We start from the raw sequence: 72,089 nt of genomic DNA, 5'->3' as shown, positions 1-72,089 counted from the left end.
GATTTGCATTCTAATTAGTATTCTGTAACTTGATTTCTGTGTCTGTGCACTGTTGGAGAACAGATATCCACCCCATCTGACGAAGGAGCTGTGCTCCGAAAGCTTATGGCATTTGCGACCAAATAAACCTGTTGGACTTTAACCTGGTGTTGTGAGACTTCTTACTGTGCTTACCCCAGTCCAACGCCGGCATCTCCACACAGGAGAGGTAAACACAGTAAGAAGTGCCAGAGGACTGGAGGACAGGCAACGTGATATGTTTAACAAATAAAATTGGAGGCAAGCCTTCAGTGGCTGCACTACAATAGACACTCTCTCTTGGAATGACTAACATAATAATGAGCTGGAGGGCGGGATCTACTATTGCTCAATCATGCACATTTCGTAATGCTCATGGTGTTTTTTTTCTAATTCGCTGCTTGTTCAATGAGGGTTGGTTCCTGAGCCAATGATCAACGTCCACAGTTGCATAGTGGCAATAATCTTCCTGCAATCTAAAAGTTTGATCTTCCGGATGCACAAAGTTCTCTTACGTAGTCTTTTCTTAAAAGACAGAAACGTTTTCAATGAGAAAATTATTTTATTGATAGGAAAAACCACATGTATTGTTTTTAGGTGGATTATCCTTTTTTTTCTACCCTCTCCAATTTGGGCACAATTGGGTGGAAACTGTCCGATTTTGCAGCCCACGATGGGTTCATGTGAACAGGAAAGGCGTCCATTCATTCCACAGGCCGGCGTGGTAAGCTGGAAATCCCCCGCATTGAGGAGTATCGGGGGCGGGTTGTGGAGTTTTGGTTGAAGGGATCCACTCTCCTTACCTGCAGCAGAAGGTGGCGAGCCCGCAGCAGCATCCACAGTGGGGAACAATGAGGGGCGGCCACAGGGAAGTGAAGCCCTCGCCCTGATTCAGAGTCTGCAGCTCCTTCTCATTGATCCACAGACTCCGGGCGGCAAGGCCACTCCATCTGGATATTTGACACATTGCAACAACGCGCCGGCACAAAAGCCATTCCTTACCTGAGACATCGCTGCTGCTGCTTGCTGCTGCTCTCTACCTGCCCCGCTCGCACTCTCTGCGCATGCGCCCGGACCCGCTCGCACTTTGCCTCTGTGCAAGCGCCCGGTCCCGCTCGCCGCCGCCGCTGATTGGTGCGCAGCTGTGAGCCGATCGCGCGCGCTGACGTTGCTGCACGTGGCCCCGCCCCTCCAGTCACTGGCCACGCCCCTCCCGGCCCCACCCCTTCCGTGGCCCCTCCCCTCCCATGGCTCCACCCCCTGGCCCGGCACCAGGTCCGTGTTCTCGCCTGCATTCTGCGCGCTTGCGCAATGGCTGACTACGGTGCCTGTTTGCAGCATTGTTTCGGCGCTCTGTTACATCAAGTGGGGGAAGGTCTTGTTCATTGTACAGTTTTTGGCTGGGATCAAGTGTAGTATGGATGGGATGCTGCGCTTGGTTGAGGTCATTAGGTTACATTTAAGCTTCATATTCATATGAAGCAATTTTTAAAAGCGGCATCTCGGCCTTTTGGCGAAGATGCAAATGAGATCAAGCCTTGGGAGGAGGAACCCTGCCCCTCCTCCAATCAGCTGGGCTCATGTAGATCAGGCCCAAGCCGGGAGTATAGGCCCTGTCTTGTCAGCCTGGATGGGAAATGTCTCAACTTGTTGAGACTCTGAATTGGACTTGATTTGATTGAATTGGAAAAGTATTTTTAAAATTGTACAGTTGTATCCATGTGTCATAGACATATACAGCATGGAAACAGACCCTTTGGTCCAACCCCTGCATTGTTTACCAGGTTTCCTAAACTGAACTAGTTAAATGTGTCTGTGTTTGGCCTATATCCCTCTAAATCTTTACTAACCAGTCCAAAGATGTGCGGGTTAGGTTGATTAGCTATGCTAAAAAAAATTGCCCCTTCGTGTCCTGAGATGCATAGGTTAGAGGGATTAGTGGGTAAATATGTAGGGATATGGGGGTAGGGCCTGGGTGGGTTGGTGGTCGGTGCAGACTCAATGGGCCGAATGGCCTCTTTCTGTACCATCTGCATTTGTAAAGACTCGATTACCCATTAAGACTCGCGTTCCAACCGTTATCTTGTAATTGAGTTTGTGAACTGAACTCTTCACTCACCTGATGAAGGGGCAATGCTCCGAAAGCTCGTACTACCAAATAACACCAGTAAAAGTCTAACAGGTTTGAGAGACTACTTATGCCTACCCCAGTCCAATGCCGGCAACTCCACATCAGTTCATTCCATAGACGCACCACCCTTTGGGTGAAAACATTGCCCCTCAGGTCCCTTTTAAATCTTTCCCCTCTCACTTTTAATCTATGCCCTCTAGTTTTGGACTCCCCCTACCCTAGGACCTTGGCCATTCACATTATCCATGCACCACATGATTGTGTGCACATGTGCCATGCCAACTGTCACCACTAGGACACTATCTAGAAGTAGAATTATAGAATCCTACAGTGCAGAAGGAGGCCATTTGGACCATCAAGTCTGCACCAACCACAATCCCACAACCCCATGTATTTACCCTAGCTAGTCCCCGACACTAAGGGGCAATTTAGCATAGCCAATCCACCTAAGCCGCACAACTTTGGGATGTGGGAGGAACACAGTTAGAAGTTTAACAACACCAGGTTAAAGTCCAACACGTTTATTTGGGAGCAAAAGCCACAAGCTTTCGGAGCTCCAAGCCCCTTCTTCCCTCCCCCTTTTCCAATTCACAAACAGGGCATATAAAGACACAAGCTCAATTTACAGAATAATGGTTGGAATGCGAATACTTACAGCTAATCAAGTCTTTAAGATACAAACAATGTGGGTGGAGAGAGCATCAAGACAGGCTAAAAAGATGTGTATTGTCTCCAGACAAGACAGCCAGTGAAACTCTGCAGGTCCAGGCAAGCTGTGGGGGTTACAAATAGTGTGACATGAACCCAATATCCCGGTTGAGGCCGTCCTCGTGTGTGTGGAACTTGGCTATCAGTTTGTGCTCAGCGACTCTGCGCCGTCGTGTGTCGTGAAGGCCACCTTGGAGAACGCTTACCCGAATATCAGAGGCCGAATGCCCGTGACCGCTGAAGTGCTCCCCAATAGGAAGAGAACAGTCTTGCCTGGTGGTTGTCGAGTGGTGTTCATTCATCCGTTGTCGCAGCGTCAGCATAGTTTCCCCAATGTACCATGCCTCGGGACATCCTGTCCTGCAGCACATCAGGTAGACAACGTTGGCCGAGTTGCAAGAGTATGTACCATGTACCTGATGGATGGTGTTCTCACGTGAGATGATGGCATCTGTGTCGATGATCCGGCACGTCTTGCAGAGGTTGCTGTGGCAGGGTTGTGTGGTGTCGTGGTCACTATTCTCCTGAAGGCTGGGTAGTTTGCTGCGGACAATGGTCTGTTTGAGGTTGTGCGGTTGTTTGAAGGCAAGAAGTGGGGGTGTGGGGATGGCCTTGGCAAGATGTTCGTCTTCAATGACATGTTGAAGGCTCCGGTGGAGATGCTGTAGCTTCTCCGCTCCGGGGAAGTACTGGACGATGAAGGGTACTCTGTCCACTGTGTCCTGTGTTTGTCTTCTGAGGAGGTCGGTGCAGTTTTTCGCTATGGCGCGTTGGAACTGTTGATCAACGAGTCGAGCGCTATATCCTGTTCTTATGAGGGTATCTTTCAGCGTCTGGAGGTGTCTGTTGCGATCCTCCTCATCCGAGCAGATCCTGTGTATACGGAGGGCTTGTCCATAGGGGATGGCTTCTTTAACGTGTTTAGCGTGGAAGCTGGAGAAGTGGAGCATCCCACATCATGTGGGAGGAAACCAGAGCACCCGAAGGAAACCCATGCAGACACAGGGAGAATGTGCAAACTTCACACAGGCAGTGAACCGAAGCTGGAACAGAACCCGGATCCCTGGCACTGTGAGGCCTCTGATGATTACAAAAGTCACTAACAATGAAATGTTTGAGAAAATTCAGTATTCTATGTGCCACACATTTCACATCTGACCATATAAAAATGTGCCCAGCACAGCAGTCATCTCCCAGACCAGAAATCTTTTATTGATACACAAGTTTTTAAAACTCCTGTCCATATTCCCAGAAATAAATTCAATTAGGATAGCTTAGTCACTGTTGCAACCAAATAATCCCATTTTTTGACCTATTCACCTCTAAAAACTTTGACATTTCAATAAAGAGATCGACAGGAGATAGTGTTATATTGTCTTCCACAGGGCTTGGGGGGGGGGGGGGGGTGGTGGTGAATGTCTGATGAGTACCTAGCTGGTTAGCAGTTCCCATTGTCTTGATAGACCAGCACTTTACATTTTTAATGTTTTCATTTCAAGAGAGTTCAGGTTTGAAATTGACCTGTTCCATCCCCCCAGGATATGAAATTTCATGCAACTGGTCTGCAATGCAATTCATATAGAAACTTTCCAGAAGTGTGGTCAACCTACCATATCAGTCATCAGGCGACTCATAGCACACACATGTGTAATCAGTGCCTTTTCCTGTATTTAAAAAAAAAACAGATCTCCTTTCAACTGTCTGTTGTTAGTTGGTGAAGTTGTAGATAAATCTCACTCGGTCACAATTTTCCATCATTGTGACAATTGATAGATGTTTGATGCTAATTTGATGAGCTATTTATGCTTTCGGAGCAGCACCACCATGTACAAATATAGAACCTCCCACGACGGCCTGTGCCAACCAACTTAAACTGTCTCATAGAAATTCCCTCTAGTACCATTCCACTGCACAGAGGGATTTCTTGCAAAGACTGTTCCTACAAAATCTGCACTTCCTTACTCTTGTCTTTCATTCAGCTATGCCATGGTGAAGTGTTACACAGGCCAGTTCTGCCAAATAGATTTTTAAGTTATACCACTGCCTCCCAGGACATCTCTAATTCTCACAGCCTGAATGAGTCCTTGTATCACATTTGTAGCAATACGAGATGTTGCAACTATGGTTCCATTCTTTGAAGGGGTTGTTCTTGGGCCTGGCTAAGGTCGTCATTATGGTATATAGATTCATAGAATCATACAGTACAGAAGGGGCCCTTCAGCCCATCAAGTCTGCACTGACTTGTTAATAATTTAGATTTAAACATAGGTGGCAAAATGCAGAAATATGATATAAAAACTGGTTGTACGTTTGATAGAAAGCTGTACACTGCAAATGGATATCAATGGACTAGCAAGGTGGTTGGAAAAGTGCCAAAGGGAACTCAGTCCAGATAAGTATGAGATTAGCATTGAGGATGACAAACAATGCAAGAGGCTATACAATAAATAATAGGACAATGGGAAGTTAAGTTTCACCTTGGAGTGAATGTCCATATATTCCTGAAGTTAATCAGACACAGGTGGATAAGGTGATCAATAAGAATACAGAACAATTTTCTTTATCAACTGTGGTAAACCACTGTTATCTGTGGTGGGTAACCACTGAGTTAGTATTTATTATTACCTGTATATGTGGCACATCTGTCGGTTCTGCCCAAGACTCCTCCCCCTGGTCCAGGTATAAAGGCGGTGGCTCCTCCCCCTAGCCTTCAGTACAGACCAGATCTCCGACAGGGATGGCTCCAAGTTCTTGCTAATAAAAGCCTATTTGTCTTGCTTACAACTAGTCTTGACTCGATTGATAGTGCATCAATTTCATTAGCAAGTTTTTAAAAAATGGAACAGTTACTAAAACCCGACAGACTGAATCTGGACCCTCAAACTGCAGGAGCATCAAACACGTTTGATCACTGGCTGAAGTGCTTCGAAGACTACATCGAAGCCTCCACTGCTGTCCGTACAGATGCTGACAAACTACAGGTGCTCCACGGCCGGGTAAGCGACGTAGTATATTCTACGATCCGAGACGCGGAAAATTACACGGCCGCTATCAAACTTTTAAAGGGCCAGTATAATAAACGGCCTAATGAAGTCTACGCGAGACACCTCCTCGTTACGCGCAGATGGCAGCCAGGTGAATCAGTTGACCAGTTCCTGCATGCATTGCGACGGCTTGCCCGGAACTGCAACTGTAAGACTGTGACTGCCACCCAATATACAGAGGACTTAATCAGGGATGCCTTTGTCACGGGCATCGGAACTACTTATATCCGACAACAGCTACTGGAACAGGGTACGCTGGACTTAAAGAAAAACGGTGAAACTGGTTGAATCCTTAGCGGTGACCTCCCAATACCTCAGCCTACTCACCTGACCACGTGGGCGCATCGTGGACACCACAGCCATCGCTACCGGGAGGACCACAGACCTACATCGCCCCACGCCTCACCAGTGATCTGACCACTGCAGCAGCCTCTGGAGGCCCGAAATGCTACTTCTGCGGCCTGGGTAAGCACCACCAACAATGCTGCCGGCGAGGGAGTCGTTCTGCTCCGCGTGTGGGAAGAAGGGGCACTACGCCAAAGTCTGCCGCAAGCCTACCTTCAAATCCACAAGTGCCGCATGTGACCCGTGGGGGCCGCCATCTTGGACGACCCCGGCCATGTGCGACCTATGGGGGCCGCCATCTTGGATGACTTTGGCCATGAGTGACCAGCAGGGGCCGCCATGTCCTACCTCATCAGCCCCCTACAGCTATCTGCAGGATTCAACGGTGGCATCGGTTACCCTGGACCAGTCTAAGCCTCATCGGCTCGCCAAGTCCATGATGGACATTGAGGTAAACGGGCACAGGGAGAATTGTTTGTTTGACAGCGGGAGTAGAGAGAGCTTCATTCACCCTGATACGGTGCGCCGATACGTCTTTTCTGTGCGGCCCGTCAAGCAAACTATCTCCATGGCATCGCAGTCCCACTCTGTAAATGTCCTCAGCTGCTGCGTGGTGACCCTGAAGGTACGGGGCACAGTATACGATAACTTCAGGCTCCTCGTGGTGCCACACCTCTGCGCTTCTGTACTCCTGGGGCTAGATTTCATGACCCATCTGAAGAGTGTCACTATACAGTATAATGGGCCTTTTCCCCCGCTCTCCGTCTGCAATCAGCAGCAACTAAATTGCCCACCGCGCACCACCTGCAGTCTCCCGCCTTGTATGCGAATCTCACTCCTGACTGCAAGCCCATCGCCACCAAGAGCAGGCGGTATAGTGCTGGAGACAGGGCCTTTATCAGGTCCAAAGTCCAGCGGCTCCTCAGGGAAGAGATCACCGAGGCCAGTATCAGCCCTTGGAGAGCACAAGTGGTAGTCGTAAAGTCCGGGGAGAAACACAGAATGGTCATTGACTACAGTCAGACAATTAATGGATATACGCAGCTGGATGCGTACCCCCTTCCCCGCATATCTGACATGGTCAATCCGATTGCACAATATCGGATGTTCTCCACCATTGACTTGAAGTCGGCGTACCACCAGCTCCCTATCCACCCGGAGGACCGCCAATATATGGTGTTCGAGGCGGATGGTCGCCTTTACCACTTCCTTAGGGTCCCTTTTGGCATCACCAACGGGGTCTCGGTCTTCCAGCGCGAAATGGACCGAATGGTAGACCAGAACGGGCAGCAGGCCACCTTCCGGTACCTGGATAACGTCACCATCTGCAGCCATGACCAGCAGGACCACGATGCCAACCTCCACAGATTCCTGCACATGCTAGTCTCCTTAACCTGACTTACAATAAGGAGAAGTGCGTATTCAGTACGCACCACCTCGCCATCCTCGGGTACGTAGTGGAGAATGGGGTCATCAGCCCTGATCCCGACCGTATGCGTCCCCTCCTGGAACTTCCCCTCCCCCCTAGCCTCAAAGCACTGAGAAGATGCCTGGGTTTCTTCTCGTACTATGCACAGTGGATCCCCAGCTATGCGGATAAAGCCCGTCAGCTTATAAAATCCACCCTTTTTCCCTTGACAGCGGAGGCCCATCTGGCCTTCGACCGCATCAAAGCTGACATCGCGAAGGCCACGATGCATGCTATAGACGAATCCATCCCATTCCAGGTGGAGAGCGATGTGTCTGACTTCGCCCTAGCCGCCACCCTTAACCAGGCGGGCAGACCCGTGGCCTTCTTTTCACGAACCCTCCAAGGCCCCGAAACTCGACACTCCCCTGTCGAAAAGGAAGCCCAAGCCATAGTGGAAGCTGTACGGCACTGGCGCCACTATTTAGCTGGTAAACGGTTCACCCTACTCACGGACCAACGATCCGTTGCCTTCATGTTCAACAATACACAGCGGGGCAAGATCAAGAACGACAAGATATTACGGTGGAGGATCGAACTCTCCACCTACAATTACGATATCTTGTATCAGCCCGGGAAGCTCAATGAGCCACCTGATGCCCTGTCCTGTGGAACATGCGCCAGTGCGCAGGTGGACCGGTTACAGGCTCTCCACAATGACTTCTGCCACCTGGGGGGCCTCAACCGGGATATTGGGTTCATGTCACACTATTTGTAACCCCCACAGTTGCCTAGACCTGCAGAGTTTCACTGGCTGTCTTGTCTGGAGACAATACACATCTTTTTAGCCTGTCTTGATGCTCTCTCCACTCACATTGTTTTGTTTCTTAAAGACTTGATTAGTTGTAAGTATTCGCATTCCAACCATTATTCATGTAAATGGAGTTTGTGTCTTTATATGCCCTGTTTGTGAACAGAATTCCCACTCACCTGAAGAAGGGGCTTAGAGCTCCAAAACCTTTATGGCTTTTGCTACCAAATAAACCCATTGGACTTTAACCTGGTGTTGTTAAACTTCTTACTGTGTTTACCCGGGCGGTCACCAGGTTTTTTCACTTCATTAGAGCCCGGAACCTGCCCTACTCAGTTGAGGATGTCAGGTCTATAACTCGGAATTGCCAGGTCTGCGCGGAATGCAAGCTGCACTTCTACCGACCAGACAGGGCACACCTCATAAAAGCCATCCGCACCTTTGAACGCCTAAGCATCGACTTCAAAGGCCTCCTCCCCTTATCTGATCGCAACATATATTTCCTCAATGTCATTGACGAGTACTCACGTTTCCCCTTTGCAATTCCCTGCCCAGATATGTCCTCGGCCACAGTCATCAGGGCCCTGCGCAGCCTCTTCACTCTGTTTGGTTTCCCCAGCTACATCCATAGCGACCGGGGATCCTCCTTCATGGGTGATGAACTGCGACGGTACCTGCTCTCCAAAGGCATAGCCTCAAGTAGGACTACTAGCTACAACCCCAGGGGTAACAGGCAGGTGGAGAGAGAGAACGCCACAGTCTGGAAGACCGTTTTACTAGCGCTACGGTCTAAAGGCCTTCCAGTCACCCGCTGGCAAGAGGTCCTACCAGAAGCACTACTCTCCATTAGGTCCCTCCTGTGCACGGCAACCAATGCCACCCCCCACGAACGGATGTTCGTGTTCCCCAGGAAGTCTTCCTCAGGGACTTCACTACCGTCGCGGCTGGCATACCCGGGCCCTGTCCTGCTTCGAAAGCATGCCAGGACCCATAAACTGACACCCTGGTCAAAAGGGTTCAACTCCTCCACGCCAACCCCCAGTACGCCTATGGCGTACCCCGATGGGCGGGAGGACATGGTACCTATCCGTGACCTAGCGCCCGCAGGTGACTCAGGGACCACTATAGCCCCCAACCCCTCACCCCCAACCCCCAACCTTGTCCCTACCACATCAGAACCGCTATTCACTCCTTTCACCCCCGTATACAGCTCGCCTGAGCCCCAGGAATCGTCGCCACGCACCCGACGGGCGGACGAGACTACGGATGACAGCAACGTTCTGGCGCTTGAAACGACACCGCAACCCGAAACCACATCAGAACCAGCACTACGGCGATCGCAGCGGCAGAGCAAGCCCCCGGATAGACTGAACCTGTAAATATTGTTCACTCTGCCTCACCCCCGACGGACTCTTTTTTTTTTAAAACAGGGGGTGAATGTGGTAAACCACTGTTATCTGTGGTGGTTAACCACTGAGTTAGTATTTATTATTACCTGTATATGTGGCGCATCCCTGTCGGTTCCACCCAAGACTCCTCCCCCTGGTCCAGGTATAAAGGTGGTGGCTCCTCCCCCTAGCCTTCAGTACAGACCAGATCTCCGACAGGGATGGCTCCAAGTTCTTGCTAATAAAAGCCTATTTGTCTTGCTCACAACTAGTCTTGACTCGATTGATAGTGCATCATCAACCAAGATGTAGAAAATGACAGGTGGGAGATTATGCAGAACTGCATAAAACATTAGTTAGGCCAAGAGTACCGGTCCCCATATTACTCCCCACATTACAGGAAGAATGTGGTCACATTACAAAGGGCACAGAGGAGGTTTACAAGATACTGTTAAGAATGAAGAATTTTAGTAATGAGGAAAGATTGGATTAGCTGGGGTTGCTTTCTTTGAAAGAAGGCATATCAAATTATGAGGGGCCTTGGCGAGGATAGGTAGGACCTATTTCCCTTAGCAGGAAGACATACAACCAAGGGGCATAGATTTAAAGTAATTTGCAGAAGGATTGGGTTGAGAATTCTTTTCATCCAGTGGTGATCCTGACTTTACTGGTCAAAAGGGTAGGCAGAAATATTTAATGCAGCGAACAAATACCTATATAATACTTGAGTTGCTGTAATCCACAGGGCTATGGACCAAAAACTGGAAGGTGAGATTGGGCAGGACAGCACTTTCTTGGTTGTGTTAGTACCTAGGCCAGAAACTCCAAGGTATTTTATGAAATTAGCCTAGACCCCAAGTTTTACATATGATTTTGGCATGGGTGAGCAGAAGGTGCTTCACTCCAGGTATGGTTCAAGTGACCTACTAGGGAGCTTTTATCAAGCACTGTTTATTGAAGGACACAGTTAAAATATAAAACAAATGAGCATAACTTTTACCAATTAAACATGACACAGTATACTCCTAACAGCTAGCTATTTCAGTTGTTCCAAGTTAAACACCATCACACAGGCACGCACCCTTCTTCAGACTTGGCACAGAAATAAGTATGCTCACGTGATGCTGGATTTGCAGCTTTTTAAACACCTTCTGTGAATTGGTCCTTTGACTGTTGGATCAAATCGCTGAGGTCTTTCTGTCCTGGAACTTTCCGAAAAACCTCTGGAGAAAGAGACACTGCCTTCTTCTACCAGCAACTGGGAAACTAAACTTAAAACTGCACTTTTCTGTAAAAAAAATAGATAGGCCCACACAATCACCTGACCTCTCAATCATCCCCAAATCAAGCTCCACTCTGCAATCATAAGGGACCATTAAAACCACAGGACACTGCATTAGTCTGGATTAAAATCACCATTAAATCAATTATACTGCCTCAGCAGCAATAAAGGACACCAATTATAGACAACATGGCACCAATAAAATTCTAGGGTCTGCTTGAAACATCCTGCAAAGAAACATGATTAAAATGCATTTCTTAAAGGTGCAGTACTGTCACAGCTGGCATAGGTATGCTGGGCCAAATGGCCTCTTCCTGGCTACAAAGGTTCTGTGTTTCTATTCACAGTCCTAGTTTGGATGTGACCTTGGTGATGGTCACTCTGGTTGCTGGTCCCCTTCTTCAACATGCTCAGGTGGTCCTGGACAAGCAGCAGGGGTATCTACTGGTGCACTTGAGGCCTTCCATGACCATTATGTGGAGTTATGTAATCTCTCCATAGATGCTGTTAGATCTGCTGAGATTTTCCAGCATTTTCTGTTTTTGTTTCAGATTCCAGTATCTGCAGTAATTTGCTTTTATTACATGGAATGAATTGTACATTGGACAGTGGAAACAACATTAATATTATACTTTCTTTGTTTTGTTAAGTTTCCTTTGTTTTATATGACTCAGTTGTGCCTTTCTGAAAAAAGGGGTTGTTTTTGACAACATTCTTATATTTGGATTAATGACACTGGGTAACCCATATTTGTTTTGGCAAGTTTTTAAAAATTAGTTGCAGCTTATAAAAAGTGGTCACTTTTTGTGAGTATTTGAGTTCTTGTCCTCCCCGTGAATGCATGGGTTTGTTCCGGGTATTCCAATTTGCTCCCACAGTCCAAAGATGTGCAGATTAGGTGGATTGACCATGATAAATTGCCCCTTAGTGTCCAAAGATGTGAAGGTTATGGGGGATTAGTTAGGTAAATAGATGGGGTTATGGGGATAGAACAAAGAATAGTACAGCATAGGAACAGGTCCTTCGGCCCACCAAGCCTGCACCGACCATGTTGTCCTAGCTAGACAAACCACCTGTATCCCTCTATTCCCTGTCTGTTCATGTGTCTATCCAGATAAATCTTAAATGTCGCTAACATGTCTGCTTCAACCACTCACTTGGCAGTGCATTCCAGGCCCCCACCACCCTCTGTGTATAAAAAAAAAGAACCTCCCCCACACATCTCTACTGAACATTTCCCCCCTTACCTTGAACTTTTGGCCCCTTGTAATTGTCATTTTTGCCCTGGGGAAAAATGCTTCCAACTGTTAACCTTATCTATGCCCCTCATAATTTTATAAACTTCTATCAGGTCACCACTCAGCCTCCATCTTTCCAGGGAGAACAATCCCAGTTTATTCAATCTCTCCTCATAGCTAATACCCTCCATACCAGGCAACGTCCTGGTAAACCTTTTCTGTACTCCCTCTAACATCTCCACGTCCTTCTGGACGTGTGGTGACCAGAATTGAATATGGTATTCCAAATGTGGCCTAGCTAACGTTTTATATAACTGTAACATAATTTGCCAACTTTTATACTCAATACCCTGGCCGATATAGGCAAGAATGCCATGTGCTTTCTTCACCACCTTTTCCACCTGTGCTGCCACTTTTAAAGACCTGTGGACCTGTATTCCCAGATCTCTTTGGGATAGGGCAGGGGAGTGGGCCTGGGAAAGATTCTCCATTGGAGAGTTGGTGCATTCTCGATGGGCCGAATGGCCTGCTGCTGCTGCACTGTAGGGATTCTACGAATTCATGATTCTATGATTCTTTATTGTTTAAAAAGAGGCATGCCAGCATCCTCTCCTCTACTGGGAATGTTACAGTAAAGTGATGGCTGCGCTATTATTAGGAGGATTGCGGTAGAGGAAGGGCCGATGGGGGTGGGGCGGGAATGGCGAAATCTCGCGGTATTTGAAATCGGACGCAAGTGCGCAGGCGTGGTTGAGACATGTTTGCGGATGGTTGTTGAAGGTAATAAATGGCGGCGGAGGCGGCAGGGTGGCTGTGAGGGCTGGTGAGCCAGGCTGGGATAGAGACACGGGAATTGGGAGGATGTAGTTAGCCCAGAAGTATGTGGCTTCAGATGGTCTTCATGTTATTTTACTCTCCCCAAGGGCTGACTGCCTCTGGATTGCAGCCGCTTCATCCTAGATGAAGGGGGAATGATCAGGGCTGGCAAATTCTACTGGAAATTTCCATGTGGAGTGGGGTTCATCCACGCTGAGGTTTTGGTCTTGTTTATGAGGCAGCGAAGGTTGTGGGGAACAATCTGTTGATGGGTAATTTAGCAGTGGAGCTTGAGCTTGGCACAGCCTCAATAAAGAATCTTAGAATCCCACATATCCACCCTGCTAATCCCTCTAACCTACCCATCCTGGGACACCTAAAGGGCAATTTAGTAACCTGCGTGTCTTTGGACTATGGGAGGAAACTGGAGCACCCGGAGGAAACCCACGCAGACACTGGGAGAACATGCAAACTCAACACAGACAGTGACCTAAGCTGGGAATTGAACCTGGGTCCCTGGAGTTGTGAGGCAGCAGTGCTAACCACTGTGCTGCCCAGGACACTAAGGGAGGAGCTGAGATGTGAATCATAGAATCCTTAAAATATAGAAGGAGGCCATTTGACCCATCAAGTCTCTGCTGACAACAATTCCACCCAAGCCCTATCCCTGTAACCCCATGTATTTACCCTGCTACTCCCCCTGACACTAAGAGTCAATTTTGCATAGCCAGTCAACCTAACCTGCGCATCTTTGGAGTGACGAGAAATTTCTTCAGCCAGTGGGTGGTGAATCTGTGGAATTTACTGACACAGAAGGCTGTGGGGGCCAGGTCATTGAGTGTATTTAAGAGAGATAGGTTGTTGTTTGGTAAGAGGATCAAAGGTTACGAGGAAAAGGTGGGAGAATTGGGTTGAGAAACATATCAGCCATGATTGAATGGCGGAGCAGGCTCAATGGGCTGAATAGTCTGATTTTGCTCCTATACCTTATGGTGGTGGGTGGTGACTGAAACTGGATTCCAGTATCTTCCGGGGAGGAGGGAGACTACTGGAGGAAGCAAAGGGGTTTCCTATTTGATTTATTTCAGTAATGTGATGGGAAAAATTAATTAAATTGGACAGTATGCTTAGGGTTCCATCAATGTGGCAAAGTGTGTGATAAGTCAAAATTGAACAAGTTGTGACCAAGTTGCTGCTGAATCTGTTAATTCATAAGAAAAATTACCTGGAGTAAGCCACTTACTCCCACTAGCCTGTTTTCTCATTCTCAAACTCATGGCTAATATATTTCTACTCCACCTTCCCTCATCATCTCTCTATCCTTAATAGCCTTGCAACCCAAAGCCTATCTTGAACATGCTTAATGACTGAGTGGCTTTCCAGTTTCAAAACTGTGCAACTCTGAGTGAAGAATGTTTTCCTCATTTTAGTTCTAAAAATTGACTCCTTGTTCTGAGACTGATTCTGTCTTGTAAATTCCCCAGGCATGTTTTCCTCATTTCAGTCCTAAGAATTGACCCCTTATTCTGAGACTCTGATTGTGGGTTGTAAATTTCCCAGGCAAGGAAAATCTTTTCTCAGCATCTATGCTGTCAAGTCCATTAAATTATTTTTTTCAATTAAATCACCTCTCATTCTTTGAAACTCCAGACAATGTATGGATGCTCCACTCAGTCTCCTTGTAGCACAATTCCTCTCATGCTGCTGAAGCTTTGTTGCGTTCCCTCAAAATGAAGTATCTTCACTCTAGTGTAGAGAGATCAAAGCTACACCCAGTACTCCAAGTGTAGCCTCACCAATGCCCTGTATAATCGCAGTAGGACTTCTTCACTCTTGTATGCCAATCCCTTTAAACCAAAAACCAACCAAGTATTTGCCTTTCTAATTGATTGTTGTACCTACATGTTAGCTGCTTGTGATTCATGTACAAGAACTCCCAGGTCATTTTGAATGCAAACATTTCTGTCTCTTGCCATTCAAGAAATATTCTGCTTTTTTAATTTTTCTTGCCAAAGTGGATAGTTTTATGCTTCTCCACATTGGGCAAGAACATGGCAAATGGAAGGAAATCTGTCATCCTTGCCTGGTCTAGCCTAAATGTGACTGCAGACCTACAACAATGTGGTTTAGCAAACTACTCAGTTGTATTCAACTGCTATGAAAAAAATACAAAGGAATGAAACCAGACAGATCAGCATAGAACCAGAAATGACAATGGCAAACCCAGCCCTGTTGACCCTGCAAAGTCCCCTTACTAACACCTGGGAGCTTGTGCCAAAATTGGGAGTGCTGTCTCTCAGATTAGTCGAGCAACAACCGGACATAGTCATACTCACAGAATCGTACCTTACAGATAATGCCCTAGAGACCATCATCACCATTCCTGGGTATATCCTGTCTCTCTGGCAGGACAGACCCAGCAGAGGTTGCAACACATTGGTATACAGTCAGGAGGAGTTGTCCTGGGACTCTACAACATCAACTCTGGACCCCATGAATTCCCATTGCACCAGATCAAACATGGGCACAGAAATCTCCTGTTAACCACATACTGTTCCCCCTCAGCGGATGCATCAGTACTCCTCTGTGTTGAACACCGCTTGAAGGAAGCACTGAGAGTGGTGAGGGCACAGAATGTACTCTGGGTGGGGAACTTAATTGTCCATCACAAGGAGTGGCTTGGTGGTACCACCATAGACCAAGCTGGCTGGACCCTAAGGGACACAGCTGCTAGACTGGGACTGTGGTGAGGGAACCAACAAGAGGGGGAAAAACATACCCCTCACCAACCTGCCTGCCACAGGTGCATCTGTCCATGACATTATCGGTTGGAGTGTCTACCGCACAGTACTTGTGAAGACAAAAGTCCCATCACATTGAGGATACCCTTCATCATGTGTGACACTACCTCGAGTAGATCTAGCCAGTCAAGGCTGATCATCCATGAGGTGCAGTGGGCCACCAGCAGCAGAAGGATTGTACACAATCACAATTTGTAACCTCGTGGTCTTTTAAAAAAAATTCATTTGTGTGACACGGGCGTCGCTGGCTGGTCAACATTTATTGCCTATCCCTAGTTGACCAAGGGTGGTTGAGAATCAAGCACGTTGCTGTGGTTCTGGAGTCGCATGTAGACCAGGTAAGGACAGCAGATTTCCTTCCCTAAAGGACATTCGTGAGCTAGATGCATTTTTCCTACAATTGAGAATGATTTCATGGTCATCAGTAGATTCTTAATTCCAGATTTTTAAAAATTCTTCAATTCAAATTCCACCATCAGCCGTGGCGGGTTTCGAAACCGGGTCCCCATAGTTTCTGGATTAATAGTCTAGCGATAATACTACTATGCCATCCCCACCCCCTGAATATACATGTGTGGTATATTCCCCACTCTACCATTAACATCAAGCCAAGGATCCATGTGACCCTGGTTCACTGAAGAGAGTTAGGGGGCCATGCCAGGTGCAGCACCAGACATACCTAAAAATAAGGTGTCAATCTTGTGAAGCTACAACCAAGTTGCTTGCATGCCAAACAGCATAGCCAGCAAATAATAGAGCTAAGCGATTCCACAACCAATGGATCAGATCTAAGCTCTGTATTCCTCCCACACCCAGCCCTGAATGGTGATGGACAATTAAACAACTCATTGCAAGAGGGGGCTCCACAAATATCCTCATCCTCAATGATGGGAGGAGCTGAGCACATCAGTGCAAAAGATAAGACTGAAGTATTCGCAGTGATCTTCAGCCAGAAGTGCTAAGTAGATGATCCATCTCGGCCTCCTCCAGAGGTCTCCAGCATCGCAAATGTCAGTCTTCAGCCAATTCGATTCACTCCACTTGATATCAAGAAATGGCTGTAGGCACTGGATACTGCAAAGGCTATGGGCCCTGACGATATTCCAGCTGTAGTCCTGAAGATTTCTGCTCCAGAACATGCCAAGCTATTCCGTTACAGCTACAACATTGGCATCTGCCCGGTAATGTGGAAAATTGCCCAGGTATGTCCTGTATTCAAGAAACAGGACAGGTCCAACCTGGCCAATTACCACCCCATTATTCTACTCTTAATCATCAGCAAAGTGATGGAAGAGGTCATCTGCAGTACTATCAAGCAGCACCTATACGGCAATAACCTGGTCACGGGGTTGCAGTTTGGGTTCTGCCACGGTCACACAGCTTCTGATCTCATTACAGCTTTGGTTTAAACATGCCGACATCAGAGCTGAATTCAAGAGGTGAGTGTGACTGCCCTTAACATCAAGGCAGCATTTGACTGAGTATGGCATCAAGGAGCCCTAGCAAAGCTGCAGTCAGTGGGAATCGAGAGAGAGGTGGAAGATACTCTCCGCCGGTTGGAGTCAGACCTGGCACAAAGGAAGATGGTTATGGTAGTTGGAGATCAATCACCTCAGTGTCAGGACATCACCCTGTTCTCTAGGCCCAACCATCTTCAGCTGCTTCATCAATGACCCTCTTCCATCATAAGTTCAGAAGTGGGGATGGTGTCAGATGACTCTTCAATGTTCAGTAATCTTTGCACCTCAGATGCTGAAGCAATTCATATCCAAATACAGCAAGACCTGGATAACATGCTGGCTTGGGCTGACAAGTGGCAAGTAACTTTTGCACCACACAAGTGCCAGGCAATGACCACTTCTAACAAAAGAGTTTTAAGTTTATTAGTGTCACAAGTAGGCTTACATTAATATTGCAGTGAAGTTACTGTGAAAATCCCCCAGTTGCCACACACTGGCACCTGTTCAGGTACACTAAGGGACAATTTAGCATAGCCAATGCAATTAACCAGCATGTCTTTCGGACTGTGGGAGGAAACCAGAGCATCCGGAGGAAACCTACGCAGACACGGGCAGAATGTGCAGACTCCGCACAGTGATCCAAGCTGGGAATCAAACTCGGGTCCCTGGTGCTGTGAGGCAGCAGTGCTAACCACTGTGCCGCCCTAAGAGGATCTAACCGTCGCCCCTTGATATTCAATGTCTTTACCATCGCTGAATCCTCCACTATCAACACCCTGGTGGGTTACTATAGACTAGAAATTGAATTAGACTAGCCATATAAATACTGTGGCTGCCAGAGCAGGTCAAAGGTTAGAAATTCTGTAACATGTAACTCGCCTTCTGACTTCCCAAAGCCTGTCCACCATCTGTAGGCACATGTCAGGAACATAATGGATTACTCTCCACTTGCCTGGATGTGTGCAGTTCTAACAGCACTCAAGAAGCTTGACACCATCCAGGACAATGCAGCCCGTTTGACTGCTGCCCTTCCACAAACATTCACTCCCTCCTCCACTGACTAACAGTGGCAGCAGTGCGTACCATCTACAAATGCATTGCAAGAACTCAACAAGATTCCTTAGGCAGCATCTTCCAAACCCGTGACCACTGCCACCTAGGACGAGTAGCAGATGCCTGGGAAGATCACCACCTGGAGATTCCCCTCCAAGTCAGTCACCAGCCTGATTTGGAAATATATTGTCATTCCTTCACAGTTGATAGGTCAAAATACTGGAATTCCCTCCTTTAAAAGCACTGTGGGTGTACCTACAGGGACTGCAGCAGTTCAAGAAGGCAGTCTACTACCACCTCCTGAAAGGACAACTTGGGATGGGCAATAAATCATGGTCTAGTCAATGACGCTCAGATCCTGTAAATGAAAAAACAATGTGCCCTCTTACCTATCTGGGTTTCATCAGAAAGCTTGAATATATTATGCTTAGGCCCCTCGTCTAATTTATTAATGTGGATTGTTAAAAATCTGAGGCCCAAGTATTGTTCCCCTTGCAGTACCCTGTTAGTAACAGTCTGCCAACCTGAAAATGCCACATTTATTCCTACATTCTTTGTTCATTAACCAAATCTCAATCTGTGCTAATTCAGTCTATTTATTTATGAAAGGTAGCAAAAGAGACACAGTAGGAATCACAAATTAAAATCCTAGGAGGAAAACTTAACTTTTCATTTGATATTCATACAATGCTGCAGCACTTCATTACAGTTTAATACTTATTCCTCTTGGATCCTGGGTAAATTTACATTCTAAATTTGGTACCTGTATCAGGACTTAAGTTTCCAACTTCCTTAATCTTAGGGGAACCTGTACATATAAATCACATGCCTGTTTCTGGATGGTATAACATCTTAATTTCAGTCACCTCTCTATGAGTCTCTGTTAGAGATTCACTTCCTGAGATACCCCCTGACATATAGATAAAGTGGTATTAGATCTTGTTCTAGGAAGACTATTAGAACTACACTGAGAAAATACCATTTTGTATTTAGCTTGCAAAGAAATCTTGTCGGTTCCAATTACCAATCCGAATGACATGAATTGGAAGAGTTCAGCCATTTTTAGTGTAAGTCACTGCGCACAGCCATGGCAGTGAAGCAGCAGCAACTATTGTCACTTGTTTATTCTCTGCCTTGGGTCTACTCAGAGTCTGACAGAGGTCAAGATGTGCAGGCCATCTTTATGTCCACTTGATGAGCTGTTTCCTTGCTTGTGGCCTTGATAGTGGCTCGTTTTCTATTCCTGACATTTGTCTAAACTTTCACAGTTCAGGTAACATTGGCAAATGGACAGGAAACAGCGTAAGAATAAATATGGCATTCAGTCTGACTACTGAATCTGTTTTAAGGATAATCTATTCAGGCAATTATGCCAATTTCTGCACAAACATTTTATGATTTTATAAATTGCAGGTGAAGGATCTAAAAGTGGTTGAATCTAAAAATACAATCAACACAATGCTCTCTAATGTTAAATTTTTATCTGTACACAGAATTCTGTCGTCGCGGTTAACTCCATGATTCTGTTTCAATTCATAGGGTTAACATATTAAAATTCCTGGTGCAACACATGTCTTCTGAAAAAGTAACTATCACCGTTCGCCTGGTTCGGTCCTTTGAACATCGCAATTTCAGACCTGTGGTCTACCATGATGTTAATGTAAATCAGTCTGTGAAAGAATTCCTTAACTTTCTCCAGAATGGTGAGCTAATCAATAAGAGCTACAAAGTTACTTTATTCTGCATCTCCAATCTGATTAGTTATTTTGCTTAATAAAAACAGAAAATACTCAACAGGTCTGACGGCATCTGTGAAGAGTTAGTGTTTTTGGTTCTGACCCTTCATCAGAACAGGGAAAAGATAGAAATATAATAAACAGAGGAAGGGGGGGGGGAAGAGAGTCTATGACAGGTGAAGGGCAGGAGGGATTAAATGACAAAAAGGATTCACTATCGATTGGGAAATTGATGTTATACCTTAAATTGAAGCCCTCTGTCTTCTCAGATGGATGCAGAAGATTTCATGACACTCTTTCCAGGAAGAGCAAGAGAGTTCTCCCTGATGTCCAGGCCAACGTATATCAATCAACATTAGTAAAACAGATTGGTCATTATCTCATTGCTTTTGTGGGACCCCCTTTCTGTTCGCAGCTATCTTTCCTTACATTGCAGCAGTGGTTACACTTTAAAGTATTTAACTGACAGTAAATTGTTTTGAGATGTCCTGAGGTTATGAAAGGTGCTTTAATATGTAAGTCTGTTTTTTTTAATATATATATAAATGACTTGGATATTGGAATATGGGTAAAAGTTTGAAATTTGCTAATGAGACCAAACTTGGTAGTGTGACAAACAGTAAATATGATACCAATTGACTGCAAAACAACATGGGTTAGCAGAAGTGTGGCAGATTAAATTTAATACAAAGAAGTATGAAGTGATGCATTTTGACAGCATTGATAGGGAGAGGCAATATATACTTAATGACACAATTCTGAGGAGGATGAAGGGACAGAGGGACCCGGGTGTTCATGTACATAAACCTTTGAAGCTGGCAGGACATATTGAGAGAGCAATTGACAAAGCAAATTGTACTTCATAAATATAGGTATTTAGTACAAAAGCATGAAGTAATGCTAAACCTTTATAAAGCTCTGGTTAGGCCACAACTAGAGTAATGCTTCCAGTTCTCTGTTCACCACATTTGAAGAAGGATGTGAAAGTCCTTGAGGGTATGGAGGAGATCCGAATAGTTCCCAAGTTGAGGGAATTTGGCTACGAGTAGAAGTTGGGGTTGTTCTCTAATGTCAAGGAGATTGAGGGAAGTTTTGATCGAGTTGTTCTACTCCATGACAGGTTTAGACAAGATAGACAAAACATGTCTGCATTAGCTGATAGTACAAGGACTACAGGACACAGATTTAAGGGTTTGGGGTTTTGGGCAAGGAATGTGAGGAAGAAATCTTTTTGCACAGTGAGTGGTAATAACCTGGTACTCGCTGCCTACAAATTTGGTAGAAGTGAAGGTGACCAATGACTTTAAAAGGAAATTGGATAGGTGCTTGAGGGGCGTAAACTTACAGGTGTTATAGGGATAGAGCAGGGAAATGGAATTGACTGGATTGCTTAGAGAAATAGAATAGTGGGTGGGCTGAATGGCCTCCTGCTGTGCCGTTATAACTTCCCTATTCAAGTGAAAGTATGGTATATTTATGTCATCTTTGAATAACTGACAGTGCACGCCTAAAAATTGTGACTTTTCTTTGATAGCCTGCCATAATGCTATTTTAAAATGTTATGTTTTGTTTTGTGTAGACATACCTTCAAAACCTGGACTTGCGCCACCTTTTAAGAAACACACTTATGGTATGTTGCATTTGAATTAAAATAATTTTATATAGTTGGCATTTTAATGATTACAAAGCTTTCTTAGTCTGCCACATTGATGTAAGGCATTTGATTCAAAATAGTGGCTTCTCATAACTATTTCACTGACTCTGAAATGTCATGGAATGTGGAAACAAGCCTCTCCACTGTCATTCTCCAGTTGACTGTTGCAAATTTCTGGCCATGAGCCTAATTGGCATATGCTATCGCAGTCACCCTTTCCACTATTTTTCTCTGGCCTAGTCGCATTTTCATCTCCATTGTTGAATGGTGTGGGTCATGCTAATAAATATCCCTGCTATCACTCTTGACTGACAGTTATGTCTTCCCACCCACCCAATAATGATGAACAGTGTGTGCTGTATTAGCCAGTATTCCCACTACTGCCCTAGAGCTGTGACAGCCTTCTTTCTGGTTTTACTTGTTTTGCTTGTGGCTCCTGTGTTTGGGAAGTTCATTTATTAGTATCACAAGTAGGCTTACATTAACACTGCAATGAAATTACTGTGAAAAATCCCACACCTTCGGCGCCTGTTTGGGTACACTGAGGGAGAATTTAGCACGGCCAATGCACCTAAGCAGCACATCTTTCGGACTGTGGGAGGAAACTGGAGCACCTGGAGGAAACCCACGCAGCCAAGGGGAGAACCTTCATACTCCACACAGACAGTGAGTGACCCAAGCTGGAAATTGAACCCGGGTCCCTGGCACTGTGAGGCAGCAGTCCTAACCACTGTGCCGCCCCAAACTTCTAGTGAGGCCAAGCAACATTAGTGCTCCTGTTTTAATTTCCTGATGTAAGGAGGAGCATGAACAATTATGAATACAGTAAGGTAGGGCTTACTGTATCTCTAAAATGCTCAAAATTTGAGCATACCTCAGTGGAAAATTTCCTTAAAAAATGTTGAGCTCCGCGTGTGTGTCTTTCTGTCTGAATATCTGAATGTGATCTTGTTTGTCAGTTTGTGTAACCCAGCCTGATATTCCCTTTCGGCCTGCAGTTCCAGCTTGTTTTATAACTTGGGAGAAACCAGATAACTTTTGTGCCTGAAAAAAAGAGAGCCCTAAGCCTGGCTCCAGAATCACTGAAAACAAAGAGAGCAGAATTAGAAGTATACAGAGCTGTACACACATCGAGAAAACAGGCACACTAACAGAAAGGCATAATTTTTTGTCTGAACGGTATAACTTCTAAGAATTTTATTTCTTTTCTTAGATGCGTTAAAGATTATTCACCAAGCACATGGAGCAAAGGTACGTTTAAATGCAAAAGATTTTCATTTTTCTTTTTTGTTCTTTTAACATGATTTTTCTAAACCTAGTTGGAGGCTAGGATGACGGAATGTTGTATTAGAATCTTGCTAAAACAAATGCATAATATAATGTTTCTTGTTTTATTTGTGGTAGCTAATGGCTTTGCAAGCTTACCCTAATACAACTTTTGGTCAGTTTTAAAACGCTACATTTTTGTACGCACTCAAATAATTTTCTAATAATTAATTTTTAAAAATCAAGATTGAGTTTCTAATAGCCAGTTGATGGAGAACCAGTTTTAAAATTGTGGCATTGCTTGTCTGAGAGCCAGTGTAGTTCAGTGAGTGCAGGGGTAATGTGGAGTAGGACTTGGCACAAGTAAGGACATGGGCAGCAAAGGTTTGGATGACCTCCACTTGATGGAATGTGGGAGGCCAACCAGGAGTGCATATGAATACTGTATTCAAGGGTGCATGTAATCAAGTCTGGAAATAACAAAGGTAGTCATGATCTGGAGATGCCGGCGTTGGACTGGGGTAAACACAGTAAGAGTTTTAACAACACCAGGTTAAAGTCCAACAGGTTTATTTGGTAGCAAATGCCATTAGCTTTTGGAGCGCTGCTCCTTCGTCAGATGGAGTGGAAATCTGTTCTCAAACAGGGCATACAGAGACACAAAAACAAGTTACAGAATACTGATTAGAATGCGATACTCTACAGCTAACCAGGTCTTAAAGATACAGACAATGTGAGTGACATAAACCCAACATCCCGGTTTAGGCCGTCCTCGTGTGCAGAACTTGGCTATCAGTTTCTGCTCAGCGACTCTGCGGTGTCGTGTGTCGTGATGGCCGCCTTGGAGAACGCTTACCCGAAGATCAGAGGCTGAATGCCTGTGACCGCAGAAGTGCTCCCCCACAGGAAGAGAACACTCTTGCCTGGTGATTGTCGAGCGGTGTTCATTCATCTGTTGTCGCAGCGTCTGCATGGTATCCCCAATGTACTATGCCTCGGGACATCCTTTCCTGCAGCGTATCAGGTAGACAACGTTGGCCAAGTTGCAAGAGTAGGTACCATGTGGGATGGGGACGGCCTTAACCTGTGCTTAATGCTCCCTCCACTCACATTGTCTGTATCTTTAAGACCTGGTCGGCTGTAGAGATTCGCATTCTAATCAGTATTCTGTAACTTGTTTTTGTGTCTCTGTATACCCTGTTTGAAAGCAGATTTCCACTCCATCTGACGAAGGAGCAGCGCTCCGAAAGCTAATGGCATTTGCTACCAAATAAACCTGTTGGACTTTAACCTGGTGTTGTTAAAACTCTTACGATAACAAAGGTATGCAGGAGAGCTTCAGCTGAAGCAGGGCTATTGCTGTGCGATGTCACAGAGTTAACAATAGATGGCATTGTTATGTAAGATGGTAGATAGTAGATGCCACCAGGTGGGCTCTTTTGTCCTAGATAGTGTCAAGTTTCTTGGGTGTTTTTTGAGCCGCACTTGCCCAGGCAAGTGGGGGGTATTTTCCATCACACTCCTGGCATGTACCTTGTAGATGGTAGAAAGATTATGCGGAGTTAGGAGGTGTGTCACATGACCACAGATTACCCAGCCTCTCTCATTCATAGACTTGACACTAGACCATCAAAGCAATTGCTCTACACAGAACTTGGTAGTATGAGACTCCCAGGAGGAGAGCAGAAACGCTTTAGCAGTGTCCTGAAAGCATCCTTGAAGAGGTCAAATGTGCCCACTGACTCATTGCAGACATTGGCTTGTTGCTGACCAAAATGGAGAAGGCTCATTCCTGAAGGTACCGAGCTGTTGAGCAACATCATTGGGAATGTGCAGAGGCGAAGTTGCGGTGTTGGAGGGAGTACAAAAATCTCCAAATACCCCATCTTGAAGCATCATCTGTCCACATGTGGCAGAGACTGCAGATCCCACATTGGACTTATCAGCCATTTCAGAACCCATCAAACCAGAGTGGGAGCAAATCATTCTTAATTCTGAAGGTTTGCCTAAGAGAGATATTTAAGTGGCTGGTGCAGTTAAGTTTACGGTCAGTGGTGACCTCTAGGATGTTGATGGTAGCAATTTGGCTTTTGTAATGATGCTGAATGTTAAGGGAGGATGATTCGATTCACTCTCATTAGAAATGGTCACTGCCTGCCACTTGTGGACCACGCATGTTACTTACCACCTAATAGCCCAAGCCATGTTAGCATAGCCTGATTCATTCACTGAGGAGTTGCAAATGGACTGAACAGTGCAACCATCAATGCTTTGTTCAAGTGGTTTTCAACATGGGCGAAGTACTAATTTCATCAGCTGAGGGAAGGCCATAAACAGCTGGAGATTTCCTGAGACTTCTGGGACCCGGAATGCCAGGGCCACACTCTCTCGACTCTATACTAGTGTGGCACCACCTCTGGTGGGTCTGTCTTGCTAGTGTGATAGTACTTACTGAGGAATGGTGATTCAGGAGTCTGGGATGTTGCTTGAAATGTCTGATTCTGTGAGTTTGATGTCAGGCTGTTGTTTGACTGATCTGTGGGCCAGCTCTCCCAATTTTGGGACAAATTCCCAGGTGTTACTGAGAAGGGATTTGCAGGGTTTACTGGGCCTGGGTGTGCCTTTTGTTGTGTCCAGTTCCTCAGTGGTACATTTTGTTCTCCATTTTACAGACAAATGATCTTGTAGTGAGTTTGGATAATGATGATGAACTTATGTTAAAGGAGGCAAGCACACTGAAAGAAGCAGGTGTGGGTAAGTGATTGGAAAACCTTCATTTTTTGACACATTTTGTATGTTTATGTATATATGTGAGTATATTATGAATGTAGTATTTAAAAGTACTTAGGTTAGCAAGAACCAATATGATTTTAGAATCACATGCAAAAGTACAGAAGGCAGTGTTTATTTACACTGGTACATCAGAAGCTGGAGTGACCAAACATTTAAGTGTAACAAACATTTCAAAATGCTGATTCTAACTGAAATTTTGACTAAATTGAAAGCTGACCCTGACACTTTATACACATCTGGATTTATAAAGCTCAACTCCAAGCATTTGCAAAAAAATTGAATCTAAAACCTTCCCTTGATGTTGACAAGGTGATGCACAGTAAATGTGAGGTAGATGGTTCAGTAACAAGCAGGTAGAATTCAACAGATCAATGATGTTATATTTTACATCAGTAATATAATTTAAATCTGAGTCCTTTCAATTCATCTGTTGGGATAAGTTGTAGATTACATGACAGAATGTAGATTTCAAATCAAATGGAACTTCAGGTTATTTATATATTCTAAGATTATCAGTTGTTTGTTCTAAATTCCAGTTCTCAATTTCAGATTTATTGACAATATCGTTGCATTCTTTGAAGATTTGCAGGGGTTACATCATTATAACTTCTTTCCATTTAAATGTCCAAATTACAAATAATGTGCAGTATTGATATTAGTTAATGGAAACATTTGTCAGTCCACTTTAAAGTTATGTTTATAAATTTGAAATACAAATAGATTGTAACAATTAGTCAAAAAATGGCCACCAGTTTATTTAGCTCCAAGTCATAATTAGTTAGAAGTCTTTAAATCCTCTTAATGGCATAGTGCATAAGTACACTTCTTGTTGTGAAATTCAGCCATACAGTCAATGCAGGGCCTGGGCTCAGTCTGCCATTCATTCTAAATTGGCAAATCTTGGGTTGGGGCAGAGTTTGCTCAACAATTAATCTCAACATTTCTGTAGACAGGGAGGGGCGGGGGTGTTTAAGAATTCAGCTACGGTTCATACTTCAGGCTGCGGTTTATTGTCAGTACCGGAATAATCAGAGACCAAATTTATCTTTGTCAGGAGTCTAAAGGTGCAATAAAAGTGGATTTTCTCAACAGTTACAGTTTTGAGTGAAACAAACACTTGTACACTTCTATGATTCTACAGTATTACAGAAGATCTTCATGTCTCTCCCTTTATCTTGCAGCTCATGAAACAGAAATGGCTTATTTTAAGAGAGAAGATTATGAAACGTTCAAAAAGAACCCTGTATCAATCTGGTGATGAAAATCATATCATATTCTAAGTTTCTTATATAATTTTAATGAGCTCAAGTATCATATTCTACAAAATACTTTGAAAAGAAACATGTTTGACAAGAATCCAACAGAGAAGCTCATGTAAATAAAATGAATTTTCAGTATTTTTCCTGTAAAGATGTACATTTTAATTTGACTAGCTAATAATCTCTTCCATGATCTTTTTGCCACAAAGTGCTGAGCAGCAGCTATGTACTTTCCCTGCAATAAAGGGAGAAAATTGGAAGGCTAGGCACCTGCTTGGGATTTGTTACAGAGCAATTTTGAAAGCGGTCTGAGAACAGGTAGTCTTTATATATTCCATTGGGAAATGAGTAGGATGGAACTCTTAAGTACCAGCTGAAATCAGCAACTATGTTTTTATACGCCGACATCAATTTTATAGAATCATAGAAACCCTACAGTGCAGAACGAGGCCATTCGGCCCATGGAGTCTGCACTGACAACAATCCCACCCAGGCCCTATCCCCATAACCCCACAAATTTACCCTTCTAACCTACGCATTCCAGGACACTAAGGGGCAATTTAGCATGGCCAATGCACCGAACCTGCACATCTTTGGACTGTGGGAGGAAGCTGGAGCATTCGGAGGAAACCTACGCAAACACGGGGATGACGTGCAAACTCCAGACAGAAAGTGACCCAAGCCAGGAATCAAACTTGGGTCCCTGGAGCTGTGAGACAGTATTGCTAACCACTATGCCACCGTGCGGCTCCAAAATCAATTTAATGTATGATCTCCAGATCAGGGATGTATCAGATATTAAACTCATACCAGTTTTTTTTTGTACCTTTTGGTACTTTATTCCCAATCAAAAACCAATTTGGCCCAATCAGAGTCCCCACAAGAGAGACAAAACAGATCCAGCTGACAAGACAGGACATACAGCATCTTGGGCTCGATCAAACAAGATCCAAGCTGACAGGATAAAGGATTACACTCCCTCCTGGGCTTGATCTGAGTTTCATTTTAGCCAAAAGGCTAATTGTGAACAGAAAACTCTGGAAAATCTCAGCAGTTCTGATAGCATCTGTGGAGAGAGAATAGAACCAATGTTTCAAGTCTAAATGACCCTTATCCAAACTTGAAACATTTGCTCTATTCTCTCTCCACAGATGCTGTCAGACCTGCTGAGAGTTTCCAACATTTTCTGTTTTGGTTTCAGATTCCAGCATCTGCAGTATTTTGCTTTTATCAAATTGTGAAAATTGTTTCAAATAAATGAATATAAATGCACTTTTTAAAAATAAATTTGTGTCAATTTATTTACTGGTTGGGATTTACAGTAAAAGTTGCTTGCAGTGTAAAGTTTATTAGATCTTCTCCAGTCCAGGGACAAGCTGAGTACAAAAACAGAACTTCCATTTATATGGCAATGTTTCATATCCTAAAGACATTCCAAAGCACTGTGCAGCCAGAGATAAACTTCAGTTTATTCACTATAGGTAAAGACAGCAGTCACATCAGCAGAGGTGTTGAGGAAGAAATCAACATCCCTGCCTGGATCATGTGTGTATATGTTTCTATCTATATATACAGATAGCTATTATATATATATATGTGTGTGTGTGTGTTCTCCCTGACCTTGTACCACTTTTTACATTTCATTCACACTTGGTGCTCTTGCTGCATCATGAAATGTATCCAGAGTGTCACACAATTGTGCAAATGAGTACCCGGATGTTGCCCTCCACAGTGTAAGTTGTAATATTCAATGTGATTTATGTTATACAGCCATTTTAGTTTTACATTGGCTGTCATCAGGTGCATCTCCAGGTGGAAAATAGACATTTTATCTCTTCACCTCCAGTCAAGGGCAAGCTACTTGGGTGTAGCCCGGGTTCTAGTTCTTAACCCAGCTGCAGCTGAAAATCTATGGATGGCAAATCTTTAAAAAAGGCAGTGTGCAAAACGTCTCTCCCCTTCAGATCTTTTAAATTTGTCATGAATGCTTAGAAAATTACCTTCTAAAAGTTTACTTGATGGGCCAATTACTTTCTTCCTGTTCACACCACTTATTGTCTAAACCCACTTAAAATTGTCCTGAACAACCTGAAGATGAAAGATTTAATCAAATTTCTTTGTCAGACGGTTAATAGTCTAATGTATAATTTAATTCAATAGGCATACATGTTTTTAAAAACTATGGTTGGAAATCCCCTTTCTCCCAGGAGCAGGCTTTCAGAAAGGGCAGTGTAAAATTAGGTTGCACAGTGTGGGGTGCATACCTGCCGTTTTTCCACCTCTGGTGCGGTGTCAGATGGTCTGTCAATCCTTGAGATGATTGAAGACCTTAAATGGCTAATTCAGGGTTGCTTAAGGACAACCTCTCACTCCTGTGAGGATTTTACCAGGTGTGATGCATGTTCATGTGACGTGGCAAGACTGCCAGGTAAACTGACTCCTTTCTGGAGATGCTGTTAGAGCGTCCTGTGCCCAATGGAGGACCCCACTCCGCCTCCAAATAGTCCTGCCCCCTCTTTCCCTCACCCATTCACCTTTATTTGCCTCCAGTGACAATAGTCACTGGGATCTGGCTGCAGTCGTACCATGGGTCACCAATCCCTCCCAGATAGGGGTGGCAGTCTCAACTGAGTCAATTATCAGTGTAAAATCCGGCCAGGGTTTCCTGGCAGAGGTAGGCTCACCCTTGACTCTACAGCTGTGGGCAGGGCCATCCTCTGCATGCAAAATTCCAGCCTATATTTTGTTCAACATGTCGCAGTCTTTCACATACTCTGGAAGTAGCCTGACAATTTAATTATCATGTAATTGGCTGCATAGCTGTAAACATAACTGGAAGGTCAACTTTAATTTCGAGTTAGTATAGAGAGGTTTACAAGAATATTTCCAGAGATAAGAAACTTCAGTTATGAGGATAGATTGAAGAGAAGGTGGCTAAGAGGAGATTTGATTGAGGATTTTCAAAATCGTGGTGGTGGTGGGTTGGGAGGGGGGGGGGAGGCTAGGCAGAGTAGATGGGGAGAAACGGTTCCAGCTTATAAAAGGATTAAGAATGAGAATTTAAAGTCATTTATGAAAGAAGTGAATAGAGAGTGAGATTTTCATACAGCGAGTTCTATTCTGGAATGCACTGTCTGGAAATGTGGAGGCAGGATTAATTGAGCATTCCAAAGGGTATTAGGTGAATAGAAACAATGTGCAAGGGTATGGGGAAAAGGCAGGGTAATCGTACTAAGTTTGATGCTGGTTTGGAGAGCTGGTGCAGGTATGATGAGCCAAATGGCTGGAATCGTCATAATTGTGCTTCTATGAAATATGCTCCAGCAGCTCAGACATGCACCTGTTTCTGGGATTTGAACTATGGTCATTCCTGGGTATTGTTAATAAAACAGTGAATTAAAATGTATTTTAAAGACTTAGCAAATCCAGCAAGATGCCCACATCACTGCATTCATTGCTTAATTTGCAGTACAAATTGTAAAATGTTAGTGTAAAGCAAGACAGGAATCCCCACAGCACCCAGTTAAAAATCTACCTGACAGCAATTTAAATATTTTATTTTAAATCCCACAAATTGGCTTTTATTCACTATGCCTGTCAAAGGTATCAAATATGCAATAGCTTCAAAAAAGGGCGATTTGATTAGAAGCAAACATGAACTTTTGGATCTGAATTTTTCCTCCAGGTCAGATTTGCCATCGGAAAGAGAAGCCACTTTTAAGGAGGGAATTTAAAAAGCGAGGTTCTTAACAAAATTGAACTCCTTAAAGCAAATGGTAAGGCACTTGGAGAGAGGTGTAAACTACTAGGTCCAAGGCCTAAAACATTTGCAGTGTGCGTGCCATCTTTGCTCCTGAGGCTACACCCTTGCTTGTTAGCAGTAGATGAGAGAAAAATGTTGTAGAGGAAGTTGCTGTCAGTGGTGGGTCTCCTCATCTCATTTCACATGGCTATATCTGTGTGGTATACTGAAGGAAAACACGATACCGCCACGCCCATCCCGAGAACGGAATTCTCCATTGGCCTCGGGCAGGATTTTATGAGCCTTGCCCGAGCGAGGTCGTAAAATACCAGCCAATTGCTTCATGCTAATGAACATAATTGAGGTTAAGGCAGTGTAACCCTGGAATTATAAACTTGCTTGCCATGAAGGTACCAATGTTAGCCAAATACTGAACTTTAAACTGATCAAATGTTTTTAAAACATAAATATCAGCAACATAGGTAATAGTTGGCGGAGACCTTAAGTTGATATTTATAAAAGATTGAAGTCCGAGATTGGGCATTTCAATCCCAAGATGAAGTAAACTTTTGAAATGTAATCCATTAATTCAGTAGCATGTTGTTATGGTGATATTTTTACTTTTCTAAAATGTGACCATTATATTAAAACAATCAAATCATGAATTTAACTGCAACGATATCACATTTTTAATTCATTGCATGCAGGAATATTATTAGATAAATGAGTTACATATTTGAATACAGGGCTGTATAATCGTCCTGTGAACATTTTAAATGACTAACCTCACTCTGAGAAACATTTCTTGATGATTCTTTTATTATTTTCTTTTTGAAGTAAATTTGCAAGAGATGATGGGTAGTTTTTAATTGCAACAAATTAGAGGGAAAATAAAACTTTAATCAGCTACTCTTTGATAATTAATTCAAAATTTCAATTCAAATATATAACATGTTCCAGTGTTTAATTACTGAAGCCTTTTTTTTTGTATGTGGTAAACTGGTTCTAGCTCCCTCTCTACTCCATGACCATTGTTTGTGATGACAAAATTTAATTTCAAAACTATCTTCTAGCTTTCAATTAGTTTTAAAAATGTACACAGGACGTATATGGATGCTGTGTAAAATGAATACAGACCACAAATCTGTACCCCTGCAGAAAATCCTCATGTATTTGATATGAAAAATTGTAAACTTTTGTATGCATTTTAATCCAATTGCAAAACTGTAAAGTATGATAAATGTATTGCAGTGTACGCAATGTTTAGATTTTTTTTGTCTTTTATATTTAATCTGGCAGATTACAAACTTCAGACATTTAGATTGTCTGCCAGTTTGTGCTGGTTCTAACTGGCCAAACCAGTGTGGAATTTTAAAAACAAATGTGAAGCACAAATCAAAATTTAGATCTTTAATGCTAATCTTAAAAACTATTGTGCTGAAAGCCACACTCTACAATAAAGCTGTCCATGTTGTCAATTAAAATAATGTGGAAGGCAACCTAAATACACCTATTTGCTGTTGGTACGAGGTTCTTCAAATTGAACTATTTCTTTTGACGCCCAGACACTAGTCGATACATTTCATAAGTTGACATATTAAGAAATAATTCATTTAATAGGGGCAGCATGGTGGTGTAGCACCAGGAACCCAGGTTCAATTTTGGCCTTGGGTTACTATCTGTGTGGAGTTTGCATATTCTCCCTGTGTTTGCATGGGTTTCCTCCGGGTGCTCTGGTTTCCTCCCACAGCCCAAAGATGTGCAGGTTAGGTGGATTGGACATGCTAAATTGTCCCTTAGTGTCCCAAGATGTGTAGGTTAGATGGATTACCCATGGTAAATGTGTGGGGTTATGGGATAGGCCAGGGGAGAGGACCTGGGTAAGACACTGTCAGAGAGTTGATGCAGACTCAGTGGGCCGAATGGCCTCCTTCTACACTGTAGGGATTATATGATTCTAATAAGAATGGTGCTGTATAGTTTTAAGTCAATGCTAGAGCTTTAAAATCAATTTACTCAGATGACGGACTTGGATACGATTACAAATGTTTCTTTTTTGTGATAAACCCATTTTCACTTGTACTAAAAGTAGCACCTACTGCCACATAAATATGAATATTTTTTCACTAAAAGAAAAAAGTGATCTATTTTGCTGGTTTACATAAGATTTAAATGCACAATTATGCAAATGAGGTTGGTGAAACCTCATTTTGGTAAACTGCAGTTTCCCAATTATGCTCCAAGCCAAAACAGGTGTGTTTTAAACAATAGATTTACTTGTAATTCTTTACATCCTTATGTTTGGTGATGGTTGGCTCCAGGCATTATTTAGGTTGCACCAATACCATGTATATAGTGAACACTGTACGACTGTTTTGATTAACACAATACCAGGATTTACATTAGACTCATTAAATATCTTGTGGTGTAATTGTCAATTTTACATTATCTAATTCTGTATACCTGTGTGACCTAATTACAAACACTATAATGAATTAAGGATACTAGAATGGATATTCCTAGTTTTACGAAGTGCAAGCCTTGTTATAAAACTTTATAGAATGCAGTTTTTCCACAGATGGATGTAATCACAAAAGATGTGACTTCTTATTGATTTAGGGTCTTGTAGTCTTATGGGCGTCTCATATGAATACCAACACAAGCCTTCATAACTACCTATTGACCCAAGTACTGATCAGTATACTACTTCTGCATTATGAAAATGTTTCTTTAAACAATTTAGGATGAAACTTTGTTTTCTTCCACAGTATCAACCTACCTCAAAACTATTCAATAAACAACAGTCTTTATATCACTACCCATGCAGATAATGAATCAAATACCAGTAATTACCTTTTTTATACAAAGGAGGAAATTGTAAACCATTTTTTCAGAACAAATACTTATTCTTTCGCAACCTCTTAAACATTTTAAAAACGCTATAGAAAAAGAATTCGTGCTTCAATTTATTTGGGAAGATTGCAAATGACACAATAAGATGGTATTCAAACTATGCTGGTGTCCTCTGCATTAAAAACTGAAAAGGGGCTAGCATCGCAAGCTTCATGGAACTTCACTTGATGATTAGCCTCCCAGCCTCGTCTGATCCGTGTCAGTTTGCGATTCACAAAGGGAAGGAATAGGTACACTTTGGCCAGAAGGACTGCGCAAGGCACGATGAGAGCAATTGTGAATGTAGGTGGCAGGTAGAATTTGTATTGAGCCGAGTCGAAGGCTTTACACCATCCAAATGTTAGTGTGTGTAGAGTGCTGATCACCAGTGCAGCGAATCCAAGCCTGGACTGAAAAACAATGATTTTAAGGTTCACATAATTGATTGTATCTCGACTTCTAATTTTTACAAATTATTCACCTGCACCTGTAAAACATTTAATGGACAGGCGTTATCAAACCTTTGCACTATATTCTTTTAGTATACATTTCACTGTTTATTTGATGTTGATGTTACAAAAGTGGATATTTTTTCCATCATAATTCACCAATCTGTATTTTTGAAACATCTCAATGAAAACAATAGGATAAAATACAGTATTTTTAAAATCTTGGTGCATGAATAACTTAGCTGGGCCAGCATTTATTGCCCATCCCTAATTGCCCTTGAAGTGTTAGTAGGCTGCCTTCTTGAGCTGCCCTCTTTTTATGACACTAGCTGTAAGTTTAAAGATCCCAAAGCCACTTTGAGAAGCTGCTGAGAGGTTAAGTGTGTTGAGGGGGTAAGTGGGTTGAGGGGTAGTCAGGGAGTTGGTGCTTGGGTGGGTTATTAGGAGGGGTAGTCAGCAGATCCAGTGGAGAGTTGGGTTCAGTAGTATAGTTACCCAGGATTAAACTTCTGGCCAATTATTCTCATAAGTGAGTCAGAACTATCTGAAATCTCCCACGCTAACTCAGAGTTTCAGAGGATTCCAGACGTTGGTGAATTTCCCATCAGAAGTCCAAACTTCCCAGGTAATTCCTGTGCAGTCAGTGCCTCAGAACATCCGAGAGGCCTACCTTGGGTACGACTATCCAAAGATCTGAAGTTCTGAGCCATTGTTTTTATAAGATGGTTTACATGTGATTTTTTTTTTCTTAAATTTTGCCAAATAAAATAATCTCATGCTGGTCATGGCTGCAATTGGTTATAGTGGCCTAGACATGTGTTGATTGATTATTCTACCATTGATGTCACAGGTATAACATCATACCGTTTTGTGATCATGCCCAATCTACATGCTTGCACCAGAAATAGGAATCTTGCCTGCTTTCTCCTTCAGCTACCCAACTTGGAAATTCTGAAGCTCATAGTAACTTCTGATGATAACTTGTCATGAGCAAAAGGGAAAGAAAGAAACCATATACATAGTATTTTGCAACCTCAGGAAGTCCCAAAACAGAGTCAATTCAGTATCTATTGAAGTGCAGTCCCTATTGTGGGGGAAATGTAGCAGCCAATTTGTGCAAGGTTAGTCCCACAAAAAATATAGACAGCTAGGTAAAACCGGTTAAGGGAGAAAAGTTAGCTAGGCATAGAGAGAACTTCCCAGTTTTTATTCAAATAGTACTGTGACATCTTTTGCTTAGTGTTGAGAAGGGAAATTGGGCCCTGGTTTAATGTCTGCACATTCAATTGTACAGCATTCTTTTCATATTTCAATAAATTGTCAGCCTGGATCATGTACTCAAGCCCTGGATTGGGACAGGAACCCACAACTTTCTGACCCAGAAGAAGTGTGCTTGCTAATACACAATCAAGGCTGACATCTCAAGATAGAACAGGGATTAAGGTCTATCTACCTCACTAATATTATGCTGTACTATCGATCCAACTTTTAATGCAAACAAAATGCATCATAACATAGTTATTATCTGGATGTGGGATAGTACTCTGGTAGGGGACTTCAATGTCTATCACCAGCAGTGGCTGAACTGACTGGGTTTTAATGGACTAGACTAGGAATGCCGCTGGTGGTGAGTGAACAAAAAAAGAGGGAAAAGCTGCTTGTCCTCACCAATTTACCTGTTGCAGATGCATCTATTCATGACAACCTTGATAGGAGTGACCACAGCACCATCCTTGTGGAAATGAAGTTCCTTCTTCAAATTGAGGATACTCTGTTTTTTTTGTGTGGCACTACTAGTGTGCTAAGTTCAGTAGATTTTGAACAGTACTAGACACTTAAAACTGGGCATCCATCAGGCACTGTGGACCATCAGCAGCAGTCGAATTGTACTCGACCACAATCTATAACCTCATGACCTGGCATATCCTCCAGTCTATCATTACCATCAAAGCAGGGGATCAACCCTGGTTCAATGAAGAGTGCAGGTGGACCTGATGAGGTATATCCCAGGATGTTGTGGGAGGCTAGGGAGGAAATTGCGGGTCCCCTAGCCGAGATATTTGCATCATTGATAGTCACGGGTGAGGTGCCTGACAATTGGAGAGTGGCAAATGTTGTGCCTTTGTTTAAAAAGGGCTGCAGGGAAAAGCCTGGGAACTACAGGCCAGTTAGCCTCACATCTGTGGTGGGTAAATTGTTGGAAGGTATTTTGAGAGACAGGATCTACAGGCATTTAGAGATGCAAGGACTGATTAGAGACAGTCAGCATGGTTTTGTGAGTGGAAAGTCATGTCTCACAAATTTGATTGAGTTTTTTGAAGGGGTAACCAAGAAGGTAGATGAGGGCAGTGAAGTTGATGTTGTCTACATGGACTTCAGCAAGGCCTTTGACAAGATACTGCATGGTTGGATGTTGCATCAAGTTAAATCTCACAGGATCCAGGGTGAGGTATCTAAATGGATACAAAATTGGCTTCTTGACAAAAGCCAGAGGTGGCTGCAGAGAGTTGTTTTTCAAACTGGAGGCCCGTGACCAGCAGTGTGCCTCAGGGATCAGTGCTGGGTCCACTGTTATTTGTCACTTATATTAATGATTTCGATGAGAATATAGGGGGCGTGGTTAGTAAGTTTGCAGATGACACCAAGATTGGTGGCATGGTGGACAGTGAGGAAGGTTATCTCCAATTACAGCGGGATCTTGATCAATTGGGCCAGTGGGCTGACGAATGGCAGGTGGAGTTTAATTTAGACAAATGCGAGGTAATGCATTTTGATAGATTGAACCAGGGCAGGACTTACTCAGTTAATGGTAGGGCGTTGGGGAGAGTTACAGAACAAAGAGATCTAGGGGTACATGTTCATAGCTCCTTGAAAGTGGAGTCACAGGTGGACAGATTGGTGAAGAAGGCATTCGGCATGCTTGGTTTCATCGGTCAGAACATTGAATACAGGAGTTGGGACGTCTTGTTGAAGTTGTACAAGACATTGGTAAGGCCACACTTGGAATACTGTGTGCAATTCTGGTCACCCTATTATAGAAAGGATATTATTAAACTAGAAAAAGTGCAGAAAAGATTTACTAGGATGCGACCGGGACTCGATGGATTGTGTTATAAGGAGAGGCTGAATAGACTGGGACTTTTTTCTCTGGAGCGTAGGAGGCTGAGGGGTGACCTTATAAAGGTCTATAAAATAATGAGGGGCATAGACAAGGTAGATAGTCAATATCTTTTCCCAAAGATAGGGGAGTCTAAAACTAGAGGGCATAGGTTTAAGGTGAGAGGGGAGAGATACAAAAGTGTCCAGAGGGGCAATTTTTTCACACAGAGGGTGGTGAGTGTTTGGAACAAGCTGCCAGAGGTAGTAGTAGAGGCGGGTACAATTTTATCTTTTAAAAAGCATTTAGATAGTTACATGGGTACGATGGGTATAGAGGGATATGGGCCAAATGCGGGCAATTGGGATTAGTTTTGGGGGTTTTTTAAAAAAAGGGCGGCATGGACAAGTTGGGCCGAAGGGCCTGTTTCCATGCTGTAAACCTCTATGACTCTATGCCAGAAGTAGCACCAGGTATAACTAAAAGTAATGTGTCAACCTGCTGAAGCTGCAACATAGAACTAGCATGTCAAACCATCAACAACATGTGACAGAGTTTAAGCAACCCCACAACCAACTGATCAGATCTAAGCTCTGCAGTCCTAGTTAAAAATATATTTTTAAAAATTGCACATATCCCCAATCTAACAGTTTATTTTCTAACAAAATGACAGGATTGCCTAAATGGCTTCCTGTTCTGTAATCTCTGACAAAGACTGTTTTCTTGCAGTTGCATTGATGAGAAATCATGGATTCAGAAATGTAATTAAAAGATATTGACTGTATACAGTCATATACAAAGCAAATCAAAAGGCAGATTGTTTTAACATCTGAACTTTTGCCAATTGAATTAAAAATCTGACCAGGAGTGCATTAATAATGGAAGACTGAAGGGTAAAGGGATAGGTCTGGCGCACAAGTTAAAGTTCTAAATTGGGGCAAGGCTAGTTTTGATGGTATTAGACAGCAACTTTCAAAAGTTGATTGGGGGAGGCTGTTCACAGGTAAAGGAAGATCTATGTAATTGTTAAGATGGCAAAATTAACCAAAGCTTTCAAATTACAGATCAAATTTCAAATCTTACAATTAAATCCCAACTGAAGAATCGGCGCAAATGTTTTACACTATAAACAGCTACATTATGAATTTTAAGGGAATCTTAATGACCATAGGTACCCACCTCAACAATTCTATGAATATATCTTCACTTGAAGTAATTAAGTTCATCACTGATAAGAATTCAGAGTTAGTGGAAAATAGCACAATAAAAAAATAAACCTCTCTTACTTGAATGAATGTAAATTCCCTCCAGTTCAGAGAACCAGCCACTGATGGTAGCGAGGTCACAGCAAGCAGTGAAAGAGTGCCAATGGCCAGAATTCCAAAGAAAAGATAAATTTCCATCCTCCACACCTCTTCCGCTACCCAAGCATTATCTTTATTATTTTTAAACTGGAAAGATAAACAGAAAAAGATCATGAATAAATATGACACCGTGAATAATGTTTCTATAGAATAATCGATTTTCTATCAAACAGTTTACAAGCTACTTAACATAAACAATGCAATTGGAGTAACCTTTGATCATTGCCCCTTTTATCTCCATTTAGCAAGGATCGGAAAACAATTCTTTTTAGTTTTCAGTTTTGGCGAGAAGTCCACACCCAAAGTGTGAACCTACATTTGCTCTTTGCAAATTGCTGACCGACTGACCTGCTGTGCATTTGCAATTTTCCTTTTAATTGGAACAGTTACTTCTAACCTCAAAGTACCTCATTCTTTATGCTGTTTTCAGATGCCAGAAATGTGAAAAGATGGCACGTAAGTAATATGCCACACAGTGATGTCAATGTGTTGTTACAGAGGCTAATCAGCTATCAAATGATTTTTAATTTGAGATCCTCATTAATATTTCAAAATAGATGATTGACAGTTGTCTGAATAAACTGTTTCTTAGACTGTACTTGATGTGGAATGTAACTATTTCAATTTGAACCCTATCACCATGAACCTTCTGGATTCTGTCCCCCCCCCCACCTCCACCCCCCCAACCAGTTGCAATCTTTTGGGTATCAGGAACTGCATATTTGATAGTGTCACCATACCTATGTTTTGGGGGTTACAATGCCAAACTTTGCAAGGGGCGTGAATGGGAACAAGAATCAAAATATATTCTCCAGTTACTATACTGATTGTAAGACTCCAGAAAGAATATGAAGTTGAACGATTAGAATATGAAGCTGAATTATGAACTTTTCTAAGTGGAAATCCTCATTTTTCAAAGTGGTTGGCAAAACCTGCAGTTTAGTCCCCAGACCCTTCGTATCAATTCCTAACAATGTAAAAGGACTGCACAATTTTTTGTTGTTGCTTCCTGTAAGTCACTTTGGACAGTACTAAGTCTAAGGTAAACTTTCACTGTGTTCTAAGCATTTAAGTAAACATGGCATTGCAGTTAAGGGATTAGTCAAGTCCTCAATGTGTGATAACATTTGAGAAGTGCCTAAAAAGCTGGAAAAGGCACTCAGGATCAACAGCTTTTTTGTTACAGTTATCTCTTTACGATTTTTATTAATGCCACAGACAGCATCGCTGATGCTATTTAATAGTGGTTCTTCAGAAATAAAATTTAATACAAACTATCTGAAAACCATCCAAATGAGTTATGAGCCCAAATGTGATTAGCAGGTAGAGCAATCAAGAGCGGATTGCGGCAGAGGTGCTTAATTATGATTTGGGAATGGTAACTTCTGAGGTTAATAGCTGTTGTTATTTTGTCTGTTAAATTACTAATTTTATTTTTAAAATGCAAGTTGTTATATGCCAGTGATTACAGCAAATTCCTTTCCAGTTCATAGAATCATTGAATTCCGACAGTACAGAAGGAGGCCATTAGGCCCATCGAATCTGTAACGACCACAATCCCACCCAGGTCTTATTCCCTTTACCCTCATTTACCTTACTAATCCCCCTGACACTAGGGTCAATTTAGCATGGCCAATCAAACTAACCCGCGCATCTTTGGACTGTGGGTGGAAACCGGAGCACCCGGAGGAAACCCACGCGGACACAGAGAGAAAGTGCAAACTCCACACAGACAGTGACTCGAGGCTGAAATTGAACCTGGGTCCCTGGCACCGTGAGGCAGCAGTGCTAATCATTCGCCACCGTGCCACCCAGTCAAAGGGCATTTTTCATTTAATATATTAATATAACTCTGCAAAACTGGAAAATAAGTGTTAAATATCAAATATAGTAAATATCATTTTGAATAGAAAGACAGGTTAAAATTTTTATTATTGGTGTTTTAGTTCCATTGATTCAGTCAGTTCAATTACTGATAATTTTAAGTGCATTTACAAGCGCTACCTTAATTAAAATTGCCTGGCAATTCAAAAATACCACCCCCCCCCTTCCCCCGCCGCCGCACAGGAAGACAATTTTAGGTTTCTCCTGTTAAAATACGAAATTTTACTTAAAAACCGAGGGGAGAACTTAGTATGGCATCATTTTAAAACGGTGATATAATTATTCTTTAATGAAGCCTCCCACTTGGTGGTGTGCTTGCTGCACCACCTTTTGGATGCTGCTAACAGTGCACCAGTTCTAGTACAATGTTTAAAATTACAATTCACTTACCTGGGTAAAAGCCTCATTCAGGAGCTTGTAACGTTCGGATCTGCGCATAGGGAGACAGAGGCTGTAGACGGCATGCAGAGCAGCGCAGAAAAAGCTCAGCAGGCCAAGCTGTTTCCTTTGCTGAAGCCACTGGTCTAACCAACATGGAAAACGTTTATACTTGGTGCCACTGCGAAGCTGGAAGATAGCTGCGAGGATCCCGGGCAGATAAACGAGGGACAACATCACATATGCAACACAGGGTAGAGTGACATTAACGAGATCAATTGGGATTTTATAAAATGCGTACTGTCTTTTCATTACGTATGGGTGAATAACACTTCTAATAAAATCATAGATATAGAAAAATACAAATAAGGCTAGTGCCAGCAGCACTGGTATTCTCCAAGAAGGAAAGAGGCGGTGCGGAAGATTCTCAATTTCTTTTGCAGATGATAATGAGCCCATATCCACAGGAATGAATCCCATATTTTGTGCCATTTCGGCCACTGTACATCTCGCTTCCCGGCTGTCACTGCAGATCAGTACCTGGAGGAGAATAGGGTATGTTAATCATTTGGATCAGGAAAAGCTGTGTCTTTCTAAAGTTTGAGATTATGCACATTAAGAAATCACTTTCTGCCCATCTTAACTGCACTCAGCAAAGGAAATGAGAGATGTACCAACCATATGTTGAAGTCCAAGGCTAAGTTTAAGCTTTTACCTCACTCTTTATTACAGCCTATCAATAGGAAAACAACCTGGGGTACCACCGGTCTGTGTTTGACTAGGGGAGGCACGGTGGCACAGTGGTTACCACTGCGGCTTCACAGCACCAGGGACCCAGGTTCGATTCCCGGCTTGGGTCGCCGTCTGTGTGGAGTTTGCAAGTTCTCCCAGTGTCTGCATGGGTTCCCTCTGGGTTCTCCGGTTTCCTCCCACATTCTGAAAGACATGCTGCTTAGGTGCATTGACCCGAACAGGCAGTGGAGTGGGGCGACTGGGGGAATTTCACAGTAACTTCATTGCAGTGTTAATGTAGGCCTTACTTGTGACTAATAAATAAACTTTTAACATTAATGTACATCTAACTCCATCATAATAAAGTTTGATGTTTATTTATTAGTGTCACAAGTAGGCTTACATTAAGACTGCAACGAAGCTACTGTCTACCAAAAGAATTACTTTGCATTATTTTATTTCTGTGATACGCACCTGTTTATTGCCATCTCTTGCACCAAACTGTAAAGCCCAGGCTGAAATGACATTAAATGCTTTCACAATGGTGCATTCTGGAAACAGAGAGGCAAGATGTTCAGCATTTGATTCTTCATTCACATTTACTTGCATGTTGTTACTGACATCCACCAAAATCTTCCCAGTCAGCACATCCCTTAGTTCACTCAGTGTGCTGTAATGTTCATGGTACACGGCTACAAAGACAATGTTGACCTTGCCTACGGCTTCTCGTTGGCTGGTGACTTCATTCGCAGTGGGAAACAGAGCTGCAGTGCGTTTAGGATGTCGACTGCCCACAATTACACCATAGCCAGAACAGACCAGACGTGCAGCCAAAGAGCGGGCAAAATCTCCGGTTCCCAGAATGCCAACATCTGCTTTCTGGAGGTCGTACTGATGAATTTCACACTCGTTCTCCAAGAGTGGTTTTCCCATTTCTTTTTTAGCCATTCTTTGTAACTGAAAGGGAAGGGAAATGTTATTTTCTGTGGACAGGCCACTATTGTGGTAAATCAACACAAATCTCCGTTAGTTTATAGTGGGCACATCCGTACAACATACAGTGAGTAACTCACTCTCAGTCTGTTCAACTCCCACAACAACAATTTGCATTTATATAGCCACTTTAACATAGTCAATATCCCAAGATATAGCAAAACACTTCTTGGGTATGCAATACAATTTGCATTTACATAGCATCTTTAATGTCATAAAATGTCCAAAGGCCTTTCACAAGAGTATCAGCAAGCAAAATTTGACACGGAGCCACAAATGGTGATATTAGGACATTTTGGTCAAAGAGGTAGGCCTATAAGAGGCCTCTGCCCTCTCTAAGCCTTTCATTCTTTGCCTATCCCAATTAATATTGGCGAAGTTGAAATCCCCTACTATTATTACCCTATTATTTTTATTCTCAGATTTATCTACATATCTGCTCTTCTATCTGTCCTTGACTGTTTGGGGGCCTATAGTACACTCCCAGCAACGCAATTGCCCCCTTTTTGTTTTTAAGTTCCACCCTTATGGCCTCAGTTGAGGAGCCTGCTAAGATATCATCCCTCTTCAATGCAGTAACTGACTCCTTGATCAATACTGCAACACCCCCTTTTTAACAACCCACCCCGTCTCACCTGAAGATTCTATACCCGGGAATATTGAGCTGCCAGTCCTGCTCCTCCCTCAATCATGTGTCTGTGATAGCAATATCATTCTTCCATGTATTAATCAATGTTCATCAGCCTTACCTGTGAGACTCCTTCCATTAACGCGTACACACATGCACACACACACACACACATCCAGTGATCCAGGAAATTAAAGCTCTCCTGATTAAAGACATAGAGAAATATGGGGATAAAGCAGGAAAGTGGCATTGAAGTAGAAGATGATCGAACTGAGAATGGCGAAGCAGGCTTGAGGGGCCGAATGGCCTAGTCTTGCTCCTATGTGAGCAGGATAGTGGTGGACGACACAAGGACATAGACAGGCTGGTGAAATGGACAGACAAATGCATTAAATTATATTTAAAGCATAAAATAATATAAAAACAACAAGGACAACTCTAAATGGGGTGCAGGAGCCAGAAATAGCTGTACTTTTTAAAGGCTTTTGATGAAGTGCCAGCGAATAGACCAGCCAGCAAAGTTGAAGCCCATGGAATAAAAGGAGATAGTCAGCAGCATAAGCATTACATTTAAAATTGTAGGTGTTTATTTTTCTCCAGCTTCTTCTATCCTTTTCATTTCTGAAATTTCCCTTGTCAATGTTATATGAGTGCATGGGGGTGATCTTTTACATACACGTCAGCAATTCTCCAGCTTACCCATGCAGCATTCGCTTTAATAGACTCCAACATTAGTGTTTGCAACAAGCTCACAGTTTCTCCAGTTTACTATCAATAAAACCAAAAAACATGCTCTTCAGTTACTGCAAGCACCCAAATGTATTTGACCTCAATTACACTGCCATTGCTTAGTCTACAATTACAGAACTTCAACATATTACTTATTATTATTTCTCATGTTATTTTACAGTTAAGGCTGAGATGGACAGATTTTTGGCTTCTCGGGGAATCCAAGAATATGGGAATGGGTGGGGAAGTGGCGTTGAAGCCAGAGATCAGTAATGATGGTGGAGCAGGCTCGATGGGCCTAATGGTCTACTCATGCCCCTCAAAGAACAAAGAAGAAAGAAAATTACAGCACAGGAACAGGCCCTTCGGCCCTCCAAGCCTGCACCGACCATACTGCCCAACTTAACTAAAACCCCCGACCCTTCCGGGAACCATATCCCGCTATTCCCATCTCAAGACTTGTCAAGACACCCCTTAAAAGTCACTACCGTATCCGCTTCCACTACTTCCCCTGGCAACGAGTTCCAAGCACCCACCACTCTCTGTGTAAAAAATCTGCCTCGTACATCTCTTTTAAACCTTGCCCCTTGCACTTTAAACCTATGCCCCCTAGTAATTGACTCTTCCACCCTGGGAAAAACCCTGTTTATCATGTCCTTACATGTCCCTGAGCTTAGCTTCCTCCCAACATTTGATGTGTCACCAAGACAGCTTTCTTTAACTTCTAGAGTCCACCTTCAACCCTACTTTTTCCCTTTGCCCATAAGCCTTAATCCACCCTATCAACTCATGACTCTATTCCTCTGTTGCATTCTGCGCTACCTCCCTGTTCCAACCAGTCACGAACTACAAGTGTCCACATTCCACCCACCGGTGCCTACTCTTTCAGATATCTTCTCCCACTTTCTGGAACTCTGACACGTAGCATCTCTGCCTTGCCATCTCTTCTCTTCCATTTCTACTAATCTTTTGCCCCTTCCTTTCCTCCCCACCTGGCTTAGCGTGCCTTGTGGACTCCCACCTTCAGAAGTCTTCTACAATATCTACTTACACTTATAAAGTACAATTGTGAATATAATTTATTATTGTAATGGAGAAGTATAGCTTGACTTCTTGTCCAGAATATTAAAAATTTGGAGATATTAACTTGCTGGACAGCATTAATTGGCTGGCGGCAGGGTAGTTAGCACTGCTGCCTCACAGCGCCAAGGATCCGGGTTCGATTCCCTGTGCCGGCGTGGATTTCCTCCGGATGCTCTGGTTTCCTCCCATACTCCAAAGATGTGTGGGTTAGGTTGGCTGGCCATGCTAAATTGCCCCTTAGTGTTTGGCGGTTAGCAGGATAAGTAAATGAGGTTATGGGGAGAGAGCCTGGGTGGGATTTAGGTTGGTGCAGACTCTATCGGCCAAGTGGCCTCCTTTTGCACTGTAGGGAATCTATGATTCTATGAACCTATCCAAACGCTTACTAGTCAGAATATCTCATATTCATAGAAACCCTACAGTGCAGAAGGAGGCCATTCGGCCCATCGAGTCTGCACCAACCACAATCCCACCCAACCCTACCCCCACATATTTACCCGCTAATCCCTCTAACCTACGCATCCCAGGACTCTAAGGGGCAATTTTTAACCTGGCCAATCAACCTAACCCGCACATCTTTGGACTGTGGGAGGAAACCGGAGCACCCGGAGGAAACCCACGCAGACACGAGGAGAATGTGCAAACTCCACACAGACAGTGACCCGAGCCGGGAATCGATCCCGGGACCCTGGAGCTGTGAAGCAGCAGTGCTAACCACTGTGCTACCGTGCCGCCCATTATAGTAAACATATTAAATGTTTACTGTAATACTCATTCCACCCCGTGGAGCTTTTTTACTTTCATGTGTAGAGAAAATGTGGAAAACACTCAAAATAAGGTGCAATAATTTACATCATTTGAACATATAACAAAGCGCTAGTTAACCAGAATATTCTAAGCAGTTTCGTTTATAATTTTTTTGTTTTAAACAGTTTGGATGTCTCGAGCATGCATAGCTGTGTACACATTTGTGGACACTTGTGTGACATTTGCCAATAAAACATTTAGAAGTTAAATTTTCTTGAGGCCTTCTCCATCAGCAGAGTCAACACCTGCAGGACCCACCAAAGTGCTTGTCCCTTTTTGGAGTTGGATGAGGAAAGGTGAAACATGATCTTTACAGGAAACAGGAAAAGCCTCCCCAATGCCAGACCAACCCGGGAGAGGCTGTGCTGCATATTTCTGTAAAACTGGTGAATTTACGAGCACAGTGGCAATCTAACCATCGCTGCCACTCTCAAAAAAACTGAGCCAATATAAATTAAAAGAGGATGAGAATCAAAATCGAACAGCAGAAAAGTAACACTGTAAATATGAAATTTAACTGTAAGAAAATTATAATGAAAATATGAATAAAGATGTTATTTTCAATTTATTTTCAAACTGAGTGCTGGAAATCTTAATACAATTCAATTAAACATTATGATAACTGCTTGTGCTTTTGGTTGCTGTGTCTGCAGTTGCCTGGCTCCTAAGCACTGGAATTTCCTCCTTAACCCTCTCCGAATCTCCACCTCTCTTTGTACCATCCAAACACTACTTAAACCTGACCTCTTTCACCAGACCTTTGCCATCTGCCCTAATATCACCTCGTGTGGTTCGGTGTTAAATTTCTCTTTGTAGCATTCCTCTTTTTCCTCCATCTTAACCCCTTTTCTTTTAAAATACCCAATACGTGTATTGCCTCAATGCAAACACACCCAACCAGGCCATCTGTCTTTTGTTCTTAAAGTTGCCACTTTTTGTTTCAATCTCTTACAGCTCTAATACATTCTCCCCCACCTTCAGTTATGATAAAGAGTTAAAGAGTCAAAGGACTTGTAACGTTAACTCAGTTTCTCTCATAATAGATGCTGCCAGACCTGCTGCGTTTTTCCAGCATCCACTGATCTTGTTTCAGATTCCAGTATCCACAGTATTTTGTTTATGCCTTGGGATGTTTTACAACATTAACGATGCTATATAAATACGAGCTGTTGTTGTTTAAAGTCCTGCCATTTGTGGGGGTTATGTTCCAGCGCAACCTCACAAAAGTGAATGCGAACAATGAACGTGTTTTATAATTATAGATAACTTCAGGCCATCCCAATGTTTGCCATTTATAAAGGCATTAAAAACTATGTTTATCATATATTTCAGAGAAATGATTTAATAAAGCAACAATTATAGAACAATATAAAGTTTGTCACACTTAAAGGACTGTATATTTACATGTTGAAATGTTCAAACAACAGACGCAGCTACAAGGAACCCCTACGTGCAAACAACAGCCAAGACCCACGCACACTGCACACTTTCAATCGCAGGAAATATAAGTTTATTTATTAGTGTCACAAGTAGGCTTACATTACCAGTGCAATGATGTTACTGTGAAAATCCCATAGTCGCCACACTCTGGGTGGGTACACTGAGGGAGATCTAGCATGACCAACGCACCTAACCAGCACGTCTTTCAGACCATGGGAGGAAACCAACACAGATATGGGAAGAACGTGCAGACTCTGCACAGACAGTGACCCAAGCCGGGAATTGAACCCGGGTCTCTGGTGCTGTGAAGCAGCATGCTAACCACTATGCCACCATGCCACCCTTATGTCATGGCATCTTCTGTTTTTCTAATATCATTTCAGTGTTTTTTTCTTTTTTGAAGTATTTTCTAAAATTGGTCCCTTTTCTAAAATGTTTAAAACCATGGCTATGCAATCAATTGGGTTCGCAGTGGGTGATCGGGCGTACAAAGGCTTGAGTATCGGAAGTGAATATGCAAGTGAAGAAGTCACAAGTGACAAGACTACTGTAGTTCAAGTAGGCTTAGTATGTAGGTTACATGTTTGTTTAATGCACTGGTAAATGCTATGAAAGGATAAAAGTGATGAACGAGGATAAGTACAATGAGCTTGACATGTGTCTACATTTTGTTTTGGAATTATTCTGTCATCCTTTTAGCTCTATTTAGGTTTCTATTTCAAATTTTCTCTCAAATTCTGATAACCATGAGAAAAACGATCCCCTCCCCATAAGAGTTATTAGTCTGTTACGACCAAAGTGTAGTTTTGCATAATGTGTACTGCACCATTACTGAATATTGTTATTCTATTATCTCTCAATAAAACTATTAAATAGTTGCTCTAATGGCCTTGCGGATTTTGACTAGTGTGTGCTTCTGATTTTTTTTGATGATTGAAGATATGTTTGATATAAACTCAGCAGTTCTGTATTGCAGAAATAAATGGATAGACATTCGGGTTTTGTGTGTAAATGTATGTTAAAAAGAATTCAACAATGTTTGTAATCATACAAAAAAGTGGACATGATGCAACTTAAAATAAATTTGTTCAAGTTTACCTTCACATTTTTACATCATTTTATTCGAAAATTATCTATTCAAAATTAAATCTCTCAAAATATTGAAACTGGCAATCACAATAACATGCACACTGGCAGCGATGCACTGGCAGTGACACACAAGGACATTGGAGTATATTTCTACAGTAGGACAAGACTGTACATTTTAACACCAGCGTCCAAATGCAACCTTTACTGAAAATGCTGCCCTGATAATCCACAATGATTAGTAAAATGGCAGGAGGAGAAGACAATTCAATTTCTTTGAACCTTAGACTTGTGTTTATAATCAATATTTCACTTTGTAATCATTTGTTTTTACAAAGCAAATACTCATGAACTTCGACCAAGAACACTCAGTGAAACAACATTGAATGTGTGGGAGAGAGAATCTAGAAAACTGGTAGCTGACCTCCAACTGATCTGCTATCTTGTTCCAAACATTCAGCTGTAAATCTTTAAGCTGCTATTGAGTTTCTATTGTCTGTTTAAAATGCTGTGGATGTTCTGAGGACGTGCAACATTTATTACCCACGTCAGTTACCCCAAGAAGGTAGTGAGCTTTCTATTTGAATAATTAGTAGTCCTGGTACCTGGCACTTGCATACAGTTATTATCTATTACTTTCCACCACAAACTTGGTTGTTATCCAAGTCCTACTATGAGCTGCTTCATTATTGGAAGAGTTGCACTGTGGAACAGTAAACAGCCACCTTTGTGAACTTATGAAGCAGCAATTGAAGATAGTTGGGCCAAGGGCACTTCCCCAAAGAACTTTATCATGTGGCTGTTTTACACATTCAGTATGCTCTGCAGAACATCATCAAATCTAAACTACAGATGAATCTTGCCTTTTCTAAGCAATAACCATTGTTAAACTGGTTCCAGATTTTGCAGGAATTGTGAAGACATATTCAGGATTCAATTCACTCATTCTCTGGAGGATCATGAATAATATAATCATGAATAATATACACCAAGAGCCTTCTCTTCTCCAGAGTAAGCATTCCCAACCTTTTCAATCTCTCCTCAAAACTCAGACCAGATATCAGTTCAATCATCCTCTCACAAACTGCATCTAGAGAGAATACCTGTAACAGTGATCAAAACTGCATATACCAGACAGATTCAGCACCACCTCTTGAGATTTATGTTCGAGTCCTCTGTGCAATCTAGTTAGACCTCCTTAATGCTGCCATCACTCTTGATTTCAGTGATCTATTCACCAGTATCTCCAACATCCTTCTCCTGGCTTATGTCCTGTAGTTGCAATCCTAAAGTTTATTTATTGGTGTCACAAGTAGGCTTACATTAACACTGCAATGAAGTTACTGTGAAAATCCCGTGGTTGCCATACTCCAGCACCTGTTCAGGTACACTGAGGAAGAATTTAGCATACCTAGTGCATCTAACCAGCACATCTTTTGGACTGTGGGAGGAAACCGGAACACCCAGAGGAAACCCAGATAGACACGGGGAGAACGTGCAGATTCCGCATCGACAGTGACTCAAGACGGGAATTGAACCCAGGTCCCTGATGCTGTGAGGCAACAGTGCTCATTACTGTGCCACCGTGCTGCCCCATCCTAACAAGTCATTTAGTCTATATTTCCTTTTCCTAGTTTCACTGCTTCACAAAATACTATTTACTAATTTTCCAACCTATCCATTTGTGTTTGGTTTGCCCATTTCCTATTTAAAATCCACCTCCATATGTTATGCTTTGTTGGCTACTCCTGGTTGCTATGGAAGATAACAAAGGATAACCACACAATATGGGTACTGGAAGCACAGGTAGAGTTGACTGCTTCTCTTCATGAAAGGCATTATTATTTGGATAATAAAATAGCAGCATGAAAACTATTTTCTGGTGCTAGCCTAGAAATTATTAAATATTTTTAAATGTTGTCCTAGGATGTGGGCATTGCTGACAAGACCAGCATTTATTGCCCCTCCCAAATTGAGAAAGTGTTGGTGAGCTGTCCTCTTGAACCAGTGCAGGCATTGCAGAATGGGTACACCTACTGTGCTGTTAGGGAATGTGCTCCTAGATTTTGACCTAGCGGCAGTGAATGAACAGCAATGGAATTCAGGGTTATGTGTGACTTGGAGAGGAGCCTGCAGATGATGGAGTGCATCCATGGGGAGGTGCTGGCCTAGTGGTATTATCGCTAGACTATTAATCCAAAAGCTCAGCTAATGTTCGAGGGACCCAGGTTCAAATTTGGTGGAGTTGGAACTCAATAAAAAAATATCGAGAATCAAGAATCTATTGATGACCATGAAACCATTGTTGATTATTGGAAAAATCCATCTGGTTCGCTAATGTCCTTTAGGGAAGGAAATCTGCTGTCTTTATCTGGTCTGGCCTACATGTGACTCCAGAGCCACAGCAATGTGGTTGACTCTTAACTGCCCTCTGAAGATGGGCAACTTGGGATGGACGATAAATGCTGGCCAGCCAGTGATGCCCATTTCCCACAAATGAATTTTTAAAATCCTTTCGATCTTGGAATGAATGTCTAAGGTGGGGTTTGCAGATCAAGTCCAATTACTGTCCAGGATTTTCTGCATGCTGGCCAGATTGCTTCATGATCTGAGGAGTTGCGAATTAACTTGAACACCATTCAAACATCAGTGACCATCCCACTTCTGACTCTATGATGGAAAGATGGTTATTGATGAAGCAGCTGAAGATGGTTGCATTTAGGATAATACGAACCCAAGGAACTCTTGCAATGATGTCCTGGGGCTGAGATAAAACCACGTTTGGCAATGAAGTTAGACTTAATATGGTCTCAATCCAAAGGTGCAAGATTTTCTTCTCCAGCACATTCTAACACTGTATTTTTAAACTTTGCTGAAAAGTCAAAACAACATAACAATGCTGAACTTGCAATACAAATGCATCCTGACTAAATGTAGCTGAACAACCAAACAACTGAACAGTTCAGCTTCAATTACATTTCCAACGCAGTACATAGAACCAGCAAAAAGGGACTTGTTACAAGAGATTTATTTCCCCATTTCCCCCAAAAATGTTAATGTGTTCTTTTCTCAAATCAGAAAGAGAACAATGTAGAATTGAATTATTAATACTATTCCAACTCTTCAGAAAAGGGCAGCGCAAGGGCACAATAGTTGGACGACATGGTGGCTCAGTGATTAGCACAGTTGCCTCACAGCACCAGGGACCCTGGTTCAATTCCCGCCTTGGGTGACTGTGTAGAGTTTGCACATTCTCCCTGTGTCTGCGTGGGTTTCCTCCGGGTGCGCCGGTTTCCTCCCACAGTCCAAAGATGTGCAGGTTAGGTTGACTGGCCACGCTAAATTTTCCCTTAGTGTCCCAAGATATATAGGTAAGCGGGGTACATACGTGGGGTTATGGGGTAAGCCTGGGTAAGAGTCAGTGCACATTCGATGGGCCGAATAGCCTCCTTCTGTACTAGGTATAGGGATTCTTTTTACTCAGTGAGAGAATTTACTCTTCATAGTCACCATAGTCACCCCTGGTGATCAATAGGTCCGTATTAGACCGAAGATCTCTCAAGCAAGTTAGTAACATATACTGCAAACAGAGCAGTGTCCAACAAAAAACTGCCATTAACTGGCCTTGTCGTGGAACTAGTATCTGCAAAAAAAAAGCTTTTTGAAGTCTTTCCAGTAACTGTAGCCATGAGCCAAAAAACTACTAAATCCACTAGAAAGTAAACTACAAAAGCTGACAATTAAATTATGCCCTAAAACCCTGTTTACTTTTTAAATATCAGAGATTTCCTGTGAAATACAAGGCACGAGTCGCACCTCAGTGCATCTGCTTTGCCTTTATTTCAGTGCCACACTAAATCCTCTGGCTCCAAAATCAAAATACAAATTTAATTCAGTTGTTTAAAATTCCTCTCTCTACTATTTGAAAATGGTCTTGCGAAGAACTTGCATTGATATAGAACTTTCTGTAACTTTAGGATTGTCCTAAAGTTGAGAAAGCACTATATAAAATACGTACTTATATATACTGCATCTCACCTACAGCAAATTACCAACAGGCATGGGGGTAATCTATAAAACTGATGGGAACTGTTCAACCGGCAGTGCTACTTCCAGTTCCTAATCACTATCACTTCAACCTCAGTAATTGACCTGCAGTAGACAAGATAACACTTTCTGCACTCACTCAGAAACTGAGCTCCAATTTATTGTCAACTGTTTCTTTGAATCATGAGAAAATAGGCCTTTTGCTAAAAACCAGGAAAACTAAAGTCCTTTTCCAAACATCCCCTACAGTACTGCACCTTCCCATTCATTTAAGATTGATGGAGAAATCTTGGAAAATGTAGACACTTTTTGGGAAACTCCTCTTGAGATGAAAATAGACACAGATCGCGACATTCATCACCACCCAGCTCAGCCTTTGGCCAACTGAGAAAAAGAGGACCAGTATCTCAAACCTGAGATAAAATTCATGGTTTACAAGGCAGCAGTGACCCCTGTGCTCAAAATGCTTTGGATACATGGTAATCTCAGCAGGCACCTCAAAGCATAAAGACGTAACATCAGCGGTAGCTTCACACGATCCTCCAAATCTGGTGGAAAGAAAAGGCAATCCAACCACAGTGTACTCTCGCAAGCCAACTTGCTTAACACTGAGATTTGAATCACACTAAACCAGCCTCGCTGGGAGGGACATGTCATTGTACATCTGATACCAGCGCCAGAACTCTATCACCTCGCCCGCCACGGAATCGGAGCGGGCGAGGATCCGACAACGGAAATCTCCGTTGACTTCGGGCAGGAATTTCTGGTCTCGCTCGAGCGAGGCCGTAAAATCTCACCCCAGATTTCTGAAGCCAATGTTCTACTAAGAAGTCGGTTATAGTAAGAGACTCTTAAGAGGGCAGCAGAAATGTTTTAGGGGTGTCCTCAAAACAAACCTGAAGAGATTAAACATTCCCACCAACCCATGGAAGTCCCTAGCTTGTGACTAAAATGGAGAAGGTTTATTTGGGAAGGCACTGAATACATTGAGAAACTTCTTTGCGGGCACACTGACAAAGTGTGAGTGTGCATAAATCTCCAAACACCTCATCTACCCAACCCTTCAAGCATCATCTCCTCTGCATATGGCAAGTGGCAGAGTCTGCAGATTGTGCACTGGACTTAATGGAGATGCCCATTGAAATGGAGTGGTAGCAAATCATCCTCAATCCTGAGGGACTGCCTAAGAAATACGGAAGTGTGGCAACCAACTTGCACACAGCATGATCATTAAAAACAATAAGATAATCAGTCAGTAAGCTATTTTTGTGGTTTAGGTATATATTGGACATCAGCAGGACTTCCATCCATCTGAAGGAGCAGCTGGCGCTCTGGTTTAATGCTTTGCCAGCACCTCTGATTATGCAGCACTCTCTTAATCTAGGCCCACACTTCAGTACCATGCTCAAGTCTCTGAATCATTTGCAAAAGACAACTACTAAACCAAGACTGTCTAACTTAACTACTTTTCTTGAAATTCCTTCCTCCACTATTATAAATAATTTAAGTGGCAGGAAGAAATCTAAATGAGAGCACTAAATAGTCATTTTAAGATCTTTCATTTGCTGAGAATCGAATATCTATGACATGCCTCTTATTTATCATATGACAGAATTCTAGAATCGAACAATTATAACACAAAAGGACACTTAGCCCTTTGTGTCCATGCTGGCTCACTACAAGAACAACTCAACTAATCCCTGTATAATATAATTTACAGAATTCCCAAAATCACACATTTGAACTATTTGAAGTTACATTATTCTTTAATATTTTCTTCCACTCAGAACTATTTCTCTCAACCTTAAAGCATCAATTGAGGCAAGTGGTCTGTGACTTGGCTTCTGTCAATGCTAGCTTTAGTAACCTGCTGCAAGAAAATACCCTAAAATAACTTTTCCACTGCTGCAGAACTCATCCTCTGCTAATTCCCCCTCTAGAACGCTGGGGCCAGTTCAGAACTTTTATCCAAGGAATTATGACCATAAATAAACATGCTGTATAAGACATTCGTACATTGGATTATGCAAACTATTTTTATTTCAAACTCTATTGATTCTCAATACCCAAGGATGCAAGAGTTATTCAATATCAACGTACTATTTGTACCTCTACTCAGGTGTTCCTGCGCATTCTGCAAATCACTAAACATTTTTAAGATTAGCATGAATACTTATGCACTATTTGTAGATGAGGCTGCAGTCATGAGGCAGATATTGCAAAGGTTCACCAAGTTGCTGAAAATTTCAATAAGTGAAAAACAACTGCATTGCTTGCAGTACATTGGAACTATTGGAGGGTAGCTGATAACCATCAACTTTGATGGTAATTATCTCTGATAGTGTTAACCCAAACACTGCTTCTAACAGTTCCAAAGGCAATAATATGATTGAAACCAGTGCCAACTTTTTAACATAAATAAATAAAATTACTGTTGATTAAAATCACAATTTTACAGTTATTTAGCACCATTAATGTTGTAAATATCCAAGATGATTGCAGAAATTTGGCAAGGACCATTTTTTTTCTTTATTCCTTTACGGATGCAAGTGTCACTGGGGAGACCAATACCTGTTGCCCATCCCTAATTGCCCTTGAACTGAGTGCAGAGGGCGATTAAGAATAAGCACACATCACTGTGGCTCTGGATTCACATGTAGGTCAGACCAGATATGGACGATGAATTTCCTTCCCTAAAGGATATCAGTGAATCAGATGGGTTTTAACGACAATTTTAGTTTAGCGGTCACCGTTAGTGAGATATATCAAACTTTCCCCACTCCAATTCACCTTGCTCCTCAGTCCTCCCTCTGCTCTTCTGTGGTTTGCAAGGTCCCAGACGCCCTATTGCCTTCAATATATCATTATCAGATACCACAGCAATTTTGGAGGAATCTTTCGTAAAATCATGCACTAATGGGACATGGAGCAAGATGTCCCTCTGCAGCAAAATCTGGTCCATTATATTTAATATGAACAGGTCTGCGTGATCAAATTAATTCACATCATGTTATCTCAGTGGGGAAACTCAGTTAGCACTACAAATATAAAATAATATATTTTTTAAAACTCCCAGGATAGAGCAGCAACACTTAAAGAGGGGAAAAAATAAAGAGCACCAATCGATGTACAGGGAATACAAAAGAAACCATGTATCACATGTTTCACTCAGAAGTAGAATCTTATGTAAAATACTGGCCAATGCAGATATGATGCCTAAAATATTACAGCACCTGAATGATCAGGGTGGCACAGCGGTACAGTGCTTAGCACTGCTGCCTCACAGTGCCAGGGGCCCGGGTTCAATTCCCAGCTTGGGTCACTATCTGTGCGGAGGCACGTTCTCCCCTTGTCTGCGTGGGTTTCCACCGGGTGCTCTGGTTTCCTCCCACAGTCCAAAAGATGTGCTGGTTCGGTGCACTGGCCATGCTAAATTCTCCCTCAGTGCACCCTAACAGGCGCCGGAGTGTGGTGACTAGGGGATTTTCACAGTAACTTCATTGCAGTGTTAATGTAAGCCTACTTATGACAATAATGAGTAACTAAACTTTCAAACTTTAAACTTTGATCCCCATCTCCTTAGATACACCAATGAATTCACAATGTGACAAAGACACATCTTTCTGAATGGAATTCAGAAAAGCATTTTGTCAGTGCCGTAATAGAAATCCCAATTTTCTGGGTGTGTTGATTTCGCTGCAATTACCAAGAACAAGTTACTAGCCTAGTCTTGGAAAGAATTAAAATTCATGCAGGGCATGGTTTAAAGGAGATGTACGAGGCAGATTTTTTACACAGAGAGTAGTGGATGCCTGTAACACGTTGCCGGGGGAGGTAGTGGAAGCGGATACGGTAGTGACTTTTAAGGGGCGTCTTGACAAATACATGAATAGGATGGGAATAGGATGGGAATAGACGGTCCCCGGAAGGGTAGGGGGTTTTAGTTCAGTCGGGCAGCATGATCGGTGCAGGCTTGGAGGGCCGAAGGGCCTGTTCCTGTGCTGTAATTTTCTTTGTTCTTTGTCTTCAATGAGTCATGAAATAATATTCGTTAATGCACCATCACGAGATAAAATACCATTTCAAAATATTAATTTCTTGTGAATAAAGTATTATTTTTTTAGAAACTGTTATGATATACCTGATCAAGCAGGTAATGCTTCTATGCTTCAGTGATGACACGCTTGTTAAGTGGATAGACGGTTGGAGGTTGTCAGCCATGGTTTATTTGGCAACATTCTGGTCTCTGAATCACCAGATTCTGGATTCAAGTCCCATTTTTTTGAATCATAGAATCCCTACAGTACAGAAAGAGGCCATTCGGCCCAAAGAGTCTGCACCGACCACAATCCCACCCAGGCCCTATCCCCATATCCCTACATATTTTACCCACTAATCCCTCTAATCTACGCATCTCAGGACACTAAGGGGCAATTTTAGCATGGCCAATCAACCTGACCCGCACATCTTTGGACTGTGGGAGGAAACCGGAGCACCCGGAGGAAACCCACGCAGACACGAGGAGAATGTGCAAACTCCACACAGGCAGTGACCCAAGCCGGGAATCGAACCCAGGTCCCTGGAGCTGTGAAGCAGCAGTGCTAACCACTGTGCTACCGTGCTGCCCCTAGTGCTACCATGGAAATCAAGGCCCTCACTCGAGTGCAGCACTGAAGGAGCACTGTACTTTCAGAGGGCCATCTTTCAAATGAGATATTATAGGCTCTAGAAACAGCAATGGCAAACCCAGCCCTGTCAACCCTGCAAAGTTCTTATAACTAACATCTGGGAGCTTGTGGAGAGCAGTCTCACAGACTAGTCAAGCAACAGCCTGACGCAGTCATACTCAATGAATCGTATCTTAGAGGCAATGACCCCCCCCCCCACCCCCCCCAAAGCCATCCCTGGGTATGTCCTGGCCCACCAGCATGACAGATCCACCACAGGTGCGTGATGCTAGTGTACCTTTAAGAAATGTTTTTTTTAAATCATGTTCTCCGCAGTTGTAAGCAGGCCTTTTGGTTTCATGGTTGCCAGGCTGCCTGGTTATAAGTCCTTTTACTGCTGCTTCAATGGTTTAAATGGGGTTTTGTTTATTTTTACTCTGGGCGTCAGATACTTTCTAGGATCTTTTATGACCCTGCATTGTGAGGGGGAAGATTGATTGACAAGTTAAAGTCAGCTGGTTCCTCCCCAGAAGAATCCAAGGTTTTGAGTCAGCAGCTGCCCTGGTTGTCAAGTGTCAGGCAGTTCTTCTTTCTCACTTTCCCTGGTATTAGATATTCTGCTGGCTAGCTGGTAGGAGGTCTCCTGCCCTTCCTGGAGTGAACATTGGGTTGCTAGTTAGTACTTAGAGCCTCTCTCTCTCTCCCTGGTGTTTTGGGAAGCTGTTCTGTCTCAAACTTTTCTGTGTGTGCATCAAGAGAACTGCAGCATCCAACCAAAGGACTAAGTTCCAGCGTCATGTAAGCATTTATAATTTCTGTGTTAAACCTGTGTCAAGGGTTTTGTACAGGGAAGTTTGTTTGATGGGAACATTTCATATATTTATTAAGGATTATACAATAACTAAACGGGGAGATGATGGCCTAGTGGTATTATCGCTCGACTATTAATCCAGAAACCCAGATAATGTTCTGGGGACCCAGGTTCGAATCCCGCCACGGCAGACGGTGGAATTTGAATTCAATAAAAAATATCTGGAATTAAGGGTCTGTTGATGACCATAAAACCATTGTTGATTGTCAGAAAAACCCATCTGGTTCACTAATGTCCTTTAGGGAAGGAAATCTGCCGTCCTCAGCTGGTCTGGCCTACATGTAACTTCAGATCCACAGCAACGTGGTTGACTCTTAACTGCCTTCTGAAATAGCCTAGCAAACCACTCAGTTGTATCAATCGCTACAAAGTTTCAACAGAGTAATGAAACCAGATGGACCACCTGGCATTGACCAAGGCACCGGAAAAGACAACGGCAAAACAAATAGCCCTATCGGCCCTGCAAAGTCCTCCTTACTAACATCTGGGGGCTAGTGCCAAAATTGGGAGAGCTGTCCCATCGACTAGTCAAGCAACAGCCTGACACGGAATCATACTTTACAGATAACACCCCAGACACCACCATTACCATCCCTGGATATGTCCTGTCCCACTGGCAGGACAGACCCAGCAGAGGTGGCGGCACAGTGATATACAGTTGGGAGGGAGTTGCCCTGAGAGTCCTGAACATTGACTCCGGATCCCATGAAGTCTCATGGCTTCAGGTTAAACATGGGCAAGGAAACTCTTACTGGATACCACGTACTGTCCTCCTTCGGCTGATGAATCAGTATTCCTCCATGTTGAACAACATTTGGAGGAAGCATTGAGGGTGGCAAGGGTGTAAAATGTACTCTGGATGGAGGATTTCAATGTCCACCACCAAGAGTGGCTCAGCAACAGCACTACTGATCGAGCTGGTCGGGTCCTAAAGGATGTAACTGCAAGACTGGGTCTGCAGCAGGTGGTGAAGGAACCAATAAGAGGAAATAACATACTTGACCTCATCCTTACCAATCTGCTGGCTGCAGATGCATCTGTCCATGACAGTATCGTTAAGAGTGACCACCGCACAGTCCTTGTGGAGACTAAGTCCCGCCTTCACATTGAAAATAGCCTCCATCGTGTTGTGTGGCACTATCATCGCGCTAAATGGGACAGACTTTGAACCGATCTAGCAACTCAAGACCGGGCAGCCATGAGGCGCTGTGGGCATCAACAGCAGTGGAATTGTACTCCAGCATAATCTGCAACCTTATGGCCCGGCACATCCCCACTCAACCATTACCATCAAGCCAGGGGATCAACCCTGGTTCAATGGAGAGTGCAGGAGGGCATGCCAGGAGTAGCACCAGGCATACCTAAAAATGAACCGTCAACCTGGTGAAGCTACCAAACAGGACTACTTGCATGCCAAATGGCAAAAACAGCAAGTGATAGACAGAGCTAAACAATCCCACAACCAATGGATCAGATCTAAGCTCTGCAGTCCTTCCACATCCAGTTGAGAATGGTGGTGGACAATTAAACAACTTACTGAAGGAGGAGGCTCCACAAATATCCCCATCCTCAATGATGGAGGAGCCCAGCACATCAGTGCAAAAGATAAGGCTGAAGTATTCACAGCAATCTTCAGCCAGAAGTGCCAAGTGGGTGATCTATTTCAGCCTCCTCCAGTGGTTCCCAGCATCTCGGATGCCAGTCTCCAGCCAATTCGATTCACTCCCCATGATATCAAGAAATGTTGGAGGCACTGGATATTGCAAAGGCAATGGGTCCCGATAACATTCCGACAATAGTACTGAAGACTTGTGCTCCAGAACTTGCCACTCCCCTAGCTCTTCCAGTACAGTTACAACACTGGCATTTACCCAACAATGTGGAAAATTGCCTAGGTATATCCTGTACACAAAAAGCAGGATAAATCCAACCCAGCCAATTACCGCCCAATTAGTCTACTCTCGATCATCAGTAAAGTGATGGAAGGGGTCATCAACAGTGCTATCAAGCAGCACCTTCTCAGCAATAACCTGCTCAGTGACGCCCAGTTTGGGGTTCGCCAGGGTCACTCAGCTCTTGACCTCATTACAGCCTTGGTTCAAACATGGACAAAAAAGCTGAATTCCAGAGGTGAGGTGCGAGGCCACATTCAACCGAGTGTGGCATCAAGGAGCCCTCGCGAAACTGGAATCAATGGGTATCAGAGGACAAACACTCACTGGTTGGAGTCATACCTGGGACATAGGAAGATGGTTGTGGTTGTAGAGGATCAGTCATCTCAGCTCCAGGACATCTCTGCAGGAGTCCCTCAGGGTAGCGTCCTAGGCCCAACAATCTTCAGCTACTTCATCAATGACCTTCCCTCCATCATAAGTTCAGAAGTGGGGATGTTCGCCGATGATTGCACAATGTTCAGCACTACTCACGACTCCTCAGACACTGAAGCAGTCCATGTTCAAATGCAAAAAGATCTGGACAATATCTAGGCTTGGGCTGACAAGTAACATTCATGCCACACACATGCCAGGCAATGACCATCACCAATAAGAGACACTTTAACGACCGCCCCTTGACATTCAATGGTGTTACCATCATGGAATCCCCCACTGTCAACATCCTTAGGGTTACCATTGACCAGAAACTCAACTGGACTTACCACATAAACACAGTGGTTACAAGAGCAGGTCAGAGGCTAGGAATACTGCGGCGAGTAACTCACCTCCTGACTCCCCAGAGCCAATCCACCATCTACAAGGCACAAGTCAGGAGTGTGATGGAATACTCCCCACTTGCCTGGATGGGTGCAGCTCCAACAACACTCAAGAAGCTTGACACCATCCAGGACAAAGTAGCCCGCTTGATTGGCACAACATCTACAAACATTCAATCCCTCCACCACCGACGCTTAGTAACAGCAGTGTGTACTATCTACTGCAGCAATTCACCAAAGGTCCTTAGACAGCACCTTCCAAGCCTATGACCACTTCCATCTGGAAGGATAAGGGCAGCAGATACATGGGAACACCACCACTTGCAAGTTCCCCTCCAAGTCACTCACCATCCTGACTTGGAAATATATCACCGTTCCTTCACAGTCGCTGGGTCAAAATCCTGGAATTCCCTCCCTAACGGCATTGTGGGTCAACCCACAGAACATGGACTGCAGCGATTCAAGAAGGCAGCTCACCACCACCTTCTCAAGGGCAACTAGGGATGGGCAATAAATGCTGGCCAGCCAGCGACACCCATGTCCCATGAATGAATACAAAAATCAATATCATGTAATTGGTAAAAGTTATTGTTAAGTGCTGCAACCTGCAGATGCAGATCCAGGTACTTTGTAAATGAGCTAAGGGTTTTTACCTCCACCGCCAAATAAGGCAGTGAATTCCAGACACCCACCATCTTCTGGGTGAAGAAATATTTCCTCATGTCCCCTCAATCCTACTGCCACTCACCATAAATATGTGCCCCTCCACTAGGTGTCCTCAATTAGGTCACCTCTGAGCATCCTCTGTTCCAAAGAAAACAACCCCTAGTTTAGCGAGTCTCTCCTGATAGCTGTAATTTTCAAGCCCTGGCGACATTTTTGTAAATCTCCTCTGCACTGTCTCCAGAGCAATTATGTCCTTCCTATAATGCGATGACCAGGACTGAACACACAATTCCAACTGTGGCCTAATCAGTATTTTTACAGTTCCAGCATTACATCACTGCTTTTGTATTCAATACTTCACCCTTCATTGAACCTGGGTAGTGTCCTCGGCAGCATCTCCAGCTGCTTCACCAATTATCTTCTCTCCAACATAAGGTCAGAAGTTGAAATGTTCACTGACGATTGCGCAATGTTCAGCACCATTTGCCACTCCTCAAGATATTGAACGGTCCATATCCATATGCAGCAAGACCTGTGCAGTATTTAGACCTGGATTGAGAAGTGGTAAGTAACATTCATGCTGCACATGGCAGACAATGACCATCTCCAACAAGAGAGGATCTAACCATTGCTCATTGACATTCAATAGCATTACCATCACTGATTCCCTCATTCGCAACATCTTGGGGAGTTATCATTGACCAGACACTGAACTGAACCAGCTATCAATACTGACTACAAGAGCAGGTCAGAAGCTGTGAATTCGGTGGTGAGTAACTCACCTCTTGACCTCCTCAAAGCCTGTCCACTATACAAGGCACAAGTCAGGAGTGTGATGGAACATTCTCCACTTGCCTGAAATGAATGCAACTCCAACAACACTCAAGAAGCTCAACACTATCCTCCACAAAGATGCTTGCTTGATTGGTACCCCAATCACCATCTTCAATATTCACTTTCTCCACCACCGGTGCACAGTGGCAGTGTGTACCATCTACACGATGCATGGCAGCAACTCCTCAGAGGCTCCTTTGACAGGATCTTCCAAATACGTGACCTCTACCACCTTGAAGGACAAGGACAGCAGATGAATGGGAACACCACCTGCAAGTTCCCCTCCAAGCTATACAACATCAGACTTGGAAACATATCATTGTTCCTTCACTGTTGCTTGGTCAAAATCCTGGGGAACTCCCTTTTGAACAGTATTGAGGGTGCTCCTACACCACATGGACTGCAGCCGTTCAAGAAGGTGAGTCTGGTTTAGCTTGCATCCCCTGAACAAATAAATAAAAAATAACCAAGGTCCCCCTCTACCTGTGCACGTTAATATAAAAGATCCCATAATACAATTTCCAAAGAAAGCGGAGGTGTTATCCTCGGTCTTCTGACCAATATTTATCCCTCAGTCAACATTAAAAAAACATTATTTGGTCATTATACATTCCTGTTTTGGGAGTTTACTGAGCTTGAAGTCGCTGCTGTGTTTCCCACATTACAACAGTGACTGCAATTAAATTACTTCATTGACTGTAAAGCCCTTTGATTCCGTGTCTGTGGTATTTGCTAATTAAATGCAGATCTTCATTTTCTTTTTCACTTGCAACCAAACATTTGTCATATCATGTCTTTAACTTATGAAAATACTATACAGCCACGAGGATAGTGCTGTCCAACAGAAATTACTAATAGTTATGGCTATGTCAACATCATTTTAGTCATATGCACTAATTTTTTAAAAATTCAGATAAATGTACTTTACATACATATAATTATTTACAAAACATTTGTAACCAGTCAGCAAGGAAATGGGCACTCACAATGATCAAAAACACTTGCATATTCTGCTCTGTCTCATCATCTTACAAACAAGTGCTTAAGAAGGTTGAAATATGCACAGATTTGCCTTGGAAATGAGTATTGAGAGGACATGATCAAAATGAATCCTGAAGATGTCCTTCCACATTGTTCTCAACAGATGTTTTGACTTGTGGATTTGTCAACATGTCATGTATTATCACACATGTAGTAAAGTGTGACCTTCTAGAGTGAACAAGCAGTACCATATTTTCATACCGTGGTCCTACATTCACAGAGACTAAATCGCATTATCAGGCGACTCAACATTCAAAGTTTGATAGACGAACTAGATAAACTTATTCGGCAGATTCTTGATGAATAGAATTTTACAGCAGAATAGATCTACTAACCGTGATGCTAAGGATCATCTGTCAAAGAAAGAACAGTTGATGGTGGAAACAACACGTGAACTACCCGCTTCATCTGGCACCATTGTTTCAGAATTTCAGCGGGCTGAAGTAACTGTCAGTGAAACACTTCATCCTTACTCGCCTATCCAGGTCATTTAAGAAAAGGAGGAGTTCACAACTACATGATAACCACCTATAGATGTTCCATAGAACTTTGGCATATCCAATGAAGATAAAGAGAAAACAAAACACTCAAAGCAAAACAAAACAAGAACGACCGTCGGATCAATAATTCTGCCTGCGCATCTGAGCCGAATAGCTCAAAGATCAAATGCAGAGAAAAGCAACAATGTGTCCAAGGAAAGAAAATGTTCCTGCTGCTTCTATTCTGTTTACTTGATATAATAACAAAAAAAAAAATCTGAAACATGAAAGATTGCCTAAACAATCTAAACCAAACGCCACCAGTCATCCAGACTCGAAACGTTGGCTCTATTCTTTCTCCGCAGATGCTGTCAGACCTGCTGAGTTTCTCCAGCATTTTCTGGTTCTGTACTGTTAAAGTACAACTGCGGCAACCACCCATGAATTGATTTAATCATTTATGACTTTGAAGCCAAACTGGACAAATGATCACAGACCCCACGTGAACACACACTTCAACAATTTACAATACAGTACCATAAGAATCTTACTCTTGGTACTAAACAAAATGATCAGCTTTGCGTTCACTATATTTGGATCGAATGTCTCTTATCAGTGTCCAAACTAACTTTTAGGGTTGACCTCAGAATGTTTAGCAAATCAATACATTTGCAGGGGACTGATGACCCCTAAAGCCACCATATTGCAAACAGTGATCAGCCCCAACTTAAAAAAAACTGATCATTAGCTTTTATTAGACTTAATAAAAATGTTTAAGATTAGAAAGGGTTTTGATTGTAAATAATGGAAAATCAATTTCCCTTGACAAAAGGGTCAGTAATCAGAAAACAGGAACATAAGATAATTAGCAAAATAACTAAATGGGAGAAGGAGGAGGAGAATTCTTTAATGCAGCTAGTTATGATGATCTGGGACACAAGGCCTGAAAGAGTGGCCGAAGTAGACAGAATAGTAACTTTCAAAAGGGAACTTAATTTTGGATGGCACGGTGGCACAGTTGATAGCACCACTCCTCACAGCGCCACGGACCCAGGTTCAATTCCGGCCTTGGTGACTATGAGAGTCTGAACATTCTCCCCGTGTCTGCATGGGTTCCCTCCAGATGCTCTGGTTTCCTCCCCCACAGTTCAAAAATGTGCAGGTTAGGTGGATTGGCCATGCTAAATTGTCCCTTAGTGTCCCAAGATGTGTAGGTTGGGGGATTAGCGAGGTAAATATGCGGGGTTACGGCAATAGGGCAGGGGGGTGGCCCTGGGTAAGATGCTCTGTCAAAGAGTGGGTACAAACTCGATGGGCCATATGTCCTCCTTCTGCATTATAGGTATTCTGCGAATATATATTTAAAAAGACAAAAATGCTATAGAGAAAGAGGCAGATGGGGAAGACCAATTGGATAGCTATTTTAAAGAGCAGGCACAGACATGATGGGCCAAATGGCCTCCTATTTGGTGATAACAAAAAGAGTCACATCATGATTCTCAATTAGCCACATGGGGCTGGTGACAAATGTACTGGACAACATTGCAATACAGCAAATATTCATTTGTTTTCATTCAAATATTTCTGATTCTACATCCCATAACCCAGAATTAATAAACAACTAATGAATACCACAGGGAGGGCTGGAGGAAGAAGAGAAAGTTTAGCAAAAAAAAAATCTCAAGTGACTCCCAGTGTCATTAAATGAAGAATAGGAGCAAACACCAAACACTAACTTCATTCATCACAATTTATTAAATATGTTCCCCATGCTCTTTTGCAATTGCATTTTGCAATTAACTGTATTGAATTTTATCATAGTTCTGTTTAGTTTTCAACTCTGATGACAAGTAGCACCGTTAGTATTCCCAACTGTTCATTTCTTCTACAAACTTGACCAAATTACACTGCACTTCCAAAACTAGGTCACTGAAATTCCAAAACCAAATCAACTTAGTTGTGTATTTCATACATCTGTTTTCTCTTTCAGCCAATTTCTGTCATCCTAAAATTTTTACCGACAACCCAAACTACATTTAGATCCTGTGACACCCTTTCATATGGAACTTAATCCAGAGGCTTTCAGAATTCTATGAGCAGGGACAGGAAAATAATCAAAAAGGCTAATGGAATGCCGGCCTTTATATCTCGAGGGCTAGAATACAAAGGTGTAAAAGCTATTCCACAGCTCAATGAAGATCTGGTTAGACCACACCCGGCAAGCCGTTCTGGGTACACTACTCCATAGGAAAAATATATTGGCCTTGGAGAGAATGTAGTAGTGGTTTATTTTATTTATTTTGCTGCACTCATATCTGGTGAAGGTTTAAATTACAAGGAGAGATGACACAAATTCAGGTTATATTCTCTGGAATTTAGATTTTGACTGAAGTTTTCAAGATATTAAGAGAAACAGATAGAGATAAACTATTTTGACAGGTGGGGCAGTCTAAGATTGGGTGGCACGGTTTCGAAAAAAACAGAACCAGATCTTCAGGAGTGACATTAGGAAACACTTCCAAACACAAAGAGGTTATAACATTTCAGAGTACTTTTCTGCAAACAGTAGCTGACATTAGGTCAATTTAAAATCTGATATTAATAGATAGTGATTATCCTAATACCACAGGGAAAAGGCTGGTATATGAAGTTTAAATGATAGATCACTATAGGTATTCTACACTAGGGCACATTTAGTGCACTGAGGAACATACTGTGCACAGATTCGAGCCTTTCCGGGATCTCTGTGCGAACACACTGTGCCAAAGCACACTCCTATATTAAGTTTCCAAAATATACTACCAGCAGCAAACACTCAGCACATGGCTGCCCTGCAACTCAAGACACCCCATGAACGGAATGACACTAATCCTGTCAAAAGAAGTATTCCCCATTGGCACTTTTTGTTGTTTATTCTCCAGCTTGCAATTGCACCGCGCTATTTACGGTTCCGTCTAAGCAGAAGGCTGAAAATAAAACTAATTCGTGTGACCATACACATTACAGCATAGTGTTGTGGGCCGGGTATAAGAAATGCCGGAACCGTACGAGGCTCCTGTAAAAGATGGGCCGCTCAGAGTTAGGTCATTTTGCTGGTGGAATTTTCCACCCTTCAATTTCAGGCGATACTTTTGTCTGAAGTTTCAGCGCACTGGAAAAGAGCGGCTGCCTTAAACACACCTTTCCCTTATTGAAGTTTTGCTATGGGCTCCCGAATACAGATAATTAGGACTCTGCTACTGATTTTATTTTGCAGTAAAAGTCAGCCCTAGAAAGTTCTCGCGGACGCCAAAACAATATGTACAGACTCCCTCGAACTTCAACTCAGAGCCTCGAATCGGCAGATCCACTTCCCTGTCTTCCCCCACCCACACCCAGAAAGCGAAAGCAAACCCCATCCGCACGCAAAAGCCAAAGAATCTCACCCCCAGTTTCCAGCAGCAGTGCGAGGTGACATTGACACTTCAATTTCACACTTACTCACAAGTTGCCTCTGTACGAGGTGCCAGTGTGGAGTGGGGCTTATCATGTGACTGGCAGCACTCACATCCCCAGGCTGCTCTCTGTATGGGCACTGCACGATTAGATGAAAACCCAATGGCCAATCCTTATCAACACCCACCTCCTTTCACCCGTCAATGGTAATCACAGGAACTCAGAATTTCAAGTTTTCATTCGTCCCTCCTAGAGAATGTTGCAAAAAACGTGGCTTTACCCTTCTTTGCAATTATTTGCAAAGTTTTTTGTTTATTTCTGCTGTCGTTCATTCCCCCCAAACTAAACCGAAATATAACTTGAATCATAGAATCCCTCCTGCAGAAGGAGGCCATTCGGCCCATCAAGCCTGCACTGACCACAATTCCACCCAAGCCCTATTCCTAGAAACCCACATATTTACCCTGCTAATCCCCTAACATTAGGGTCAATTTAGCATGGCCAATCCATCTAACCCACACATCTTTGAAGTGCGGGAGGAAATTGGAGCACCCAGCGGAAACCCATGCAGACACAGGGAGAATGTGCAAACTTCACACAGACAGTGACCCGAGGCCGGAATTGAACCTGGGTTCCTGGTGCTATGAGGCAGCAGTGCTAACCGCTGCTGATTTGATTTATTATTGTCACATGTATTAGTATACAGTGAAAAGTATTGTTTCTTGCGCGTTATACAGACAAAGCATACCGTTCATAGAGAAGGAAAGGAGAGAGTACAGAATGTAGTGTAAACAATAGAATTAGAGGGTGTGCTAGGGACAGCTCGCAGGAAGTTGCCATGCTCCGCTGCCAGCTTGGAACTTACATTTCTATAGCACCCTCCTTAGGGTAAAACATCTCAAAATGCTGTTAGGAAGGCAGTCTTGGTGACAGGAAAGGTTCTGGAAATTCAGTGCAGAGTTAAATAGGACTCCCAAGCTGTGAGACTATCTGTTTTCAAAAGAATCGGTAGTGAGGGGATTTTTTTTTTAATATACTTTTCCAATTCAATCAAATCAAGTCCAATTCAGAGTCTCAACAAGTTGAGACATTTCCAATCCAAGCTGACAAGACAGGGCCTTCACACCTGTGTTGGGCCTGATCTACATGCGCCAAGCTGATTGGAGGAGGGGGAGGTTTCCTCCTCCAAGGCTTGATCTCATTTGCATCTTAGCCAAAAGGCCGAGATACCGCTTTTAAAAATTCCTTCATATGAATATGAAGCTTGAATGTAACCTGATGACTTCAACCAAGTGCAACATCCGATCTAAACGACACTTGATCTTAGCCAAAAGGCCGAGAAGCGGTAGTGAGGGGATGGAGTTTGTGACGAGGGTGAAGACCAAGACGTTTTATTTTTAAATTAAATTTTTACTCCATTCTTATAGTTATAAAGCCAATCCTTAGAGTGGACCTGGCAAATCCAAATTCATTTATTTGCTTGCTCCAAAAACCAAATTCAAACTGAATCCAATTCATGGCTCACACAAAAGAGACAAAGCTCCAAACTGACAAGATAAGGCATTGCACAGAAGGTTGAATTTTAATCTGCAGGAGCGCATGTGTTTGGGAGTGGGCTGTGTCACTGACAGCGTGTCAGGGAATCAGCTCCAGTCCACATTTCACTGCAGGTGAAGATTAGATGCAAAGAAAGAGCAACCCCGTGGGGAGAGGCAGGTTACCACATGAGATATTTTCCATTGCTCAGTTTGAGTGACATTGACATATGGGATTTCCACCTTAACTTTGGGCCCATGGGATTCCTAGGCCCCCTGGAACTCACCAGTGACAACACAGCAGAAATTATTGAGGCCACATAAGGGAAATATACCAATCTCCTAGATTTTGGGCTCATAATGACAGTGAAGTTGCTAGTGTCTGACACACTTACCTCTCCGAAACTGACAGAAACTTCACACTTGTGCAGTTGCAGAAATCCAGAAGTTGCTGTCAGTGATTCTATGCTTTGCCAGAAGCTGTTGAGACCCCCCAGACTTGGAAATCATTGAACTGAGAATTTTTGTGATTAAACTCTTAGTCTGCGTAAAAACCTCAGTGTTGAAAGCCTTGAAAAAGTTATTGTTGAATGAGGCTTTTAACTGAGTTTTTAATGGTATATTGAGTTCATTAATGTCATCTTTGATCATGTTATGTGGTATTACGAACATGTTAAATGGAGTAGATTCAGAATAAATCTAGCAAATCAAAACTGGGCATCCATGAGGCACTGTGGTCTCTCAGTAACAGCAGAATTGTATTCAACTGCAAAGGTGCAAAGGGGAAAGGTCGCTGTCTAAGACCTTCTAGCCATAGTGCACCAAGGGGCTGGGAATTGTATAGAACCACCTCAGGCTGTATGAACCACATTGAATGGATACAGTGAATATTACATGTATCACAATTGTATTGAAGCACTTCAAGATGCAACATGATCTATATAGACAACCTAAATACCATTGCACTTTTTATAATGACCATTTTGAAATGTCTGCAATGTTCTTTTGATTGTGCTGGAGTATCTCAGAGGGTAATATGATCTATGTGGTAAACCGGAATATTATTGCTCTTTCTGCTATGGTCATTTTGAAATATTTGTAATGTTCTCTCAGATATTTTACTGGGAACGTTTAAGACTTATCTCGATAGCCACATGAATGGAGTGGGAATGGAGGGATACAAAAGAATGGTCTAGTTTGGACCAGGGAGCGGCGCGGGCTTGGAGGGCCGAAGGGCCTGTTCCTCTGCTGTATATAGTTCTTTGTTCTTTGTTCTTTGTATTTTAAGTATATTTTTGCAAAAATCAAAACAGAAATTTAACCCCAATCTGTAATTTCATGGCCTGACATAAACCTCATTCGATAATTACCATTAGGGCAGGGGACTAACCCTGGTTCCTTGCGGGATCATAGAAATCATAGAAATCATAGAAACCCTACAGTACAGAAAGAGGCCATTCGGCCCATCGAGTCTGCACCGACCACAATCCCACCCAGGCTCTACCCCTATATCCCTACATATTTTACCCACTAATCCCTCTAATCTATGCATCCCAGGACACTAAGGGGCAATTTTAACGTGGCCAATCAACCTAACCCGCACATCTTTGGACTGAAGATGTAAGAGAATGTAAGAGAATGGGATGTAAGAGAACATGCCAGGACTAGGACCATGACCAGGAACACTTAGAAATGAAGTGCCAAGCAAGTCAAGCTACAACACAGGACTACATGCAAACTAAACAGTGGATGCAGCAGGCTATGAACAAAATAAAATGGTCTTACAACTGATCAGATCACAACTCTACATTCCTGCCACATCCAGTTGGGAATGGCAATTAAGCAACTACCCGGAGGGAATGCTCCACAAATAGCCCATCTCAATGATGGGGAATCCCAGCACTTCAGTGCAAAGGAGAAGGCTGAAACATCTGCAACCATCTTCAGTCAGAAATATCCCTGAACAAAGAGCTTTTTGTTTTGCACCATAACCTTTGATGTGACACCTTATCAAATGCTTTATGGAAATCCAAGTACAGCACAGCTATATTTATCTAGATTGCTTATTATTTCCTCAAAGAACCCTTAATAAATTAGTCAAATGCAATTTCCCTTTCACAAAAACCAAGTTGACTCTGCTTAATTGCATTAGGATTTTCTAAGCGGCCCTCAAATGCTGCCTTAATGTCAAGGGCAGCTATTCTCACCTCACATCTGGAATTTGACTCTTTTGTCCATATTTGGACCAACACTGCAATGAGGTTTGTTGAATGGCCATGGCGAAATCAAACTGAGTATCAGTGAGCAGGTTATTGCTGAGTAAGTGCTGCTTTATCGGCAAAGCTTTCCATCACTTTGCTGATGATTTTGAGTAGATTGGTTGGATCAGCTATGACCTGTTTTCTGTGGTTGGAATTTTGTCAGGGCCCATAGCCAGTGCCTTCAGCAATTTCAAGAAAGCACATGAAGGGAATCGACCTGTATTCATTGGAGTTTAGAAGAATTAAAGGTGATGTTATTGAACATATGAGACCTGAGGGAACTTGACAGGGTGGATGCTGAAAGAATCTTTCCCCATATTGGGGAAACTGGAATTGGAGGACACAAATTAAAAATAAGGGATCTTCCATTTAAGATGGAGATGAGGGGGATTTTTTTCTCACAGTGTCTTTAGTCTGTGGAATTCTCTTTCCCAAGGAGCAGTGAAGGCATGGTCATTGAATATATTTAAGGTTGAGTTAGATAGATTCTTGGTTGATAAGGGAGTCAAATGTTATAGACAATAGACAGGAAAGTAGGGTTGGGGCCACAATCAGATCAGCCATGACCTTATCAAATGGTGGAGCAGATTTGAGGAGCCAAATAGCTTCCTCCTGCTCCGAATTTGTATATTCATATATTCGTCTGTATCTGGATGGTAAATTGGTATGAGGATGATGTGCTCAATAGGCCGGAGATGACAGAGGGGTTAGGATAATATGTACATCAGGATGTAGGGCAATGTGTGATTTTTCCTCTCATTTCCTGCTCTGCTTAGGTCATTGATATGGTTCCTGCATTGGATTTCGGGGTGTGACAATAAATCACTGCTGCTGATTCCCTGGGCAAGATCTAAACTCACCTTCTTTGTGCCAGCAGCAGGTTTTTTCCTCTTGTCAATAGGAAACAACATCTTCCTCCAGATTCTTACAGCTCCAGCAGCATATACAAGAAGATATCACTGAAACTGAGCTCAGCCATTACCAGCCGTGACTCCTTTGTACATGTTTTGTTTCTCCATGAGCATCTC

General features: G+C 42.9%; 3 protein-coding genes across 8 annotated transcripts in view; 1 reads left to right on the top strand and 2 right to left on the bottom strand.

The window, feature by feature from the left end:
- The window catches only part of dbi (diazepam binding inhibitor (GABA receptor modulator, acyl-CoA binding protein)), an 11,735-nt gene extending 10,628 nt beyond the window's left edge, over positions 1-1,107 (bottom strand). Inside the window, exon 1 of the mRNA XM_078228176.1 lies at positions 1,021-1,107. Coding sequence (XP_078084302.1) covers positions 1,021-1,029 — 9 coding nt within the window. The 5' untranslated portion in view covers positions 1,030-1,107. The remainder of the gene's footprint in view (positions 1-1,020) is intronic.
- An 11,948-nt stretch (positions 1,108-13,055) lies between these two features.
- On the top strand, positions 13,056-28,489 carry c14h2orf76 (chromosome 14 C2orf76 homolog). Of its 3 annotated transcripts, XR_013499517.1 has the most exons (7): positions 13,102-13,153; positions 20,043-20,206; positions 21,819-21,869; positions 23,107-23,144; positions 25,832-25,913; positions 27,134-28,264; positions 28,363-28,489. XR_013499517.1 is itself a non-coding variant. In XM_078228174.1 (6 exons), the coding sequence occupies exons 2-6, from the start codon at positions 20,074-20,076 to the stop codon at positions 27,208-27,210; spliced, it is 381 nt and encodes a 126-aa protein (XP_078084300.1). In that variant the 5' UTR covers positions 13,056-13,153; positions 20,043-20,073; the 3' UTR covers positions 27,211-28,489. The 3 variants fall into 3 exon arrangements, 2 of the variants coding, with proteins under 2 accessions (XP_078084300.1, XP_078084301.1); XM_078228174.1 differs by having other exon boundaries at positions 13,056-13,153; positions 27,134-28,489; XM_078228175.1 differs by having other exon boundaries at positions 13,140-13,251; positions 27,134-28,489.
- Positions 28,490-31,558: 3,069 nt separating this feature from the next.
- On the bottom strand, positions 31,559-67,399 carry LOC144503586 (metalloreductase STEAP3-like). 4 transcript variants are annotated; one of them, XM_078228173.1, is made up of 5 exons: positions 67,311-67,399; positions 42,224-42,706; positions 41,030-41,557; positions 38,678-38,842; positions 31,559-34,255 (listed from the first exon to the last, which is right to left on the bottom strand). In XM_078228173.1, the coding sequence occupies exons 2-5, from the start codon at positions 42,695-42,697 to the stop codon at positions 33,959-33,961; spliced, it is 1,464 nt and encodes a 487-aa protein (XP_078084299.1). In that variant the 5' UTR covers positions 42,698-42,706; positions 67,311-67,399; the 3' UTR covers positions 31,559-33,958. The 4 variants fall into 4 exon arrangements, with proteins under 4 accessions (XP_078084299.1, XP_078084295.1, XP_078084298.1 ...); XM_078228169.1 differs by having other exon boundaries at positions 31,621-34,255; positions 67,315-67,366; XM_078228172.1 differs by having other exon boundaries at positions 31,622-34,255; positions 67,256-67,392.
- Between the last annotated feature and the right edge of the window lie 4,690 nt (positions 67,400-72,089).

The sequence above is a fragment of the Mustelus asterias genome, chromosome 14 (genome assembly GCF_964213995.1).
Source record: "Mustelus asterias chromosome 14, sMusAst1.hap1.1, whole genome shotgun sequence".
NCBI classification, from domain to species: Eukaryota; Metazoa; Chordata; class Chondrichthyes; order Carcharhiniformes; family Triakidae; genus Mustelus; species Mustelus asterias.
The sequence above is the reverse complement of the archived record's forward strand: the minus strand, read 5'-3'. Positions and strand labels throughout refer to the sequence as shown.

What these genes read in the sequence shown, in the direction of transcription:
- c14h2orf76 (XM_078228174.1), top strand. Translation starts at nt 20,074, where the DNA reads ATGTCTTCTGAAAAAGTAACTATCACCGTTCGCCTGGTTCGGTCCTTT. An exon ending in TTTTAAGAAACACACTTATG is followed by an intron (nt 21,870 to 23,106) that starts GTATGTTGCATT and finishes TTCTTTTCTTAG; the next exon opens with ATGCGTTAAAGATTATTCAC. An exon ending in ACCAAGCACATGGAGCAAAG is followed by an intron (nt 23,145 to 25,831) that starts GTACGTTTAAAT and finishes TCCATTTTACAG; the next exon opens with ACAAATGATCTTGTAGTGAG.
- LOC144503586 (XM_078228169.1), bottom strand. Translation starts at nt 67,359, where the DNA reads ATGATAAGCCCCACTCCACACTGGCACCTCGTACAGAGGCAACTT. An exon ending in ACCTCGTACAGAGGCAACTT is followed by an intron (nt 42,707 to 67,314) that starts GTGAGTAAGTGT and finishes CTTCCCTTTCAG; the next exon opens with TTACAAAGAATGGCTAAAAA. An exon ending in TGAATGAGGCTTTTACCCAG is followed by an intron (nt 38,843 to 41,029) that starts GTAAGTGAATTG and finishes TTATCTTTCCAG; the next exon opens with TTTAAAAATAATAAAGATAA.